The sequence below is a fragment of the Castanea sativa genome, chromosome 9 (assembly GCF_040712315.1).
Source record: "Castanea sativa cultivar Marrone di Chiusa Pesio chromosome 9, ASM4071231v1".
In the NCBI taxonomy this organism is placed as follows: Eukaryota; Viridiplantae; Streptophyta; class Magnoliopsida; order Fagales; family Fagaceae; genus Castanea; species Castanea sativa.
In genome coordinates, this window is record NC_134021.1 from 32222975 (window position 1) to 32295063 (window position 72089).

Consider the following 72089-nt stretch of genomic DNA (forward strand, 5'->3'; position numbering starts at 1 on the left):
AAATGATGACAAATGAAGCTTGGATCAACCCAGAGGCCTCATAGGGATCCCAGGCAAATGCGTTGATATTGTTTTTTAAAAACATAACCAATTCCACCTTCTCTTGATGTGGTAGCCGAACACCAACCTGAAAGAAATTTTCAGGATCATCACCTATAAGAAATCTTTCTAACTCTTCACATGTTGCTTCCTCTGTTGTCACTGCACTGGGCGTATCTAGAAACATTAATTGCTATAAGTCCTTCGCAGCCGAGACTGAGGACTTTGGTTTGGCTTGATGCAGTATTGCAGCCGATATACATTGTCTTGCTATTGATTGGCTCCTAAGAATTTCTTTAATTAGTCCCCCCGATGGGAACTTCACCTTGACATGTAGAGTTGAGGAAACAGCACCCAGAGCATGCAGCCAAGACCTTGTGATGATGGCCGTGTATAGGGAATAAGCGTAAACCACAATGAAATCCACATCAATTGTTTCCAGACCTGACTGCACAGGCAAGCGAATCTGTCCCTTTGGTATGATAGTCTTTCCTTCAAAACTTATTAGTGGTGAATCATAAGCTATAAGACCTTCGAGCTTTAAATTAAGCCCCTTAAACAAATCAGGGTACATAATATCCGCACTACTACCCTAATCGACCATCATTCTCTTTACATCATAGCCCCATATCCTCAGGGTAACCACCAGAGCATCGTTATGGGGTTGAATGGTCCACACCTTATCTTCATTTGAAAAGCCCAAAACAGGCGAAATACTTCCTTCAATTCTCTTCGGTTTCGAGCCAAACTCCTCGGCAAGAACATGTGACATAGACATCACCTTAGTAGGATAGGAGTCAGTCTTGCCAAGAGCAGCGAAAATGACTTAATCGTTCCCAAGGAAGGCCGAGATGAGTTGTTCTTTTGATTAACCGGACCTGAATGGCTTCCTTGTCCATTGGGCTGATACAAGAATTGCTTCAACTTTCCTTCGCTAACCAACTGCTCCAAATGGTTCCATAACGTCCAACAATTCTCGGTAGTATGACTCACGTCCTGATGATATTGACAAATGAGATTCTGATTCCGCTTCGTAGGGTCTCCAGCCATTTTGTTAGGCCATTTGAAGTATGGTTCCTTCCGAATTTTCTCCAACAACTAGTGTACTGGTTCTCGGAATACAGTGTTGACTATTTGAGGAGTGGCTGAACCAGACTGCTTAGCGAAATCTCTCCTCGGCTTATTGTTATTGTATCTATCCGACCTGAAATCCCTCCTCTTTTGTGGGATAACCTTCGCCTTCCCCCTACCTTGCTGTTGATCTTCCTCAACTCTTTTGTACTCATCAATACTATCCATGAGCCAACGTACACTCCGTACAGGCTTTTTGGTCAGAGATTTTCTTAAGTCGTGATCAGTTGGGAGGCCCATCTTGAAAGTGTTAATCGCCACCTCGTCAAAATCACCATCAATTTCATTAAACATCTCCCAGTATCTATCAAAATACGTTTTCAAGGTCTCTCCTTCCCTCATGGCCATGGACAATAACGAGTCCAAAGGCCGAGGAACTCTACTGCATGTAATGAAGCGAGACCCAAATGCCCTAGTGAGCTCCATGAAGGAATCAATAGAACCTTCCTTCAGATCGTTAAACCATCTCATAGCAACGGGTCCCAAGCTAGAGGGGAAGACTTTGCACATTAAGGTTTCATTATTAGAGTGTACCGCCATCCTTTTATTGAAATGACTCACGTGCTCCAATGGGTCTGTCCTACCATTATAGATGGTGAACATGGGCTGAGTGAACCGTCGTGGAAGCTTTCCTTTTTCGATCCTACATGAGAAAGGTGACTTAGAGATCTGATGCAACGCCTTGCTCATAGCATCGTTTCCCAAGCCCCTGGAGGAAGACTTCTTATCCCTACGACCAGGAAGGTCGTCTTTATCATACGTGAAAGTTTCACTAGGAGGAGTCCTAAACCTTGGCTTGTAACTACTACCCTGAAAGCCCTCAGAAGAAGGATTGAAAAAAGATGGTGTTTGCCTCCGTCTCGCATAGCGCAACTTCTTCTTAAGGTGATCAATCTCCTTCTGCATGGCCTTCGCATCATCCTTTTGGGGGACTCTGCTTCCACCACGCGAATGACTCCCACCGGGGTGCATCGTATGTACACTACCTTCTCGATCTAGGGCTGTCCAAGGACCCGCCGGACCGACCCACCCACTGCTGCTGACCGGAACCCGACGCGCCACCGACTGAATCGACTGCTCCGGCGGTCGGCGACGGATTTGATTCTCCAAAATCTGAGATCAATGGGTCGGAGATCAGATCTCCTCCTCTCAAATTCGAGAAACCCGATCTGACTGACCCATCAATTTTTCGGTGAAAAAGGTGTAGATTTGGCGAGATTTGAGATTTTTTCAGGAAGATTTAAGCTAGATCTGGCGAGATTTTGCTAGATCTAGCCAAGATCTTGCCGAAAATGGCCAAGATCTCGCTGAATCTGGCGAGATCTGGCCGGATTTCTACCGTTTTTCACCTTTTCTTGGTCGGATTCTCGCCGTTTTCGAAATAATCAATCCCGACCGATCCGCCCGAACTCTGTGGAAGCTCCAACCAGCCCGATCTGATCAACCTCTCCGGTTGGTAGCAGGTGTAAATTTAGGAGATCCAATCTAGTCGGGTTGATTCCAGGTTGGGCGCAAACTCGACCCATGGACAGGCCTATCTCGATCCCTCTCATGTTTAAGTCACTGGAAATGATCCTCACGCTGGGACCCCTGAGACTCTACATGATGTGAATCTGAGCCTGCCATAGTATTCCAATTATTTAAGCACAATGTTTCCCACAAACGGTGCCAATTGTAGGTGCATAATTTGTACCCGGACCTAAACGAGTGGTAGGCTCAACCCCAAAGAGCCTTATATAATGAAATTTGTAGAGCGTGGGTTTGAAACCTAAGCTTTATGGATATTGGACAACAGATAAGTGGGCTAGATCGCCACTACCTACGCAATCAATGGATGAAAATAACGGAAATTCACCTCGGACATAAGCCGAGGATCACTTGTATTGCCTTTCTTTTTTTAAACAAAAGATTAAGACTGAAGATAGTATGTACAGTGCTCTCTCTATCTCTTCCTCTCCCTTTTTTCTTCGATCCCCCCTTTCCTAATGCCTCTTTCCTTTCTTATATCCCTTTTTTCCTCCCTTTCATCTTCCACGTGTAGTATAGATCACTCAATTAGATACTTGTCTCATCCACCACTTTTTGGAAGTCTTCAAACAATAGCTGGAAGGCTGAACATTTACTGTTCAAAAGTCATTTCCCCATTTATGCGGCTAGAAAGGTAGGTGCAGAGTCTTTAATGCGGTGGTAGCAGCCTTTTCCCTTGATATTTCTCATACGCTCCCCCTCTCTATGACTATGTGAAACACATCTTTACCCAATAAGCTTTCCAGAATTCTCTTCCCAAACATCATGACGTGTCATACGATCTTCACTTGACTCAGCCGAGGAGATGCCTCTCCTCAGACAAGCTCATCAACCTTTCTAATAAAAGCTGACCTATAGGCGTCAAAGGCTCTGCTTGGACAAACTCACACTGCCAAATCAGGCCCAATGCCCAATTTTGTGTTCTGACTATTTTTACCCACACATATAATATAACAAGTTTTATTTATTAGCTTATCCTGTGACCAAATTTTGTGTACTGTCTGTTATTTATATAATTATATGTGATCAGTTTATTTGTATTTTATTTATTTGTAAATTAGGGTATTGCATTGCAGTTACAACTTACAATATTGGTTTTTAGATGTGAAATAATAGAAATTGAACTTAGAGCATCAGTATTCGCACATGTAAAACTCCTAAAATGCCATATTTTAGCATCAAACTACAAAAGGGAAGCATTATCCGGCATGCTAATTGTAAGAAAATTTACAATTGAGCTACAGTAGTATCTTACATATAGAAACTACTATAGCAAGATGGTATAATTTTAAAATAATACTTTATTGGGTTTTGGGTTTTATTTTATTTTATTGTGTAAATATATTATTTTAATATGTTGTATGATAAAATAAAAGTTAGAATGTTGAGTGTATTGTAAAATTGTATAGTATAATAGATAAATAGTTTTTGAGAAGATAAAATGAGATATTTTCTAGAACGGATCTAATGCTTACCGTTTGGGTTAGAGTTCAGTTCAGTTGATAGCAACCAGAGCACATACATGGGTTCAAGTGAGTGACAGGGATTGGATTGGGCACATTGGGAATGGGATTTTATTTTATAAATTGGGCTAAGTTGAGACTTTGATTAATATCTTGAAATATTTGGAATGCATTAAACTACACCATTGTGAGTCATTGTTGCATAAACTATGTACTACTACCACTTGAACAAATGATCTCACTGCTGCTAAATGACATAAGATATACATATAGTGTTTGAGTGGTGCTAGACATTACAAGTTTTACTATAAAGGTTTTACAAATTGATGTGACACCAATCACAAGAAAAAAAAAAAAAAAAACTTGTAATAATCAACAATTAACATAGGTAGTGTCTCAGCCAAAAAAAATTAACATAGGCAGCGTGTACTCTCCTCAAATAGAGACGAAGGTATCTTCTAAAAATTTTTTTTGGAGGATGTGGATGAACTAATTCAAGAGTTACCAAATGAGAAAATAATTTTAATAGAGGATACGTGAATGGTCATGTTATAAAAAACATGGGATTCAAAATAATTCTAGGAAGCTAGGGGTACAAACTACAAAGTAAGAAATGAGCTACAAGCTGTTATTTTAGACTTTGCAACGGCATATGATCTTATATCGATGACCACTTGGTTTAAAAAGAGAAACTCACAAATAATTACCTTTAAAATTAGGAACAAACAATAGTCAAATAGATTTCATGCTTAATTAAAAATTGATAATAAATGCTATAACAATCACAAGATAATATCAGGAGAGTGTAACCACTCAATATAGGTTGATGGTGCTAGATATTTGTATTAGAAAAGAAAAGATATTAAGAAGAGAAACACAATAAATATATTGTAGAAGTGAAATTCCCAATCAATCACAAATCGCTACGTCATTCACGTAGTACGTTCAAAGAGGCAAATTATAAAATATCACGTGCTACTATGTGGATTCCATTGTCATTATTCAGGGATCAATGAAAATATTTCAAATGTCAATGATCATAAATTACAAAGAATACTTAAGAGCCGATCACAATTTGACATGTGTTAATATTTGATTTAAAATGATACAAGCAGACTAATTAAATATTGTCATGTGTTATTTTAAATTAAGACACTTTGGTTAATTAAATAATACCATGTATTCCATAGAGAATAAGACATAAAGTCTCTCCATCTAAATTATGACATATGTCAACAATGAAAGTCAATCACGTGTTATCACACTTCCCTCAAAACTCCTATAAAAAGAGACCCTCCTTAATCTTGTGGGAGTACATCCAGAAGTCTCAAAACTCTGCTAGAATCAAGCTTTAAAGCCTCCAAAGAATTTCAAGAATTTCAAACTTCGAATACAAAAAAAAATTCGAAGAGAAATCATTCAAACCATTCTCCAAGAACTTCAAGAGTCTCAACATTTGAAGCTCTTTTCAAATCAAACTCCAAAGTCTTTAAGAACTTACATATCAAAATCTTCAAATACGAAGAACATTCATCCAAGTCATTCTACCAAGTTTCAGAGTTTTCTTGGAATCAAGATCAAAAGCCTCTAAAAACTTGAAGAACTATAATTCATTGAAATTTCATTGGATTCAAGCTCTAAAACCATAGAAGAACTTTCACCACAAATTTTCAAAGATCAAGAACATTTGGAGAATACATGAAGAACACAATCAACAAGAAGTCTCTACAAGCGTATAGCCAGAGATTCATTGCAATTTCATTGCAGAAGACCTTCAATCCATCTTACAATCGAAGTGGAGGATAGTTTGTGTTCAAATCAAGACCACTCTTGAATCGAAGACTTTTTCGAGAATTAGAGAATTATTTTATTGTAATATAATTACAGATAATTGTACACACACATTAATCAATATAAATTTATATTTGTTAAACATTTTTAATTTTGATTTCCAAACTTGATATTTAGTGTTTACAAATATAAAAATTATTCAACCCATAGATAACGAAGCAATATGCCAATCAATAATCATTTTAGGAAACTAACAATACAATCCTTCAGTTTGTTTTTGGTTTTTTTTTTTTAATAGACATGATTAATTCATGATGTCTGCTTCATGATGATTACTATTTAACAATAGGCCATGACACATGGATGAAGCCACTCTTTGACTTCATTGCCTCCCTCCCCACCCACCCTCCCCCAAGTTTTTTCTTTAAAAAAAAATATTAGTATATACATAGGTATTAATTTTAGCAATTTTGTTCTATAAAACAACACTTTGCCCCCTTTTAACAATATCATTAATTCTTTTAAGAGTAATGTCATAACCACAAATTTTTCTATAACATTTTTTCAAATTGTTAAGGTAGCAAATTCTTATTGGTCCGCATATGAGCCTACCACTTACACCATTTTTTTTTTACTTACTAATAACTACTCATTAAATTAGCAATTTGTAAAAAAAAAGTGTGTAACTCTAGCATTTTCTTTTTTTAAAGACCATAAAAAATCTATAGATCTAAAATTAAAATAAAAAATACTATACAAGCTCAAAAAAATTAGCCTAACAACAAAAATTACGAATAATAAAGCTAAAAAAAGTTTGTAACTCTAGCATTTTCCTCTTTATAAAGACCATAAAAAATCAATAGATCTAAAATAAAAATAAAAAATTATTACGCAAGCCCAAAAAATTAGACTAACAAAAAAAAAATACGAATAATAAAGCTAAAAAATTAAGTTCAATCAACTAATTTTACTAAAAACAAACAACTCCCTTACCTAGTAGAAGATGCACAAGTCAAAGACAAAAAAAAGAACACTACAGTGGCTAAACTGCCTCACATACAGGGACGGAGCCACCATTGGACTAGGGGGGCAATGGCCCTCCAATTGTTTAAAAAAATATTATTATATATATGTGTACTAATTTTAGCAATTTTGTTCTAAAAAATTACATTTTACTCACAAACTTTTTTACAACATTTTTACAAACTATTTTGGTAGCAAATTCTTATTAGTTCGCATATGGGCCAACCACTCGTATAATTTTTTTTTCCCTTACCAGTACCACTTATCAAATCAGTATTTAAAAAAATTTGTTACTCTAGCATTTTCCTCATTTTAGTGATCATAAAAAAAATTTATAAATCTAAATCTAAAATATATATATATATATAGACACACATAGGCCCAAAAAATAGCTCAACAACAAAAATTACCAATAGTAAAACTAAAAAAAAATTAAGCTCACTTAACCAATTTTATCCAAAATAAACAATCCTACCCTTCAAAAAATCTAAAAAAAAAATAATTTTTTTCTTACCCACACAAACAAAAAAATTAGAAAAAAATTTCAGCAACTAAGTAGCAAAGTCAAAGGTTGAAACTAACGCACATAGCCAACAGTAAAAACGCCCCCCCAACTCAAAATTCTAGCTTCGTCCCTGCTCACACAACCAACAAAGAAACGCCCCTCCTCCTAACTTCAAGTTCTAGCTCCATCCTTGCCAAGATACCAATCGGTTTCTAATATATGCGGACTTGAACCCATGTATTTTATTTAATGACAAAAGAATTTATCACTTGAGCTAATTGAAACCCATCATCATAATCCATTTCTTTTAAAAAGAATTATCATCTTGTCAACTGACCCATGCGATGCTATAATCTTTTTTGTCTTGAACAAAATACTAGAAAACAAGAAAAGAAAACCATAAGTTGGAAAAAATATATATATACAAGTACTCAAAAAATTACAAAAAAATAAACCAAGCATATCATAATCAAATACATTATACATACATGATACAACAAAACAAAAAGAAAAAAAGTTTTACAAAATGCTATAATCTCTCCAAACGTGTTGAGCATTGTAACTTTTTTGTAAAAAATTGAATAGAGTTGGAGAATCAAATGTGAGATTATTCATTATTTATTTATTGTTAATTATTTTTGTGATTCTTGGTTACAAAGCTCTTCGATAGAGGTAAGCAAAATGTTTTGAAAAGCCGGATATTAATGAGCATTCACAACCGATTTTGCAAACTTTAGCCAAATTCTTAAGTAAAACAGCTTGTTATTTTCTATTACGGCTATCCCTTTTCAGATACATCCAGCATCCCACTCTTCATTTTTTATACATCCAATATGTATATAGTCAGAAAGGATAGAGAGAAAGTTTGAATTAAAAAAAAAAAAAAAAAAAAAAAAAAAAAAAAAAAAAAACAGAGGACAAGGTTTTACAAAACATTATGATAATCTCCAAACTTGCTGAACAGTGTAGCGTTTTGGAAAACCGGCACTAAGGAAAAGAGTTTGATGCTATTCTTTCTTTGTGTGATTTTTTTTTTTTATCACAGTACTCTTCAATTTCTCAATAATTATCTAGAACATCGAATATATACATGAAACTTCCAAAAAAAAATCATCATCAATTGATTAAAAAACTGTTTTGAGGAACCGGTTGGTGATCCTTCTGATGCTTTATAAACTAATCCTCTTGTCTCGACTCTCGATTCATATATGCTTGACTTTCTAACTTTTGCATTTCCAGTCTATTATTTTTGGTTCTCTCTCTCTCTCTCTCTCTCTCTCTCTCATTTGCAGTCTATATACTTATCAAAGAAAAGGTTAACAGATACCTTAAAAATAATATTGATTTAGGAAATATTTTTAAAAATATTTTATGAAAATAGAAAAAGGCAAATAATTTTTTTAACAAATTCTTATATTTCTCATGAAAATGATATCAATTTTTTTTTAAAAAAATCATCTATATTTACTATAAAACCAAAGTCTTTGACTTCGATTTTGATAAAAAAAAATCTAGCAACCCTAATGCATCCTTAGCTTTAGGTTTAACTTTATCATACCTTAACCCTAAAAGTTGCCTTCATTGCCAAGGCTCCAATTCTCTCTCTTCTATTTTCTAGGCTCTTTCTCCAAATATATATACTCCTTAGAATAATTAGATTTAGTGGATTTGTGTCTGAATTGCCTTCATGAGTTTGTTTGGATTTTTTAAACACATTTTTCTATCTCTTTTCCTCCTTTCCTATTGATATCAATTTATGTTTAACATATTATAGGATTAAATGGTTTTTACTACTGTCTCTTTTACTATGGATTTTTTGGCAACTTGGGAATTGTAGTGTGATATTGTGGGTTTTTGAAGATAGAAGGTTCACTAACAGTTTGATGTGCATACATGGATTATGAAGCAATGTTATGAGGTGATGTAAATAATTATAAAACATTGAATGAATTCTGCTACAACTATCATCCATAGCAACTTTAATTAATAACTAGCTTGTAATCCTATGCATATGCATGTATACACTTATTGTCCGTTTAGATTGAGGGGGAGGGAGGGGGAGTAGAGTAGAGTAGAGTAGAGTGGAATTGACCCAAAATTAGTCTATTTTCAGCCAACTTTACTCTTCTCCCCTCCACTCCCCCTCCCATCCCCCTCAATCCAAACAAGCCATTATAGATATACAATAAGATACATAATATAATTCCTATATATATAATTTAAATACTATTGATAGTCATTTTTATATTTTGTTAACTCTTTAAAAAAATTTGTAAGGATATTATTAGGTATAAAATGTAAATTGTCCATTTTTTTTTTAAAATTATTGCGAATCACTTTTTTTTTACACGATTCATTTATTCTAAACTCTTTGGTTTTTACACTTAATAACTCACTTAAATGAATATTTATGATGTGGTCTCACATTTGATTCTAAAATTAAGAAATAAAACTCTTTAAGAAAAAATAATTTAGGACACATGGCGTAAAATTAAAACTCTAATTTGGAGTTCTAATTTGAGTTTCTCTCAGTTTTACCTATTTTATATATATTGTAAGGACCAAAAAATCATAAACCAGCTTGGAGTATCATTGCTAGTTCCCTGACTAAAGATCCGAATACAATATATTTGGTAGAGAGGGTCCAACAACAAAAAGTCCCCTCTCTGTATCTTCCGGTTCCTATTTATATCCTTGGCTCCTATTATCTCAGGCCTACACCTTGCAATCTATTAAGCTTCTTCCCCCGACACCTGTCCGTCGGTAATGGAGCAAAGCCCTAACTTTGCGTTCCGTACTGTTCAGGTCACGTCTACATTAATGCAACGGACAAAGTCGGTACTTTCTAATTAATGCGGCCAGAAAGGTTGGTGCCGGACATTTAATGCAACCTTCCAAGTTATCCTGCCACATTCAGCTATTTGCAATACGTCCCCTATGTCATCCACGCCCATGCCATTTCATCTTCGGGTATCCTCGGGTAAGTTTCCTTATTCCTTTATTCTCCCTTGCTTACTATGTCTCGAGCTTCCCTTCCTCGGGTCCTCGGGTTCTTGGGTCTTCGGCACCTCACACACACACACACACACACACACACACACACATATATATAGATTGTTAATTTCCCTTAATTTGTTAATAATTGTTAAATTTGAATTTTTTTTCTTCAATACAGTGATTTCAATATTTCAAGTAGGCAATGATCACCAAAATGATCAAAAAATTAGTTGTATGATCTCTTTGATACCTTATGTTATAAAAGTGCATGGCATTATTTTTTAAATTTTATATTTAGGATCTATTTGGATATCATTTATTGCTGAAAACTGAAAACACTGTAGCAAAATAATTTTTAAATGTGTAAATAGTACTGTGGGACTCAATTTTAATGAAAATTTTTTATTGAAAAAAGTACTCATAGATTTAATAAACAATACACAAGATCCGCCCCCATTAAGTTAGACAGCTCTATCCAAACTCATGCTTAATAGTTTTCCCAGATATTGCCCATGTTAGCTACTAGTTTAGCAAATGTATAAAGCACTTTTTATATTTATATTGGTCCTCGGAACACTTATGCACGTTTACAAAGAAAGTCTGCTTGAGTCTTGACCACATAATTCATGGATTTCGGCAGCTTGTGTTGGCCCCTCACCAGTTTTATTGCCGACACTGATAACAAGCGGGCCAGCCAGAATGCTAATTTGATTCTCTAGTCAACCTCATTTACGATATTGTGTTTTCTTTTTATAATATTTTTACCATAAAAGAGTTTACTCATAGGTGTTTTTTTTAGAAACAGTTTACTTCGTTAATAGAACCTACTTAGATGCTATTTCTTAAGTTTTTATTTTAAAATTTTATTATATAAATTTTTTCTCATAAAATAAAAGTGTATTTTTTAATTAAGAAGTTACGTATTTAAATCTTAAGGGGAAAACCTAGTTCATGGATTTCGATAGCTTGTGAGGCCCCTCGCCAGTTATTACCGACACTGCTAACAAGCAGGCCAGCAAGAATGCTAATTTGATTCTCTAGTCAACCTCATTTATGATATTGTATTTTCTTTTTGTAATATTTTTACCTTAAAGAGTTTACTCATATGTGTTTTTTTTTTTTTAAATAGTTTGATTTAAGTACAGTACTTAGATGTTATTTTTTAAATTTCTATTTTTAAATTTTGCCATGTGAAATTTTTTTCATGGGATGAAAGTGTATTTTTTAGTTAAGTAGACACATGTTTGAATCTTAAAAGGAAAACTTAAAGAAGAGGACCTAAAGTACTGTATTTAAGTTTTGTCCTAACTTATAGATATAATTTGTGAGTTTTTAGGTGAAGTTTAATACAAAAGAATCTATAGTCTATTCTCCCCTATTTAATTGGTTTAACAACTCAAAAACCAACCTACCAATCAACTCTTATAATATTTTTCTTAAAAAAAGAAAAGAAAAATTCTCATTATAATCCCTCCCTTAAAAGTTACCATAGTCTTTGAGTAGAGTTGTAGTGTGCCTTTGTGTTAAAATTTCTTTCCCACTCTCTTGTGTATGTGTGTGTTTGTTTCTCCAAAAAAAAAAAAAAAATTCTTGTAATTAAATTGTCACTTCCTTTTTTTTTTTTAATTATCAATAATAAAACTAAAATGAATTACAACTAATCAACCTATTTTACCTAAAACAAATAAAAATTTCCCGTAGTAGAGTCACCCTCTTAACTCTAAATCCTAACTTTATTCCTGCCACTAGCTATCCAACAATGAATGAAAAGTGTAATTGACAAGGGCATTTAATAACATAATTGATGATCGTCACCCAACAACTATATGTCCATTAAGGTGGAGTTTGGATACACGTTTTGTGTTTTGCGTTTTGATTTTTTTTTTTTTTTTTCTGCTGCGGGGGGGACAATGCGCACTGTGCGCGCAGTGCGCATACTGTGCGCGCACTGTTCATGTACGTTTTTAGCAATTTTTTATTAAAAATGGGTCCCGCAGTACTATTTACACATTTAAAAATTATTTTGCTACAGTGTTTTCAATTTTCAGTTTTTAGTTTTCAGCAATAAGTTCTATCCAAACGGACCTTAAGTCAAAGACGTTTAGTCATAACCATAATTGATAAGTGCAAAAAATACTGTCTCGAGCCAACATTCAATGCCAACATTTATGGAAGAATAACAATTACTCTACACAACGGACGAATTGCTATTGCCACATTAAATAGTCCAAACATTATGCCAATCATATAAGAATAATTTTTAGGTGCTCCTAGAGCATAAAAAAATAATACTCCATTCTTTCACATTCATGATAGACCCTCTATAATGAATATGAGAGAATGAAGCACCATTTTTCTATACTTCAAGAGTACTTAAAATTTTCAATCATACTAGCCTCATCACATGCACTTTGTGCGTGCGATGAGGCTTTTTTTTTTTAGTGGTAGTAGCAAAAAAAAAATCTATGTTTTCTATTATTTATATATAATTTTTATTTTGAGAATTTAATTTATAAGTGGATAAATAAATTTGAAAATCAATAGGAGAGTGACCTTATTTTTTAGGCAATGTTTTAGTAGAAGTTAGAGTTGTATTTTTATCGGATTGTCCTTTAGTTTTGTCTCTACTTAAACATAGAGATGTAGGAGTATTTTAGAAAAAAAAAAATCTGGTTCAAATAGGAAAAACCCCTTAAATAGTAGTATAAATAAATGCACAACATTAATTGGCAAACAGCCAATAGCTAGAAGACACAACTATAAAAGGTACACATCTCCACAGATTTTGGTATGTGCTCCGTAAGACAGAAAATTCTAAGATACTCTCGGGATAGAGTAAAATGGTGTTTTCTCATCTCACATTCATGGTAACCATGAATTAATGAGTGGACCTCACTATGAATGTGAGAGGAAGGAGCATCATTCTCCGTGCTTCGGAAGTACCAAAGAAGTATTCCCATAAGACACTTAGACTACCTTTAACTCTCTACATTAGCTCTTGGGAGTCTTGATTTAATCATTAGAGACCTTTAGGTTGGTGCCACACTGGTACTCCCTCCGATTAACCCTCTCTTTTTGCAGGGTCATTGAACCTTCAATTGCCACTTCTTCGAAAAGAATTGCCCAACTAGTGGTGAATTTTCACTCTAAAAAATTGTCAAATTATTAAATCAAATGACATGCATAAACAAAAATATTTTGTTTATGCACCTATAATCTTCAAATTTCTGTATTTATTCAATGCATTTTTAAAAAACTGTTTTACAGATGATTCTATAAAAGAGGGGAAGAGGGGGGGGGGGGGGTGGGGGGGAGGGGAGAGAGAGAGAGAGAGAGATTAGAACCACCCTTCTAGTTATTCTACGTAGAGAGTGTAACTTTACTTCTATCCTATTTTAGCTTCCTTGAGCTGCTTCACATGTCATGCCTAGAACTAGAAGTCATGCTAACATGGATTTAATTTTGGGTACAAGCAACTAAAATTCCACAGAATACATAATGGTTAGCTTGTGATTTTGTATTTAAGAACTAATAGTCCCAAAAACTGTGTCTCATTCCATTTTTACCAGTGCCTTGATGTAACGAATTAAAAAAAAAAAAAAAAATCAACAAAACAGAATGAGTTTAAGTAATGAATTAAGAAAAATCAACACAACAGGATGGGTTTAAGCATCTTAGTACAGAGTTATTGGATGCTCTTTTAGTTGTTATCATCCAAAATTTCACTGGCTTTTGCCTTTTGGGGGACAATTTCTAAGTTTTATTGAAAGGCCGAATAGAATATTTTGGGGTTCTATTTGATTTTAAAACTTATTTGTCCTAAGGCTTTTTGGTAATTTTGTTTGAATGAGTCAAGGGCATTGTAACTTAATTAGCATATCTTGTTATTTTCAACGAAAATGTTTATAATTCAAATCTCCCAACTTTCCAACTATTGAATTATTAAAAAATAAATTGGGTTTAGTGAGGGATGCTGTTTTGGCATCTAATTAATTCAAAACATTCTACAAAGCCGTAAAATTAATATTCATAACATTTTCACAACATGCAACTCCAGTCACCTTATACACCTGAGTCCATGCCAAAACTCAAAATAATAATAATAATAAAAGCAAACAAAGAAGAGGAAAACTGAGTTAAACAGTCTGGGTTCTTGGTAAGACAATTGAGCATGCTGTAAAGATATTGTGAGCATATGTTATGTTTTTAGGTTTAATATAAAGGAGGAAAATGACTTCTTACCAAATTATGGTAAGAATGTGGCAAATTTGAAAAGGGCGAGTAATTGAGTGATTGCCATTTGCCATATTTTTCTGAATTTTTTCCCTAAAAAATTAATCATGTTTATTTATTATTATTTAGATATATATAGAAAAAAATGGTGTTTTAGCCTTATAGCCTATGGGACTATATTATTTCATTCTCTAAGATATGGGATTCTTAAAACCATAGGATCAATAACGTGGTGAATGAAACTTGAAACATTCAAGTTTAGAGCACATTGTTTTAAATTTATTAAGCCTCTAAGGAAAATTCATGGTTGAGTTAAACCAAAGTAAGGAATATTTTAATTTCATGCTAAAGTTAATTAATCTGTCTAAAAAACACACACACAATAATAGGCTGAAGAAGAAGTCACAAAAAAATATAAAAACTAGTAGCAATAGCGAAAGGGAGAGAGAGAGGTCTGCCTAACTAACCAACGAACAAAAGAGTCCGCTTCCACGCATTATACCCCTATTCCCACGCTTCTTCTTCCAAGCAAGCACGTCTTGGCACACAAGCTGTGTAGAGAGATAGAGATAGAGAAGGAGTCTATTCCTTCAATAACACCGGACCGGTACCAACAATTGCAACAAACAACAACAACAAACAACAAGAACAACAACCTTTTTGTTTGTGCATTTCCTTTCCTCTACGGTACGAATCCAACCCCTTTTTTTTCACTCTTTCATTCAACAAACCAAACCACCATTGAACGAACCTTTTTTTATCTATCTTTTGGTGGGTTTGTCATATACGATTTGATTTCGTATGGGTTTGCTTTTATTGGGTCCATCTCACATTTTGGGTCGATGGACAATGTAGTTTTATTGGTTATTTAATCTTTGTGATGTGTTTCTTTCATTGGGATTCATTCAGTGTATTGTTTTTTGTCAACTGGGGGGGTTAATTTTTATTAATGTGGTGTGCAATTGATGGTTACAGGCATGCGTGAATTTTGAGTTCCAATTGTGCTGTCCTGTCTATATATTCGGAATTTCCATGGTAACATAGTTGTTCTTTTGGCTCAGCTCATTCAGGAAGTTGGTTTTCCAAATTCCAATATATAAATGGCAATTCATACAGAACAACATTGTTAAAACTTTGTTTTGGATTTGCATTGAAATGGCTGAGAGAAATGTCTCATCCCTGGGGATTGTTTCTAGGAACTTTCTGTTTTGTTTGTTCGTTACAACATCAGTCTTGTTCATATTATCTTGGTTCTTTGTGTTGCGTTCAACCAGTCGTCCTAGCTTCATCGATCATAGTTTGTTACCCAATTCCAAGCATTTTGCTACGGGTGGTGACAATGGGGATTCTGCTACCCGTAGTGAAAACGAGGTGGAACCCTCGATTGGAAATAGATCAATCCTTGTGGACAATGATGAAGAAGAAGAATCACCCCAAGAGAATGCAAAATCTGATGTGAAATGCATTACCAAAGATAGTGTAGTTCTAGATCAGCAGAAAGAAAATAAACTAGTTCTTAAGGTTTTTATGTATGATCTATCCCCTGAGTTTCATTTTGGACTCTTAGATTGGAAGGCACAAGGTAATAGTGTTTGGCCTGATATTCAAACTAAGATACCTGATTATCCTGGTGGGTTGAATTTGCAACACAGTATAGAGTATTGGCTTACATTGGATCTCCTTGCTTCTGAACTTCCAGACCCTCCAAATGCCCAGAGTGCAATAAGAGTCCGCAACGTTAGTGAAGCTGATATTATATTTGTACCATTCTTTTCTTCCTTATGCTATAACCGGTATTCCAGAGTCGACCCGCACCAAAAGAAGACCAAAAATAAGTTGCTTCAAGAGAAGTTGGTGAGGTTTTTAACAGCCCAGAAGGAATGGATAAGGTCAGGAGGACATGACCACTTAATTGTGGCCCATCATCCGAATAGCCTTTTAGATGCAAGGACGAACCTTTGGCCTGCAACATTTATACTTTCAGACTTTGGAAGGTATCCTCCAAACATAGCAAATGTTGAGAAAGATGTGATTGCTCCTTACAAACATGTAATCGGATCGTATGTTGATGACTCGTCTGATTTTGATAGCCGTCCAACTTTGCTGTACTTCCAAGGAGCAATATATAGAAAAGATGTAAGTACTCTTTCTCTTTAAGTAATTTTTGTTCAATGTTTCTTGCAGTATCAGTTGTAGGAAATTTGGTTAATTAAATTTGCTGGGAATTCTGTTGCTTACATGTTCTAAACAAAATTATAAGCTGTAGGTCACTAGCTAGACTTGGGTTTCATTTTCTTTTTGCTATGCCATGCCTCACATGTTAGTTAATACTGACAATAATATTTACGCAGAGAGAAACTAAATACTCTCATGAAGTTCAAATTGTTTATATTGAATGAAGAATTAGCTAATTTTACTAAATTTGTTGGACAGATGCTATGCATATCTAAAATATTTTGCAAAAACAGGCATAGGTAAGATTTATAACTGATAATATATGTACTTTTAACATATATCAATAAAATTCAATGTTAAATCTACACATGATGAGTCAGATAATTTACTTAAGTGAGCCAATCTGACAGCTGTGCAAGAAGTAAAATAGAAGTTAAATAACAATAACATACCTTCATAAAACAGTAAAAATCTTAGGTTCAAAGTAGCTGTTTTTGCTGATTATTAGTCCAGAGTATACATGGTATTGTAATTATATTTTTCTTAGTTCATTGCCATTGTTCTAGAAGGAAGGTGAATTATAACATGAAGAGTTCTGTATGATTTCAAATATCATTGACCTATTGGAAATGAATAAGATTGTAAAAATATCTAGACACATCTATGTTGCACTTTCATGTCTAAAAAGGTGAAGAACACTTATAAATACTATTACACTCCAAAGTAATTTCTTTCCCCACAACTCAGCTCAAGAACTGAGAGTTACGGGAAGTTAGTATTTGGTTTAGTTTCTTTTGTGAGGTGAGAGTTGAGTTCCAGTGCTCAAACCCACTTTGCAAACTTCACAATCCTTGGGGTCAACACATACTTTGAAATCCTTAGGTAAGCTGGTGAAGTACAAATCAGCAAGGAAACTCCCGTCGTGTCTCCAGTCTAAAGTTCTTATTTTTCCTTTTGGTTTGGGGATGTACAGATCTTTAGGGGAAAATTCTTGTGTTTAGGGGTGATGATGGATTATTTCCCCCTTTCTCTTTGTCCATCATTTCTACTCTTTTCTCTTTCCATTTCCTCCAAATTAAATTGGTTGTGAAGCTGCATTTAAGGGAGTGCACAGTTTTGTTTTATATTGCAGTTGTTAAGGATGATACAGAGGTGACCATTCACTAATTAAGGTTGGGAGGAAAGGTATTGATTCTGAAGATCCTCAGGAAGAACGTAAATGAAGTTGTGCAGTTGTAGCATTATCTGACACTGATTGAAGAGTTCTATTGAGAAGATATATGAAATTGAGCTGAGAATGGATAACAGATTCTCTTGTATAGAGAGAGTGGCCTAGGGATTTGTTAAAACCATTCTATTTTTTATTTATACTTATTTATCATTTTGGTTGGGGAAGAGGGGGATTGGTTTGTTGGGTTCTGGTGAATTCCTTTAAAGGGCAGATCAGTATGGCCAGGGGAGAATTGATCCAAAAAGTTAAAAGGCAAGGAGAGCAGGGCTTTTAGGAGGATTACTCTTTATATTTTATCTAGCTAACCCCAAAGTTTTGGGACTAAGGTATAGTTGTTGTTGTACTTTTTATATTTCATCTGATATTCTAGGAAGGAGCGAAATAGGGATTATTTTTGTTGGTGTTCAGCTTCACAAGTTCATATTCTAAATTAAACATTGATCATCCCTTGTACACTATCTTCATACTTGGGATGACCCTCCTGTTATCTTGTGAATTTATATACCTAGTAATAAGATAAAATAAATGGGGCAATTTGGAACATGGTTCCCCATTGTTTGATTTGGGGTATTTGGAGAGAGAGAAATGCTCAAATATTTGAAGGAAACAAAAGTTCGATTCAAGACATGAAGATGTCTTTTTCTAGACTGTCTGGGTGGTCTAATGCTTCAGATGTTTTATCTCTTTCTTCATTTGCTGATATACTTGATAGATGTACTTTGTTTTCTTCTTCTTAGTTTTGTTTTCTGCCCATGCCTATCTTAGTGCATGTCCTGTGTGCTCTGGCCCCTTTTTTGTACTAGTTTTCTCTTTCAATGAAGTATGTTACTTCAATTAAAAATAAATAAATAAGCTATGGAAAAAAACACAAGAACAAAAGATAAAGCTTTCCACATTGACTGCAGCATAGTCTGTTTATATGGATCTAATGTGTTATCAAATCCATTAATTGGTTTGTATTTCCTAATGAATTTAGAATATCCTCCTTTTTCTTGGATCATGTATACACCATCAAGTTCCTTCACTTAAAACCGTAGGATTTATTGTAGCCAATTTCAGTCCCCTTCTCCTTCTGTTAGTTGGCAGTGGATCCTATGTTCTGGCACATCAGAGTTCTGGATAGGCTGCGACCCTCGTGATCCTATTTCAGCTTTAGTTATCTAGGAATAGCGCAATTTCAGGGTTCTGGTGCTTACCTTCATGCTTGGCTCCTCGAATGATACCTGAATGAGGCAATTTCCCTTGTGGATGACCCTATGAATTCTTCAGATGGTTGTTTTTGTAATCATGTAAGAATTTTCCCTATAAATATCTCCTGTTTTCTCTGGGCCACAATTGCCACAGGGAAAATTGTTTTTATGGATCTTATCTGTATGCTGATGATTCGAAATGAATGATCATTGTTCATCATCTCTAACTAACATCATAAAGTCCTAAACTTTCTTGGAGACCTATACTAAAATAGCAAAATGTAATCTAGGTTCAGCACCAGTTATCTAGTATCCCAAGAAAGGGTATTGGCTATTTTCAGATTAATTATGATGTAAGGGACAAGTCCTTCGCCAGACCTAATGAGAATGGCCTTGTCATGGGTAGTATTGAAGTTCCTTTTGGTAGCAACCAACCTCTATGAATGGGAAAGTCTTGATCCTTGTGTGTGTGTGTGTGTGTGTGTGTGCACAGACTTAAAAATGATGTGTGTGTGTGTGTGTGTATTTTCCTTTTACCTTTTTCCCTAGTCATTGAAAGCATTTTGTTCATTTATGGGATGATTCTGTTTGTGTTTCTTTGATACAAATTTCTTTTGTCTCGCATGATCAATACGTTGTCCACCAATCTAGGATTGTTAATTAGGCATACTTTATAATTTAATTCTTTTTGATTGGTCCATTTTTGATGAAATCTCAGTGAATTGTCATTTCTTGGATTCTCGATGCTTCTATGTTCAATTGATTCAATGATATCTTCTGTTTCATTTATTTAATTTATTCAGTCTGTTTCACTTTGGATTGCTTGCGTTCAACTTATGTAAGATTCTTAAATGTTGGGTTTCTCATACTCAGGGAGGCTTTGTTCGGCAAGAGTTATATTATCTTTTGAAAGATGAGAAAGATGTGCATTTTGCATTTGGAAGTGTCCAAAAAGATGGAATTAAGAAAGCTACCCAGGGAATGCACTCTTCGAAATTCTGTCTCAATATAGCAGGTGATACCCCCTCATCAAACCGCCTCTTTGATGCCATTGCTAGCCATTGTGTACCTGTCATCATCAGTGATGAGATAGAGCTCGCATATGAGGATGTCCTTGACTATTCTCAGTTCTGCATATTTGTTCGGACAGGGGATGCTCTCAAAGAAAAATTCCTCATGAATCTCATCCGGAGTATTAAGAAGGATGAGTGGACCAGAATGTGGCAGAAGTTGAAAGAGGTTGAAAATTTCTATGAGTTTCAGTACCCATCGAAGGAGGGTGATGCAGTGCAAATGATATGGCAGGCTGTTGCCCGTAAGGTTCCTGCTATTAGATTGAAGCTACACAAGTCTAGTCGATTCTCTCGTTCTCTTGTCCACTCTGAGAGGGGGTTAAACTTGATACCATCGCCAAATAATTTTTGGTGAAAGAGGAAGCTTTCATTCGTTTGGGCTCTTTATTTTTAGAGCTTTTGATATAACAAAATATTGAGTTTTACACTCTTCAGCAAGGTGAGAACTACAATGTATCCTCACTGCAAATTTTGAGACTGACATTGTAACTTTTCTGAAAAAAAAAAAAGGGGGGGAGGGGGGTGCAGAGAAAGGAAAAAGGAAGCATTCAGCTTCCATCTATGCCTAGGAAAATTCATAATTTTTTTATTATATATATAGATTTTATTGTCTTCTTTTCAATACAAATAATTTCGAAACACAAACTTGTTAATATCAGCATTATGCTTAAGGCCTTACCATTTTCCCATGGCTGCTTCCAGGCTGATCAAGAATGGTCTAAGTCTGTGTAAGTTGGCAATCTAATAAGTAATGAGTAAAAACCATTAGTCCCTGCAAATGCCAGTCAAGGTACGTTGTGTAAGTGTAATAAGACTAAGATTTTCGCCAACTAGATCAATGCTATGGTGCACTACGAAATAATAGTACTTATCTCTCAGTCTTATTATAAAAGATAGTAGTACTTATCTCTCAGTATTTGGATCTCTGAAATTTCATTTTGGTGTAGAGAAATTTCATTAAATTTAAAAGCAGAAGTTTTTTAAGTACAAAACCGTTTGGCTTACAACAAAAGGTGGAGGAACAGAATGCATCACAAAAGGTTCCCCACTTCCCCTAAAACTATTTCTAACTTCAGCTAACAAATTTGTACAGCAATTTCCACCTTGATGATGAGTATGTTGGATGACCGCCTCAAATTGCCGGATAAGAAATCTGAAATTAGAAATTAGGGCACTGCATGTGTGAGACTCGTAAACTGGAGAATCTTGTGAAGCTAAAAATATCCACAATTAGCTTGACATCCAATTTGATGATGATTTTCTGGGCATTTGAGTTAGAAGTTAAACTGAGTCCATCCCTAAGAATCCAAAACACTGCCACCAAAGAATTGGATATCCCAATGTTCTTGGAGAAAGTCAGAGTTTGGATTGGATAAGCTCCCCCACATTAGTTCTTTGAGTTCAAAAGTACTGATTCATATCATATCATATGTGTTGAGTTTAAAGAAACCAAAAGGAGGTGGTCACTCCCAAGTAATCAGTCAGCAGAGTAGAGTTCAACAGCCAAATAAATATTAAATAATGTTTTTTTTTTTGGCAGATAAGATTGATAGGTGTGAAGTGAAGAATGGCTCTCATTTCTTTCTTCTTTATGGGCCTTTGAAAACATAATCAATTTCATTGCTGGAGAATACCATATTAGGTTTGAGATTGGCATGCATCCAGTAGTAAAGTAGTTTTTGAGTTTTGACACTTATCTCTATGGATTGGATTCAGTTTCTGCTCTTATAAAAAAGGAAATGGAGCGATAGGATATTTCCTTGCTAAAAAACCCCATAGCAATAGCCATAGGTACCTAACTCTATTTTTATTATATTGTATGTATGTATGATAAAGATGAAATAATTAGCCAGGAGCAGGTAGGATGCTACTATGATCACGTCCAAGTAGGAAAGCCACGCTGGTCGATCTTCTTTACCCATTTTTTGTTTACACACACACACACACAAAAAAAAAAAAAAATTGATGAAGTGCCCATGCATTATTTTAGCACTTGCCCAATTTTGGCATGAAATCTGAAACATTTTTAGAATAAATTTTTTACTCCATTTGTTTGTGGAAGATATCATATCAGCCATTTCTCTTCTTTTTTCCTACTTCTCATTGAATGAAGCAGGCTTTTGTATTGTGACACAATTAATTGATTAATTGATTCATCAAAAAAAAAAAATAATAATTAATTGATGGTATTATCTTCAATACAGCCGATCAGCTTTAATTTATGTAGCAAAAGCTAGCTTTCAACCTAATTTTCCGGCCATAAACTATAAGATTACCTTAAATAGGAGGACATTGCACAAACTAAACTAATGAGTTGAAAAAAGGGTGATAATAGCCAAATATCATGTTTTGGAAAAATTTGTGACAAACTAGCATTGTTTCGGAAATATGTAGCAAAGTGCCACTTTTTTAGTACTCGAGTTCCACAAAATCGAGTTTTAAATAGTACTCGAATTCAGTGAACTTGAGTTTTTAGTGAGTCGTCAACGTGGCATTGCTCACCTGAAATTTGTGTAATTAAAAAAAATAATCTGGTACTCAATATTACTGAAATGGAGTATTTTTTTATAATACTGGAGCTTAGTGTAGTTGAGTACCCTTTTTTTTTTTTCTTTTTTTTTTTGTTTTTGTTAGAATGGCTTGAATAGTCAAACTTACTGGTTTGACATTAGCCAACAAACCATTAAATGGCATGCCCATGTCTGGAAGATGCATGATATTCAAGAAGTTTCATGAATTGTCAAAGAAGATGGCCAGGAACAACACTTGAAATGCAAACCAAATTCATGCTTCTTTTCTTTTGGCTGAAATGGATGACACTTTGGCCATAAATGCTTGCCATTTTCTTTGACTTGATAAGTTTCATGTCGGTGTAATTATTGATATTTCGGCTTAACTTTGGCTATAAATAGATGGTGATTTTGAGAGAAAAAAGAAAAAAAGAAAAAAGAAAAAAAAGGTACTCCACTCGAGTACTATAAAGCAGTACTCGATTTCAGTCATATCGAATACCACATTATTTTTTTAATTACACAAATTTCAAGTCAACAGTGCCAGGCTAGACGCTGGCGACTCACTAGGAACTTGAGTTTACTGAACTCGAGTACTATTTAAAGCTCGATTTTGTGAAACTTGAGTGCTAAAAAAATGGTACTTTGCTAAATATTTTCAAAACAGTGCTAATTTGCCACAAATTTTGCCAAAACTCGGTATTTGGCTATTTTCACCTGACAAAAGCCATTCACACTGTGATGTCACTTTTTGTGACAGGTCCTTAAACCCAAGCCCAACAAGGTGTTGTGGGCTTGTTGAGAGGACATGGATCTTTGGGCGAACTAGAGTCGGTTCACCAAGATAAAAATCTGCAAAATTGGGCTATGGAACCGAGTTGTACGCAGGCTGCAAATAAGACAAGAACCAAAAAGCACAAGGAAGGCCTATACTTTAATAAAGAATGGGGGGATTGTTAGAACTGAATAATAAAAAGAAGGACAAGGACATCAATAAGTGCGAGCCATCAATAGATTTTTATTAATGAATTTAGTGTTCTCATTATACAAAAGGAACAAGCTTTTCAAAGAAGCAAGAGTAATCTCAAAGCTGTGAAGCTCCTTGGATCTCAAAGTTCACAGTCTTAAGAGAAAGGTTTCGATGAACCCTAAGACTTGTAAAATTTGAACCCTAGGTTTAATGTAGGAAAAATTCTCAAGTGTTTTTTATTTTTCACACTTTTTGCTATTTCTTGTTTCTCTACCCTCCACACGTTCAAGGTAGCTTCCTTTTATAGTGAAACTTAAAGGGCATGAATTTACCATTTTCTCCCCAAGTCCTCGGTTCTTCCAATCTTTTTTTGAAACGAGTATCCCGAGATTTCTTCCCTTTCTCATTCTCTTTTCTCTTTTCCTTGGAGTAACCCTTGAAAGCACTTCTTATAACCTTCCCCTTATAAAAGATGCTTTCTTCCCAACCGTTTCATATCCTTTCCAAGGTCAACGGGATGGGTCTCTTTCCAAACTTGGAGGGGTGGACATTTCGAAGGTTCCTCCATTTTGATGGTGACCGGTTGTGGCATGCCTTTTTTTGAAATGGTATTGATCTTTCGTCGAGATGAAGGGTTCTTGTAAAGGTTCTCTGATCTTGTCACGATTTTAGTCATTCTACCTTCTTCAAGGTCCCTCAGTCTTCCTCCTTTCTTAGACAGTTCAGCATTCAACCTGTGGTCCTCGATGCTAATGTGGATCCCTGTCCTTTCTCTCTACATAGGGGCCCTGGGCTTCTGAACTTCTTCCTTTTCCCATTCTTTACGACCTCATTTATTTTTCTAAGGGATAGGATCCCTTCTAGGCTTGTCTATTCATTGGGTTGGGCCACATTTCACCCTACTCCAATTTAGGCTTTTTTTTTAATTTTTTTTTATTTTGGTAGGGGCCTCGTTATGAGTACCCTGTAGCTGTAAGAAGGCCTGTGTTTGTTGGCTTCATGAGTTTGGGCTTCCCCCTCTTTTTGGGATTTCTTGGGTGCCAACACACTACACTAGTTGCATGATGTGATTTAGGTGTTTGTGTCATTACAATGAATTTATATGATTAATTTCTTATTTTAGGTTTTTTTTTTTTGGTTTCAATTTGAATATTAAGTTAGCTTCGATTTTTGGGTTGAGAGAATAGAATTGTTGGGAAAAAAGTGGCAGCAAGCCTTGATATAGGGTTGTGTAGTTTGTGTCGCTGTTGAGAAGGCCTTTTTTGAGGGGGCAAATAAAATATAATGAAAAAAAGGAAAAAAGAAAACAGTTTTCCATTAATTTAATAAACTTCTATAATTATTTTCTTCTTTTATTTATTTATTTAATGAATTTTTTGGTGGGTTAATTGCAAAATTTTAGCAAACTCTAAAGGAAGGGACACAATGACACTGTTCTATACTTGGGATGTAAAATTGTAAGTTTTAAAAGTTGAGAAATCGATTTAGAAGTGATCCCAAGCTTAAAAGGGATAAAGTGCATTGCAACCCAAAGTTTAATTATATATTTTTTTGATAGGAAAAGTTTAATTACAATTGATTAGTTAATAAAATCAACCTTTTGGTATAATTGTGTACTTTTAGTTTCTTTTAACAATTAAAATGAAATATTAATTAAAAAAATATGGTTAGTTCTTAATATATCCTTCACTTTAGAGATATCATATATAAAACAGTATTCTATTTAACTATTCTTACTAGGTAGATATTAGCGCATATATATATACACATAATTTTTTTATAAGATAGAAACATGAGCCCGACTTTTACCCTCACGTCTCACAAGCCCTTGTTCTTCGTGATGCGCTTTTATAAAGCCCAGTAGTTAATGGGCCAAGGCCTAAGCCCATACTAATACATACAAAAAAAAAAAGAAAAAGAAAAAGAAAAAGAAAACCCCATCTAAAGCCCCTCCTCCTCACTCTCACTCTCGCTCTCACTCTCAGACTGAGACTCATTTTTCATGTAAAAAAAAATATTCAGAAACACTACACGAATGGCGCTAATGCTAACATTATCATTATCATCTTTTCCTTCACATCTTCTTCTTCATCCTCAATCAAAACGTCACCGTTTTGTGTCCTTCAATTTCAAATCAAAACCAGCGGCAGCGGCAACCTCCGTCTACTCACCTAGAATTGACAACCTCGTCGACTCCGTCAACATTGCCGATGACGTCACCCAGGTCCCCCCCCCCCCCTCTTCTTTTTTATTTAGCTATGTTGTGTTGTGTTGTGTTGTGTGTGTTTTGAAATATGGTATCAATTCAATTGTTTGATACATGTACAGTTGATTGGGAGAACACCAATGGTGTACCTGAACAAAGTTACACAAGGCTGTGTTGCTAATATTGCTGCAAAACTTGAATCTATGGAGCCTTGCCGAAGTGTCAAGGATAGGTAACTAATTGCTATGCTATAAACTCCTCTCTCCCTCTCTCTCTCTCTCTCTCTCTCGCATTCATTCTTTCTACTCTTTCACCCTTTCATTTCATTTCATTTATGTTTTTAGTTGTCTTATGTCAAATGATTTTAATTTATTCATGCATCTTCAATATTATATTATATTAATTAATGCAACCGATGCCTCATATGTCCGGGAAGGGAACCCAAATAAATCCTTCAATTTTTAGCCAAATGCCGTGACATTTTGTGTGTGTGTGTGTGTTTTTTTTAGGACCTTTGGAATTTTATTTAAATACCACACCACATGTCGGGAATTGTAGGATTTAAATGGGAGCCAGAGGGAATCTTATTTCTTTATCGTCTGCTAATAGAAGATTTTACAAATACACAGGAACTGACGTTCTTTGTGAACTTTTGACGTTTCAGAATTGGTTATAGTATGATATCTGATGCAGAGGAAAGAGGGGAAATTACTCCTGGGAAAGTAAGTCACGGACTTTCCTTGCTATGATACAAAAGGAATTCGCTTTATTCATCAATTATACTTTCTTTGAATTAGGTATGATATCTTGGTGAAAGCCAATTATTCAGTTCAATTCTTATTATATTTTTGTTCCTGTAATTATGCATGCAGAGTGTATTAGTTGAACCAACTAGTGGAAATACAGGACTTGGTATTGCTTTTGTTGCAGCGACTAAGGGATATAAACTTATAGTTACAATGCCTGCATCCATAAATCTTGAAAGAAGAATTCTTCTACGTGCATTTGGTGCAGAGATTGTTTTGACTGATCCAGAGAAAGGTCTGAAAGGGGCTATTGATAAAGCTGAAGAAATTGCCCTCAGCATGCCAAATGCTTACATGTTTCAGCAGTTTGATAATGTTGCTAATACCAAGGTTATAACCGTTTCATCTCCTGAGAGAGGTATTTTTTTTTTTTGAGCTTTTGTTTATTATAGAGTATGCCTTATATTAAGATATGCATGCATGAATTGCAGATCCACTTTGAAACTACAGGGCCTGAAATATGGGACGATACCATGGGTATTGTTGACATATTTGTTGCTGGGATTGGAACTGGTGGCACTGTTACAGGCACTGGGCGTTACCTGAAAACAATGAACAAAAAAGTACAGGTTAGGATCATCTTTTTTTATTTTAAAAGGAAATTAATTGCTGCTTGTTGCAATATGTTGATAGATATAATGAATGTATACTAATAACAAATATCATGTAGAGTTTTTCTCATTTAATTGATCAACTAAAGTGCTGGAAAACTCATTAAATGTTCTAGAAATTTCCATATGAAGTGCAAGCTTGAACTTCAGAGGACTTTTCTTTTTTTTTTTTTTTTTTTTCACATTTATTTGTTTCTCTGTCTTTTTTTTTTTTTAATATTTATTTTGGCTTTGTTTTGTTTTCAATTCAATTCACTTTTAAAATATGTAAAAGAAAAGCATTATAGAATATGATTCCACGTATGGGATGGAATATGTGTATATTTGTATTTATGCAAATGCACTCACATGTGCAAATACACAGGCACGGACACATATACATACATACGTATGGTTGTGTGTTTGTGATTCAATGGTTTAGATGGGGACTAGGGTGTGATTAGGGGTTTGCATGGTGGGCTTGTGGAAGGGTATTAGAGAAAGGTGGGAACTCCTTACTGAATCATATCAAATTTTTTATTGGGAATGGCACTCATGTGCATTTTGGCTTGATTATTGTACGGGAAGTGTCCTCTCAAGACCTTTTCTAGATTTGTTCAGACTAGCGGTGGATACTGGGACTTCAATATCATCTTATCTGGTCAATTTAGATGATCGATGTAGATGGAATTGGAATCTTAAGTTAATAAATCATTTCAGTAATGGGAAGTTGATTACGAGAATCTCTAATTTTCCGTCTAGTCAGGGTGAGGACCAATTAGCATGGAGACGCTATAAACATGGAACTTTTGAAGTTCATTCATACTTTGATACTTTGAGATGGTTTACAGAGGACAATCTTCATTGTGAAGCCAGTGGGGTGCCAAGCTGCTTTGTACAATAGCATTTTTCTTTTGGACAGGCCTTGGGTTAGATTGTGGTTGTCGACAATCTTCAGAACACATCTTGTTCTTATTGATTGGTGTTGCATGTGCAAGATAATGAGTCAGTTGAGCATCTTTACTACATTGTTCAGTGGCACAAGATATTTGGCCTTTTGTGTTTACATTATTCAGGATTGTTTGGTTTATGCCGAAGACTTATGCCTCAGATATTGTAGTGTTGGTAGGAAGATTAATTATCATATTCATTCTAAGATTTGGAAAGCAAGTCCACTGTTTGTCTTGTGGACACTTTGAGCACCCCAATCATGTTACCAAGAAATTTTGCTAAGATCTTTGTATGAGTGAATGACTAGCTTGGGTTGCATCCCCTCATCTTCTTTTCTGGAGTTTATAAATATTTTGAATCTTACATTGTAATTCTTTGGGAGTGGTTCACATATACACATTGTAGATTTTTAAACTCTCCTTTTTTTATTAAAAATATTTACTTATAAAAGGCATGAATTAGATGCAATGATTAGCAAAGGAAAAAAAAAAAAAAAAAAGAATTAGGTGGGAGAATGAAGAAAAAAATCAAAGAAAACAGTAGTAGAAGTCTTGCAATTGTTTCCTTATGAGCAAGGTAGAGCTTAGGATTGGTAATTTGTTATATACCATGAAATGACAAGAAACACTTGTCAATGGGTCCAATCACAATAATCACTAATACAGCACCCGGCTACCTGCTTATATTTCTTGCAGGTTTTGCCCTAATTTTTTGTATTCCTAATTTTATTGCAATACCATCCTGACAAATCCTGCCGACACTTTTGTAAGATCATTCACAGTTTGTTGGTTCATAGTCACATTGGGTGTACAAGTCATTCCATAAATCTTCATGAACTATGCACTACATACTTCAAAAAGCAGAAGCCAAAATTTTCATAGCATGTTGGCTTTTGCTAGAACTGCAAGAAAATTTTACATGACAATGTTGACGGTTCCTGCCACCATGAAGGATTGGTTAATTTTTGAAACATCCTGTCCATTGTGTATAGCTGTCCATTATCTTTGATGACGTGGAACTTCACCAAGGTAGTTCCCTTTAGACCCACCCTAGGGAGTAAACCATGGATACACAAATTATTATTCTCGAGGATATCCCATAAAATTCCTGAAGTCCTGATCACTAGAATTGCTTCAAGATTTATCTCGTAGTATGTGTCAATTAGGCCACCTTGCTCCTCTCTAGGCTCCTATATTTATATATATATATATATATATATATATATATATATATATATTTGATAGGTAATCAAAGAACTAATATTAATAAGAAAAAAATAGTATAGGATGTTCATGATGATGAACAGTAGGATACAAAGAAAGAAAAACTAAGGGAAGGAAAATCTAAGGGAAAACATAAACTCTGAAAGAGACGAAGAATCAGAAAAACCCCAACAACGAGACCACTCAAAAAGGCTACGCTGGCATAAAACCTTTAACTCATCCAATGTCTTCTCCATGTTCTCAAAGGCGCGACGATTCCGTTCCAACCAAACAATCCACATTAAACACCCTGGAATCAAATTCCAAATATTTGAGTTATGCTTCCCAAGCCACTGATGCCAACAAGATAATAACCCCATCACTGATCTTGGAATAACCCAGTGGATACCAAAAGCCTGAAGCATAAGAGACCATAAGGTATGTGAATCAGTACAATGAAGAAGAAGATGGTCAACCGACTCCCCATCACAACAACACATACAACACCGATTTGCTAAAGGGCGACGACCCCTAATCATGAGATTATCCAATGTGAGAATCCGACCGTGAACAGCTGTCCACAAGAAAAAAGCTACTCGCTGAAGAACCTTTGGTTTCCAGACACCCTTCCAAGGAAACAAAAAATTTGAGAAACCCCGAATTGCTTGGTAATAAGAGCGGGTGTCAAACTTACCATTGCCTTTGAGCCGCCAACAAAGAATATCCCTCCTATCCCCCCCCCCCGGAGGAATATGAGGTTGGATAAGATGAAGAAGAGAAAAAGAAGCAACAAGCTCCCAATCTTCAAAAGCTCTAAAGAACCTTAATGTGGCGTTTGGTACGGGGAATCCACATTACTCCTGGCATCTAGATTCCCAGGAATGTAGCTATTCCTATGTTTGGTTTTATTGGGAGATTCCCAAGAATGTGGGATGATAATGTTTGGTGTATTCCTAGGAATTTTAAATGAATTATTTGTTTTTCCCATTTTGTCCTTAGATTTGAATGTGAAGTATCAAGCCCATTAAAAAAAAAAAAAAACTTCCTTTAAATAAATAATGAAAAAATATATATAAACTATTAATTAGTCCTTTAAAAAAATATCTTACTCTAAATAGATAGATAAAAAACATTATATAAACTATCAATTAGCAACACATTCATTAAAACTGTGATCTAACGTTTCAAAATGACAAGAATAATACAAAAATAACTATTAGCAGAGTTATTTATCCTGTTTATGTTGTTTTGGCGGGAAAAGATAAAGACAAGAGAGAAGATATTGATAATTTGTTTTATAGTTTATCTTAATTGCTTAAATGATAAGGAAAAAGGGTTAAAATTGTCAATTTATAAAAAATACAATTTCTTTTAAGTTTGGGAATCTGGATTCCCACCTGTTTTAAAGGGAATCCACATTCCTACTGAGAGGGGTTTAAGGATTCCCCTGGCATTTGATTCCCTAGCGTAATTTGCAACCAAACATGAGAATCTTTAAACATTCTTGGGAATCCTAAAACATTACCCCGTACCAAACGCCACCTAAATTCCACACTCTAGTAGTACATCCTTCCGGAAGCCACAAAACCTTAGAAATGCAAGCATCCTTGGCAACTGAACACACATAGAGCTCAGGGTAGAGATCTTTTAGGGTATAATCCCCAATCCACCTATCATGCCAGAAGCGGATGCGGGTGCCTTCACCTACTACAAAAGTTAGGTGCTTAGAAAAACTCTCCCACCCTTCATGAATGCTTCTCCAAAGGCCACAACCATGGGTCCTCCTGCACACTTTAGTACACCACCCCCCTTGACCCTCACCATATTTTGTGGAGATAACTCTCCGCCAGAGATGGGTAACTTCTTGCCCAAATCGCCACAACCATTTCCCTAAAAGAGCTTGATTAAACGACGCCACACTCCTTATCCCCCGCCCCCCAATTTAACAGGTAAACACACCTTATCCCAAGCCACCAAAGGATATTTGGAACTCCCCTCAGAAGACCCCAAAGAAAATTCCTCTGAATCCTTTCCATTCTAGCGGCCACAGCTTTAGGAATAGTGAAGAGCGATAAAAAGTACATAGGAAGACTCGATAGAGTACTTTTTAGTAAAGTGAGCCTACCACCCTTAGATAAGTAGAGACGTTTCCACCCTGAGAGTCTCTTCTCCATCTTCTCCAAAATAGGATTCCAAATCGAAGCAATCTTAAAAGAAGTTCCCAAAGGCATCCCAGGTATTTCATAGGCAAACTCCCCACTCTAACAGGAACAATCTCACTTTTAACAACATTGACCTTCAAACCCGTAAAAGCTTGAAAACAAGACATCGCCAACCTTATGGATAGCAACTGATCCCTAGAGGCATCACAAAATAAGATAGTGTCGTCCGCAAACAACAAATGGGAAATCTGAACACCAACAGAATTCACTGCTCCCACATGAAACCCCCGGATAAGATTATTCTCCTCTGTCTTCTTCAAAATTCTGCTTAAAATCTCCATAATCAAGAGAAACAATAGTGGGGATAAAGGGTCTCCTTATCTCAACCCACGGGAGCTTTCAAAAAAACCTTCAGGGGAACCATTTACCAGCATAGAAAAACAGACAGAAGTAACACAAGACTTAATCCACCCCCTTCATTTCGACCCAAACCCCATCCAGTCCAACAGATAAAACAAGGCCTCCCAGTTTACATGGTCATATGCTTTTTCAATATCAAGCTTGCAAACCACACTCGGTAACTGACTCTTCAACCTACTATCCAGACACTCATTTGCAATGAGCACTGAATCCAAAATCTACCTACCACCAACAAATGAATTTTGAGTCTCAGAGATGAGTTTATCCAAAACCACACTTAACCTGTTAGCCAATACCTTGGACAACAACTTGTACACACTGCCCACCAGACTGATAGGGCGGAAATCTTTAATGTTAACAGCATTACTCTTCTTAGGAATTAAGGCGAGAAACGAAGCATTCAAAGACCGTTCAAACACAGAGTGCCGATGAAAGTAATCAAAGAAATCCATGACATCCTTTTCCACCACACTCCAACAATTGTGAAAGAAAGCCATGGTGAACCCATCAGGACTAGGGGCTTTATCACCCTCCATCTCCCTTAAGACGTGTAATACTTCCTCCTTTGTGAACGCCTTCTCTAGGGTCAACCTCTCCTCCTCTTCAATGCAAGCAAATTCTAATCCATCCATAAAAGGGTGACCCAATTCAGATTTCTCATACAACCCCTGATAGAAGCGAACTAACTGAGAGTGCACATCTGACTCATCTTCATAAAGAACACCATCCACCTCAATCCTCTTAATATGATTAGCATTTCTATGAGAGTTTGCTAATCTATGAAAGAAGCGAGTATTCTTATCTCCCTCCTTCACATACAAAGCTCGAGATTTTTGTCTCCAGGAAATTTCCTCAAGAGAAGCCAACTGTTCTATGTCAGCTTTGAGTTGAATACGATGAATCTGATCCTCATTCGAGAGACCCCGTAGCTCCTCTCTCTCATCTAGACCCCTCAATTCAGTCAGCAAATTTTTTTTTTCTGAGTGTTGAGTCACCAAACTCCTCCTTGTTCCACTTTTTTAAATCTGCTTTCAAAGCCTTCAATTTTTGAGCCAAGATAAAACTTGGTAAACCCACAAAACTATACCCATTCCACCATTGCTGAACTCTATCAACAAAACCCTCAACTTTCAACCACATGTTTTCAAATTTAAAGGCACTACGACCACGTTGAACAGCGCCAGCTTCCAACAAAAGAGGGCAATGGTCAGAAATAACACGAGGGAGCACCCTTTGAGAAACATTCTCGAAATGATCCACCCAGTCTAGGGAAACCAAAGCCCTGTCAATTCTAGACATAGAGGGAAGGCCAGAATCTCTGAACCAAGTGAAGAAAGCACCCTCTAAAGGTAAGTCTACTAAAGAATTCCTCTCAATAAAGTCCGAAAATGCAAACATAGCAGGGCTAAACGACTCACAGCCAAGCCTTTCACTAGGGAACCTAATGATATTGAAATCACCTACTAAACACCATGCCATGGGCCATCTGACACGCAACTGTGACAACTCCTCCCACAAGGTAACTCGCTGACCATCCTTATTGGGACCATACACACTTGTACAAGCCCAAACAAAGTCATCCACCACACCTCTCAATAAGACACTGATAGAAAACTGACCAGCAATTACATTCAATTTCTCAAAAACCCTTTTATCCCAAATCACCAAGACCCCTCCAGATGTCTGCACAGCATCCAAAACAGCCCAATCAATGAAAGGACTTCCCCACAAACTCCGAACAAAAGTAGCATCAGTAGAAGGTACTTTCGTTTCTTGAAAACATACAATCTCACACTTCCATTATTTTAGGAGATTCTTACAAACCTCTCTCTTCCGGGGATTGTTAAGCCCCCTTACGATCCAAGAGAGTAGTCGTAGAGTCATTTACAACTACCAACAACCCCTGCAGCAGTCAAAGAAACTCTGCTCTTACTCCTAGAAGAGACACCATTGTAATTAACATTAGAGATAAGCCCCTTAAGTTCCCTGAGCCCTCGTGACCCTGAGTTTGCTGGTTGCTTGGGCACCCCCTCATCAACCACCTTAAGCCACTCCTGCTCCAAAAGGCGAAACAAAGCCAGACATTGAGCCTCATGGTTCACAATAGGGAAACCCACCATGTTACATAAATTTTTCATCAACTGGGACACCCAATTTGAAGGTGTCCCTGGCTCTGTAACCTGAGTTCCTTCTGCAGAGTCCTGAACCAGCACCAACTTTCTGATTTCATTGGGTTCCCATGAAGACAGAGGGTCACACTTCAACACCCCAATATCTTTCTCTCCACTACCATAGCTATGGTCAGACACTTCACTGGACTCCCACTGAAGGAGATGAAGCCCAAAAACTTCCTCAAGATCTTCCCCTTCCACAAACACTTCATCAACCCCATTACCCAGCTCTGAGAGAGGAGAAAACCGATTTTGAATCACCCAAGGATACTGACCAAGGATCGGCGATACACCTTTCAGAATTGGCGCCTCAAGCACCACCGTCGGCGAGCTAACCGCTAGGTCACTGGAGAGCCTGGAGTCTCGGATGCCTATACCATAAGATTCCTTAGCATCGGAGATTGTGTCCATAGGAGAAACAACCTTACCGGAGTCGAGAAGGACCGCGATGGAGCTGCACCTTAACGCCGATGCATTTTCGGTCACTGGAGCTCCCAACTCTCTCGACGGGTTGGAAGCGAGAAGCTCTGAAGAATGATCGGGGCTAGATATCGGCGATAAACCAGCCGACAAACCCTTAGGCAGCACCGATAAAACCGATGACTTCATCGGTGGCTTAGAACTCTCGCCCACCACCCTCGCACTCTGATTGTGGAGCAAACTCGCACCCACTCCACGATGAAAAGAAAGCCCATCCTGGGCCTTACCACTCGGGTTAGCTAAGTGGGCTTTGTCATGCCCAGATAGCAATATTGGCCCACTAACAATAGTCTTGTGAGTATGGGCTTTGTCATGCCCAGATAACAACACCGGCCCACTGTTAATGGACTTATGAGTAGAAAAATGGTTCAACCAAGTTACCATACGTTTGCCTCCAACAGATTTAGACACCCTCAGTGCCAAATTTGAAGGAGTCAACTCAAACTTAAAATCACACGTGGGTCTTCCATTAATAGAAGAGACAGTAACGCCAGTAGCATCCTTCAACACGTTATGTCCTGAAACAGCTCTAGAAATTTCAAAATTCCTTAACTTCCGCTGCTTCCTGATCTTGGAAGATTTCTTCCCAAAATGTCCACCACCTTCCGTCGGACTAGGACCAACACTAGCACCAGCATCTTCATCAGGAGTCCTCCCTTTCACCCAAACAGTGTTTGAACCTGAAAGAAAGCTATCTAATTCTTTTGAAAACAAACACCATCCAGACCGGTTTGAACTTGCAGGTACCATAATCCAACCACAACGAGCTCCACCAGAATACACAGCTATCTCCACAAAAATACCAGCCTTATTCGATCTTCCCCGGAATTCGAAAAACTTGTTATTTTCTCTATAACGTTTATACAGATAATCCTTTCTAGGAACCCAATCACGGATATCAGCAAAACATGAGAGAATCCATTCCAATCCTTTACGAGCCAAACATACGGAACTTTTAAAATTCCGACGACTTTTGTGAATAGCATAAGAATCAGCCTGACCGTGGTCAAACGAGAAAGAAAAAGTTTTGGAATCTATGCGAAATGAACCATTACTGCCCCTTCTGCCCTGGGGAGAAAGTTTAGGAGGGGGAGGCAAACTGTTAGGGAGAGGTGTGGGTGAAACAGTAGTGGTTGATCTAGGCCATACCTATGGTTGTAAAGGCAAGATAGATGGGGGTGGGATGTTCAAAGAAGAAGGATGTGGTGGACAAAAAGAGTGAAATGGAAAAAAACCAATAAGTGATGGGAACGGTGATGGAAAGAAACCAGGGAAAGGAGGTGTCTAGTTGAAGGGCAATGGTAGAGAGGGGCACAGAGGAGGGAAAGGTGTTGGCTGAGTGGTGGGGAGGGAGGGGGGAGGGGGAAGGGTGTCAGTCATGGTATCCACAATCTTATTTCATTAACAATGAACAGTAAAACTAACCTTCACCCACCCAACGTGAAAAGAAAATCAGCAAGATCCTCACCCACCCAATTTCTCGTTCTTATGCAACTGAACTCAATATATATATATATATATAAACTCCTCTCTAGGCTCCAATATTGCCAAAGTGTTTTTTTCTCTCCAACTTTGTGATCCATCTTAGTAGGAGAATCAGTAGCCATGGCTGCCAGTATCTTATTTTCGTTGAGTGACTTTAACGAAATTCATTTGAGGAATATAGGAGCTTTTGGCTAAAAGAAAGAAGGATTAGGTTGGTTTTGTCCTTCCCTTTTAGTAATTAATGTTTTTTGTATAACATAAATGATTCAATAATATATGTGGAATATTTGGAGGAAGCAGAGCAACAGAACCTTTGAAGGGGAGGAGAGTTCTATCCTTAAGTTGAAGCACATTTTCATTTTGTCTTTATTTGATTGGATGACTGCTTTGAGTGGCCTTGCCATACCTTCTTTGCTGGATTTTTTAGATTTATGCAGTTTTGGCCCTTTTGGGTAGTGTTTTTTTTTTCTTCCCTTGTACACTCTCTGTATAACAAGGTGACTTTTTTATTTTGGCTGTACTACTTTTATTTATTTTTTCAATAAAGTTTTTATTTACCAATCAAAAAAAGAAAAAGAAAAAAATATTCAATAGTATCAATCAATTAGATTTTTAAAGTACATATATAGGTGTGGCAAGTATGTGTTGGCTCCTTACAAAACATTTTGGGTTTTTGGATTGGAAGAATAGTGGTCTGAACAAAAATCAGAAATTTATAGTCTTTTTAGGAAATAATTATATTAACTTTTTGGTTAGATGGAATTACTTCATACATCTAGGTTTGCTTAATCATAAAGGAAATTCCCCCCCTTCATAAGAGGCTTGGCTACCTCAGATTAGTCAGATATTTTGTTCTTATTCTCTACTTCAATCAAGTATGGGTGGTTTCCGTAGTTTCTTTATTGAATCCAAATTTTTCCAATTGGTGGTAGAGGAAGGGGGATGTTATTTTTTGTTATGGATTTTTGAATGGGGCAAATATTTTATGAAATCAGTTTTTATGGGTAAGAGTGCGGCACAATGGCTGATGAAGAATATCAAATACTTTGTAGTTGGGATTAGTTCCAAGCAGTTGTTTACATTTAGGGATGGTGACATGGCTTACTCTCTCCAACGGAGTTCCTACTCTTTTGGCAATTTCTTATTTCTGACTGAACTCAAAGTTGGTGGGTCTTGGAGATTTGTCATTATCCTTGAAGTTAGAGCTAAAAATGGTTGGAGGACATTTGGGCTTGAGTTAAGAAAGATGTTGGAACCTAACCGCTATGGGTGGTTCAAACCTTACGAAATTTGTTGCTTAGCCGCATAGGTGTAATTTAGGGATTCAAAACACAAGAACTTTTGCTGAAATCGTGCAAGGCCATTACATACAAGTTATGGACAGCAAGCATCCAGAGCAGTTGTGCATCAAAGATAAGGGGTCTATACAATCAGGGGAGGAGAGAAAGGTGATGCCGAAATCAAAACCAGCAAAGGTGGTGATGAGTGGTAAACCGGTGGCCAAAATATTTCCGACAGCTGTAGGTGGAGGATCTGTGAAATCTTAGAGCATTAATGTGGATATTAATTTAGGAGAGACAATTCCGGCAGGAAATAAAAAGAGATTTCTGTTAAGATTCAATTCGAATTCAATTAATTCTGATTATGGTATGGGGAGTGATTTTAGGAATTCATATTGGACAAGGAAGGTTTGATTGTGGAGGTGGGTGAGAAGGAAAGAGGCGGGTCTCATGGGATTTTAATAAAGGTGGACCAAACTTTTTTAAGTGGGTTTCATGGGGGAGAACTTAGTAGATGGCAAGCCCAATTTGGGCCGTGACCCAAAGCCCACGTTGACCTAGCCCTTTATGGCCTTTAGCAATTTTCCTAACTCTTATGTGGGTTTTAGTAATCCACCCAACTCTAGTGTGGGCTTGAGTAATCCACCCAACCAATTTTTATTTATTTATTTATTTATTTTTACAAGATAGAATTTTTACTCTAGCCTAATCTAAGTGTATATGTGTATGAAGCTCCCTCCTGGAGACTTGAACCCCGGCCCTTGCCCCCCTACACCCCACAAGCATCTATACTTGTGGAATGACCACCGCACCAAGAGTGCGCGGTGGTATCCACCCAACCTTCTTGGTTTCGAGTGTCTTTGAAGTGGGCAAGAACTTCCACACTTCGGCATCTAAGGAGAACTCTCTTGTCTCTTGCGATCACTTCGTCTCTCAGGGAGCAGCGTCAGGCCGGCAGGCAGAGACTACGACAGAGGTCATCGGTAGGATTTTTGATGGTTTTAGCTTTGATGGACTTGAGATGGATCTAGGCATGACTAAAATGGTGGATTCACACATCTATGGGCATTTTCTTGGCCGAACTTCTTCGGAGCTTGTTGATTGCTGGGTTTGTGGACTTCAGTGTCAAGGGAGGAGTTGAAGCTGGAAATGTGAGTTGTGGGAGTGTGTTTCAAGGGATGGAGGTCTAGGGTGTCCTGCTGAATGCAGTTATCGTGACTGATCAGCCCAATTTAGAAGTGGTACCATCGAAGGCAGATTGTGGTCTACCTAAGTTGTGTGTTTCGTTGGTGGAGGAAGAGGTTTTATCAAATATGGGTTTGGGTGCAGAGGAGAGGTTTTTAGATTGTAGCCCGCTAATTACTATTGTTCCTCCTGGGTTGGCTTTGTTGGGCGAAGTGCACAATGGTACTGAGGTAATGGGTCTGGATAGTCCGCTGGATATTTCTAAATGTGTGAAGCACAGAATCCCAGGTTTTGGTAAGTTGGTTGGGCTCCCTGTGAGTCATCATGAGAAGTTGTGCATTGCTTATCTTCAAAGGCTAGAAAAGGAGATGGAGGATGCCAACCTGTTGTGGAGAAAAGCAACTATTAATCGAACTGTAGTTACTTCTACTTGTAAAGGGAAGAGAGAGTTGAAGAATTTAATCTCCTCAATTAATTATGATGGGAGGTAGAGTGTTGGTTGTACAGTAGATATTGTAGTTGGGAAATATTTGTTTTTATGAAGTTGAAAATGATCTCGTGGAATGTTAGAGGCTTGAATGATTCTCCAAAATGTCTGGTAGTGTGAAGCTTGTTACGTGAGTGGAATTGTGATGTAGTATGCCTTCAAGAAACAAAGCTTGCTAACATGGATAGACGGATGGTTTGTAGCCTATGGAGTCATCCTTTTGTAGATTGGGTGGTTTTAGATGCTGATCATACCACTGGTGGAGTTTTGATTATGTGGGATAGGAGGGTTTTAGAAAAGTTGGAGGTCTTGGTGGGTTCTTTTTTAGTGTCGGTTCAGTGGTAAGGTGTGGAAGATGGATTTATTTGGGCATGCTCTGGGATTTATGGCCTAAATGCTAACAGTGTGAGGAAGCATATGTGGGATGAGTTGGTTGGTATTCAGCAATACTAGAATATTCCTTGGTGTTGCATTGGGGATTTTAACGTTATCTGTCTTCCTAGTGAACGAAGGGGTGGTTCTCACCTTACTTCGACTATGGAAATGTTTTTTGATTTTATAGAGGATCTTAATTTGACAGATTTTAGGGAGGGAGTTATACTTGGTCTAGTGGTACCGACTAGCCTTCCATGTCTAGGATTGACAGAGCTTTGGTTTCTCATGAGTGGGAGGAACACTTTCCGCATGTGATCCAGCGGATTTTACCGCAAGCTATTTCAAGACCATTTCCCAATTCTTTTGGAGGCAGGGGGTATGGAGAGGGGGAAGAGTCCTTTTAGGTTTGAGAATATGTGGTTGAAGATGGATGGGTTTTGTAATGCACCAAAATCATAAGCAATAAAAGTCTATTCAATCTAAATAATCCATAAAAATATTAAATAAAAGCAACCAGCAACCTAAAATCTCATCACAAATGTCAGAGCTTTAATCCACCAAAGATAAAACATCCTTAAAATAATAATAAAATTCTCAGTTCCACAAAATAATTCGTAACTGTTGTTTTTCAAGAATCTCTACTCCAATGATCCTTCTAATGTATCTGTAAGGGGGAATAAAGGGGGGGGGGGTGAGATAACTCAATAAGTTGAATTCACTAACATTGGGGTGTGAGAACAAATCTTTTAAATGAATATTCCATACAACAAAGTTATAAGTTGCAAAATTATCTGTACTTTAACATCAAATATTTTATATAAAAATATCATTATATTGTGAGCCATCATAATGTACCAATGCCATCATATAAACAAATTTTCCTAGACTTTTCTCATGGTTAACGTTTACGCCCTGTTGACAGGGTTGTGATGTCCCCTTTTAGGACTGGAACCCCTTTTTCATCCATTTTCTAAGGTGGCTCATTTGGAACCTATAGGTGCACTCCCTTGCTAAGGAGCTCCCTTTTCAGATCCTCAATGGTTTACTCCCTTGCTAAGGAGCTACCAAACGTGCACTATCCCCTTTTCTGGGACCGTCCTTGCTAAGGACTAGCTACAGTATGATTGTCCCTTCCTAAGGACTAAGTATAACATTGAGCTTTTGATCACGACTTGCCATAGGATTCAAAACAAATTCAAGATGCTCACAACAAAAATTCCAGTCATAATACTCAAAATACAAAGATTTATCCACACATACAAGTTTAAATAAGTTTAGGTTGTTCCACAAGTTTTTCATATAACACATAATCAACATTTCCATTCAATGCGCACATCAACCATTTATAGATATCAATATATTTATAGAATATCAACACATTTCTTTGATATAAGAATAGTTTCATAATCAAAACTGTTTTGGGAAAACCCCCAAAATTAGTAAACACCACTTACCTTTTAGTTGCAAAAATGAAATCAACCACCCTTGAGTCACAATAAATTAGTAGAATTAGAACCTAACAACACCAAAAATAGGTTTATCAATACACGAATTTCCAACTTAAAATCAGTTTTCACACTTTAATAGTTTACTCTATCAATATTAAAGCCTACAGAGATGTTAGATTCTTTGAGATATACTTCAGCTTTGTCAGATTTTTGGGCTTACAAATGTTGCTGCGTACTGCAGTGGCTTAGAGATGATAACTAACGTCACTAGAATGATGCTGAGGTAGGTATCTAATAACATAATGCAGATTTGTCCATTAATATAATCCTAGATATTCATGAAACTTTAATATGGCTGAATGATGGATATCTAATCAATCTAATTTATATCTTAATTTATCAACCCAATGGCCCAAAATTCCCTTGATGCCACCAAACATAAAGAAATTGGTGGACACGTATTGAACAAAGACAAGGTGTAGATACATGACAGATTGGTTGTGATATTTAGTGAGGCCATATACAATTATATAATAACCACAAAGCACCCTTTTTCCATTAACATAATCATAGCTTTAGATCCATAACAGCAGCACCTATTATTCTATCAGGTACACAAATCATAGATGCCTCCTATAAGCGTGGAAACAATTGCTAGCCATAATATTCCAACTTTCTATATTTACGGCAAAACAAAATCATACCTGCAATCTAACTCACAGCCCTAGAGCAGAAAAATAAATTCAACCGTGTGTGCCGCTAAAAGATGGGAAGTCTCCTATTTATATATATATATATATATACCTATAGCTCAAGGATAAGGCTAGGGTTTTAAAATCATCAAGGCCCATATATATACTTATGACACCTAACTTGGGCCTCATATACCATAATAATTATCTGATTTAAATATTGTAGGCCCAAATCAATTAAATCCATTTGAGACTCCTCTTTATTTATGCATATGAAATAAATTTATATAAAATTATGGGGTGTTACAGGTTTGTTGATAGAGTTTATATTTGGTGGAATTGTCATTCTTTCTCTAGTACATCTAGTTTTGCGTTTCCTATAAAGCTGCGGGTTCCTAAAAAGTTGTGACCTTTGGCAATATTGGTCGTTATAAGAAAGAATTACTAGGGGCTTTAAATTTATTAGATGCTAAGAAAGGGATCTTGGACTCCCTGAGGCGGAGATCCATGAGAGAAATTTAGTGAGGTCTTCTTTCACTGGAAGAGATTTCATGAAGACAGAAGTCGAGAATGTTATGTTTCAAGGAGGTTGATTTATGAGGAGGATCAGAAGTGGCTGCTCAGGTTGTTCAATTTTATAAAACTTTGTATCAGTAGACAGAGGAGTGGCAGCCTTTTGTGGAACGTTTGGAGTTTGATCAAATTGGGGGTTGAAGAGGGGATGGTTGGAAAGGAGGTTTGAGGAGGAGATTCTGTCAGTTGTCAAAGATCTAGAGGGGATAAAGCTCCAGGTTCAAAAGGCTTCTCTATGACCTGTTTCCATCAATGTTGGAGAGTTGTGGAAAAAGACGTCTTAGTGGTCTTTGAAGAGTTCTATCAACATGTAAGTTTGAAAAATCTCTTAATGCTACCTTATAGCCTTAATCCCAAAGAAGAATGACACCTCTAATATTCGAGATTTCAAACCTATTAGCATGGTGGGGAGTATTTATAAAATCTTGGCTAAGGTTCTGACAAATCGTTTGAAAGTGGTGTTAGATCAGCTAACATCAGAATCTCATAACAGTTTTGTGGGTGGTAGACAAATCCTTGATTTAGTCCTTATTGCCAATGAGTGTGTTGACAGTTAAGTGAAGAGTAAGATTTCGGGGTGATTTGTAAGCTAGATATTGAGAAAGTTTATGACCATGTGAATTAAGAGGCTCTTCTAAATTTGCTGTAGAGATTGGGCTTTGGGGAGAAATGGTGTAGATGGATTCATACCTGTATCTTCACAATTCAATTTTTCGTGTTGGTCAATGGGTCTCCTGCTGATTTTTTTGGTAGTTCCAGGGGATTGCGTCAAGGGGATCCGTTGTCTCTCATGTAATTTTTTATTATGATGGAGGTGTTTAGTAAGATGCTAAAGAGAATGGAGGGGGCAAGTTTACAATGGGTCTCCTGCTGATTTTTTTGGTAGTTCCAGGGGATTGCGTCAAGGGGATCCGTTGTCTCTCATGTAATTTTTTATTATGATGGAGGTGTTTAGTAGGATGCTAAAGAGAATGGAGGGGGCAAGTTTACTTCGTGGTTTTAAGACTAATAGTAGGAGGGCTGGAGCGGAATGTGTTTCGCATTTGCTGTTTGCTGATGATACTATCATTTTTTGTGATGCAGATGTGGAACAGATTCTACATGTTCGGTTGTTTCTACTTTGCTTTCAGGCTATGACAGGCTTGAAGGTCAACATGTCTAAGAGTGAAAAGGTTCCTATAGGGGAGGTGAATAATGTGCATGCTTTGGCAGAGATTTTGGGTTGTAGGGTTGGATCTTTGCTAATGACTTATCTTGGTATGTTGTTGGGGGCATCTTAGAAGTCTCCCTTAATTTAAATCCTATTTTGGAAAGAATTGAACAGAAGTTATCTAGGTGGAAGAAACTATATTTGTTGAAAGGTGGTCAACCGACATTGCTTAAGAGTATGTTATCTAGCCTCCCTACTTATTTTTTTATTATTATCTCTTTTCACCATTCTTACTCATGTGGCTAATAAAATTGAGAAGTTGCAAAGGGATTTCTTTTGGGGTGATTCCAAGACACGTCTATTGGAATGGGATAAGGTATGTATGCCTATTGCTATGGGCGGGTTAGAAATTAGGAAACTGACCACCTTTAATAAAGCCTTACTAGGAAAATGGCTTTGGTGGTTCGGGGTCGAGGAGACTCGGCTTTGGAGGAGGGTAGTAGCTTCGAAATTTGGAGAGGGGGGGGGTGGACCTCCAAGTTGGGAAGATGTGTTCATGGGTGTGGCTTGTGGAGGAGTATCTAGATGGGTTGGGAAGCTTTTAGCAAAAACATCCAGTTTAAGGTTGGGGTGGGGAATAGAGTGAAATTTTGGACTAATCACTGGTGTGGAGACCTTCATCTCCATTTGGCTTTTTCGGTCTTGTACAATATTACTACTAACAAAGCAGCCTCTATAGACTTTTCTCTGTTATGGAAAGGAGCGGGAAATCAGAAAAGTTGGGATGCTTGTTTCATTCGGGGTCCTGATGATTGGGAGGTGAATGTGGTGGATGATTTCTTTTAGTTCTTGGCATCCAAATTACCTTTAGCAGATGATGGTGATCGTATAAATTGGTAGTTGATGGAGAACAGAGATTTTAATATCCATTCATTTTATCATAAGTTGCGTGGTTCTTTTTATGTTGTTTTTCCCTGGAAAGGCATTTGGAAGCTAAGTTGCACTAACACGGACACGGGTACGGATACGACACGGGTATGGATACGAGAGTACGACAATTTTTGAAAAATAAGGGTACAACATGGCATGAGTACGGCAATTAGATAAGTTATTAAATTTTATATTTAGGCATATTTTTTAATAGAGGAGCAGCTGACTCATTGATTTTTCACTTTCAGTATTCATTTTAGTAAAATCGCCTACAATATTTAACTTTAATAAATAAATAAAACTATAGCAGGACGCACAAAAATAAAAATCACTAAATTCATAATAAACATTATAATTTATAAGGCAAAATGAAAGGTTGAGTAAAGAAACAAAAAAAATTAAAAAAAAAAAAAATCATAATAAAAAGTATAACAAATTGACAGTGAGAGTGGGACAAAAAAAAAAAAAAAACTCGTTATAACTTATGAGCGAGTAACAGTACACCCATTCACCCAAATATCTGAAAGAAAGAAAGAAAGAAAAAAAAAAAAAAAATAGACAGAGAGAAGAGAACAGGTCGGACCTGTTGTCCACGCCAATTTGTGATTTTCTTTTCATTTTTTTTTTTCATTGTTGGCGTATCGGACGTGTCAGCACTGTGTCAAAGAAGCGAAAAACAAAAAGAGACTACTCGGACACCAGAGTCTGACGAGTCTTACCGGTTCTGGTGTCCGACACGTGTTGGACACCGGTACTTCACCAAAAATGGCGTGTCAGTGCAACCTAGTTTGGAAGGATAAGGCACCCTGTCGTGTCTCCTTCTTTGTTTGGACAGTTGCTTGGGATAGAATTCTCACGGGTTATAACCTATGGTAGGGGTTTTGATTTTATTGACTGATGTATTATGTGTCAAATTTGTGGGGAAACAGTAGATCATTTGTTCCTACATTGAGGAAAGGCTCATTGGTTGTCGAGCTTTGTCTTTAGAACTTTTGGGATTCGTGGGTGCTCTCAAGATTGGTAGCAAATTTCCTGTTTGGTTGGTGGAATTTGGTTAGGGAAGTACTCATCTAACGTTTGGAATTTAGTTCTGTTGTGTTTGATGTGGTGCATTTGGAGGGAATGCAATCGGTGGACTTTTGAGGACTTAGATAGATCTAATGACAAGTTGCTTGCTCCTTTTACTGGTTCCCTTTATGATTGGGCTAGGCTTGGGGACTCACATCTAGTGATTCTCTCCCTCCTTTTCTTAGCTCTCTCTTTCTTTGTAATTAATTTTCTTTTCTCTTTTTTATAATCTTTGATATGCTGTGTTTTTGCATAAAGCAGTTTTTTTTAATATGCATCTTTTTACTGATCCAAAAAAAAAAAAAAAAAATTACTGTATTCATCCAATTGTCTATTCAATCAATAATTCAATATCAACCTAGCAAAATTTAACTTAAGTAGATACAGTTTCTTACGAAACATGAAATGGGTTGAGGCAAATAGAATATACTAGATCAACATAGTGGTGATTACAGAAATCATCAAAGTAGTTTTTAGAAGGATGTTACGACTGTGCTTTTGATTTCAAAGAGAAGATTGGCCTTCCCAATAACATGCATCAAAGTTCCAGAACTTCTAATATCTAAAAGAAATCATTTATTAAAATATGGGAAGGCCATTACATTTTTTTTTTTTTTTGGGTAAGTCAGCCATTAGCCATCACAAACCCCTATCAATAACATGTATATATATATATGTGTGTGTGTGTGTGTGTGTGTATTCCATGATATATATACATTATGTTTTGACTCCAAAGTTCATAAAGTTATATTTCATAACCTACAAGTTCAAGTTATTATTATTTTTTAAACTTAAATTATTTGGGGTGCTGTTCCTCTCTGTGCGATGCGGCTTATATGGAGAGAATTAATCATTGTATGTTTGATGACACTGAGTGCTTGCCCTCAGAAGTGTAACTGTTTTATGATTGGATGCTGCACTAAGCTTTCATTCCTTTCCTACTTTGCTGGAATTTTTGGATTTATGGACTCTTCACATTGATTTTTAGCATCCTCTGTTCACTTCCTGTGCACAATTGCTGTACTGTTATTATCCTTAATTTTTTTTGATAAGTAACTGTTATCATCCTTAATTGAATACAGCTTTCCATTTACTTATCAAAAAAAAAAAAAAATCATTTGAAATGTAGCAAAAAATTATGCTATTTTTGATTTGGTGGAGACACATGATATGGTAGCTCTCAATTCTCATATGGTGTTGTTGAGTGTTTCCTTTGTTCTTGATTTTCTTGTTCCTAGATTACCAAATGTTAAATTTTCCTTTGCTTAGGTTGTTGGCGTCGAACCTGCAGAGAGAAGTGTAATCTCAGGAGAAAACCCAGGTGGGGGCCACTATGTCCTTTTTTTTTCCAGAAAATTTTAATTAATTTGATAATCATTTGCCATTTCTGCTTCAAGAACAATTGTGGGGCTTTCTATTTATGGCGTGCAAAGCTTTGGTGCAGGTTATTTGCCAAGCATTTTGGATGTTAAATTGCTTGATGAGGTTGTCAAGGTAAAGAAAATTTTGTTTCCTTTGTTTTAAGATTTCTTTTTGATAGGTAATAAACCCCAATCATCTGCTTTTCACGTTCCGTGAATAGCTGGGACATTGAGGAATATCTAGAGAGGCATTTAGGAAATCGGTCTGTTTCTATCTCTGTTCATTCCGTTTGAGGCAGAGTATATAATAGGTTCTCTTAAAGATCACAAATAAGTATAATGCCAAAAACAGCATACATATAATGAAACAAAAATCTCAAGAATAGAACCTTTAGTGCATTCCGTGGGAGCTGATCTCCATCAAAGATGTTCCTCTCCAAATGATCTACATAATGTAAAGTGGAATTCAATTCCAAATAAAACTACTATTATGCTGTTGGAAAGTCCTTCTACAGCAACCTAATACTCCCACACCACCACCTTAGCATCACCAATTGCACTTAGAAAGTAAATACCAAGGACCACATCTCTGTAATAACAGAGCAATGTAGAAAAAGATGATCAACTGCTCAACATCAAACATACCAATTTGGTTCAGCCTTCAGTTCATTCTATCTGCCCTTCTACTCCATGAAATATTGGAATTTTGGAATATAATATTTCAAACAGAGAATCAACTGATTCTGATTCAGTATTCAAAAGCATGCTAGCCTTTTTACATTTCAAAATAGATACCAAAACACTAATATTATCCGCCTGGGGCTTCAAAATCATCACAATGGATCGAAGCTTACATGTTAGACTCTCAATTTGCCTATGGAGCTCTTCAGATGATTGCAATGTTGACACACAGGGAACAAGAGTTTAACCCAGCTGAGCCTTCCATATACATGAAAACCTTGAAAACTGCCTGTTTTATTTTTCCAACCCAAATGCTCTATAATTATGTTGAGTTCCTAGCATCTGTGTTCCAAATTATATGATCCAAAACATGATATCCTGGAATGAAAAATTGTTCAATTTTTCTTTTGATTTTTTGAGTTACAAGTAGAAAAAACTGAATCACCGAATTTTGTGGAAGAATGAACGCAAAGAGTCAAGGACCATAACACGTATAAAGCTCTACTTATGATGGAGACACCTAATTCTATGGTTAATATGATTTATTCATATATCAAAGTTTAAAAAGTTCATACTGATGGGAAAAAGGCTTTATTCTTGCTGAGTCAGAAGTATGGCAGCAAATCCTTCTAGGCACCATTTTCTTCAGGTGGATAGTTGTAGTTTGAAGGGTATTTAGGAGGGTGTTCAACTGTCCTATATTTGTAAATCTGGGGGTTTATTTGGTTACTTTGTAAATGCTCTGATCTTCTTGTGATGTTCTAGTTTGATTAGAGCTGGGCTTGTGTCTAGGGTGTTGTCTCCTTATTTGAGGGAAAGGGGATGTTTCCTGGTTCTTTGATTGTAAGGTTTAAAGTTTGGTGTTTTAGCAGAGTCTCTCTGTCCAACTCTGGTTGTATTGTCTTTTGACCCCTGTTTTCTTGTGTTTCAATAATAATAATGTCCTCTGATTCATCAAAAAACATAAAAATAAAAAGTTAAGGAGACAACTGCATTATAATATTCATCATTTCATGAAACATGTTTTAAATAAAATATATATTACTCATGCACTGTTCATCTTCTTGATGCATGATTCTTATAAGGCCGTATAATACCACATAGTGCAATTTTTGTATGCTGATCTCCTTCCTGTTTAATACCAATAGGTTACCAAATGAAATAAAATAAATTGAAGGGAAATGAGAAAACTTTCAAATCTAAACATTCTTGATCAAAAGCTGCTTCAGCTCCTCTGTTACAGAATTTTTATATAAACCTAAATGACCCTACCCTATGGATCTTGGGCTCTAAGTTACTGATAGCTTAAATTAAACCCCTAATTTGTTGGATATACACATTAGCCCACCTCATTACAAAGAAATTAACCCTTAACATAAAGTGATTTACCTGCCACAATTCTAACTATAAATAGAATTCCTGAAATTCCCTACCAAGTCTGAAAATTTAACTCCCATAAGTCAGTTTCCTGATACCTTTCCTTTCTTCATGGAATTATTCTTCTCAATCTTAATTGTATCAATTTTTATTTAATTTCTATCCAATGGAAATGGAATATTTTCTTGGATTTCTTGATTGCAATGGTTTGTGGAGAGTTCATTTATCTCATTAGAGTCATCACTCAAGTAGATTTTCAATGTTCTTCTCCTGGATGACCAAACTGGATTGATGTCTGGAAATACCACTCATCTGGACTTCAGATACATTTGTTTTTTCTTAACTAGTGTCGTCTCCTAGCATGGAGTGCTTTCATTTCAAAATGTAGTTTCATGAACTGTCTCATACGAAGTTTATTGACCAAAATGTAGGTTACCAATGTGGAAGCTGTTGAAATGGCAAGGAAACTAGCATTGGAGGAAGGCTTGCTGGTAATATGCCATATTTTTTAACATAGAACATTTTGAAAGTTTTTAATAAAGTACAAAACTACTTCAATATTGTTTTGAACTTTTTCGATATTAAAATAAAAACTAGTTCAACTTCGAACTAGTGTTGTTTCCTATGTTCACATTTTAGTCTTTTCTGATTATTGTTTGCAGTGATTTTGAATGCAAAAGCTGAAAATTCAGAACCCATTTCATACTATACAACATTTGACAAACATAGGAAGTTCGAAACCAAACTATTGACAGAACCCAGTTTTTTAGTTTTGCAAGCATCCCCTTCCAAGATATTTCTCTTTTATATTCTGTTCAATGGCCAGGCGATTAGCATTAATGAAAGAACTGATATCTGTTGAGCAATTTTTTATTGTAGGAAGCTTCTTACTAAGGGGCCAACTTATTCATTGACCTTTAATTTCATCTTCATTTTCATCTCCTGCTAGCTATCACAATGACAGTTATTACGGAAAACATCCCTTCCCCTCTCATGAATTTGGGTTTGATAATTTAATATTTCATACATGCACCCAGGTTGGTATATCATCAGGAGCTGCTGCAGTTGCTGCAATAAATTTAGCAAGAAGGCCTGAGAATGCTGGAAAACTTATTGCAGTGAGTACTTTTTATTATTATTTGGCTGTGATTAAAAATATGACTAATGTTGTTAGCTTGCAACATTCAGAATCTATAGCAAGATCATATGTAGCAGCATTCAACATCATTGATCTTCTCACCAACAAATCAGCAACATGAAAGTATTAGTCACAAAACTAGTATGGGGTCGGCTATGGATTTTAGTAGACTAATCAGGTTATTCACATGTATTCTTCTCCACTATTTTAAAAAAAAATTATATATTCTATCACTTCCTTAATTAACATGTTCTTTTTCATTACTTCTATAACTATTATATTTGGAAGTTGTAAAAAATGGTATGTTAAGTAAGAGGATGACAAAGAGTGATTTTGGATAGGATGGAATGGCAGAGAAGAATACATGCAAATGATCTTGATTAGTTTGTTGAGGATCCATAGCCGAACAATAATTTTCGTTTTCCCCCCTATTTACCTAGAGTTGGAAAAAAGAAAGATTATGTGTTGGGTTTAGGTTAAGCATAATTAAGGCTTAGTATATAGAATGCAACTATAGGAATACTATTAATAGGGATAGGGAATAGCTATAATTGATGGCAAATAAAATTAGAGAGTAATCAATGCATGTATCTTGAGTCGGTTATTTAAAAGAATGAGGAAATTGAGTAAGTCATCCATAGGATTAGGATAGAATGGATTGAGAATGAGAAGTGTGTCTAGAGTAATGTTTCGTGATAGAATATATTTGAAGTTAAAACCTATCAAAAAGAAATATTTTTAAAGTTAAAGGAAAAAGTCTACAGGACTATTATTAGGTTGTTATGATAGAGTTTTGGGCAAGTAAGAATCAACATGTGTTCGTAAAATGAGTTAATGGTAGAGAAGGAACGTTGCTAAGTTAGTTCAAAAGAGATTCATATAATCTAATTCCATTAGCTGGTCCGATTGAGTATAAATGTTTCTAATTGAGGTTTCCGTGAGGAAAGAATGTGAAGTTTCTTTGTTTTTGCCAATAAACATTAATGGTGACTTGTTCGAAATTTAGAAAAAAATTTCCTTTTATAGTTTTTTTTTTTAGAATCCCATACCATAAATATGATCCTTGCTATTGATATTTTATGGGCTTAAAACAGTATAGTCAAGGGCGAGCTAGGCACTCAAGGTGAGTGCTTGAGCGCCGTAAACAGACTGTGAGGCACTTTAGGTGAGGGCCTCAATGAAATATGGCAAAAACAAAGGAGAATGGGGGAAAAAAAATTAAAAAGAAGAAAAATTCCCATTCTGAATTGCTATAGGAAGTACAATTTTCATTGTAGAACTTTTGCAATATTAGAGCTTTAACTGAAAAAATCTTCATGTTTTAAGCGTTTGAAAAATTATAGTAAATAGTGCTTTAAAGTTCCTCGAACTCACTAGGATAAAATTTTCCTCCAAATCAGGTTGGAAGAATCATTTCTAATCCATTATGTTGCAGTTCAGATGACCATCCATTTATATTAATAACATGATTCATTAAGTTGTCTAAGCAATTCACATGACTATTACACTCCATTTGTCTCAATGTAAAATATTTTACATATAAAAAATTTACTGTAAAATATTTTCATTGAAAACATTTTCTAGTGTTTGGTAAGATTAGACATTTGAAAATGTAAGCAGCCAGCAGCCACCAAATACAAGCACAAACCACCACCAACCACCCAAAATATTGGAAAGAGAAAAATAAAATAGCCATTACCGCCCCGCTGCCACCAAAATGTAGTGACTGAACACCACCAATCGCGTGGCCACACCACCACCACAACAACAACCACCAACAAGAAGCAACAATACCAAATGAAAACAAAAATTCCAAAATCAAAGATCAATGAAACCCACCCTTATTCAGCCACCATCAAAACCCACGAACCACCACAACTATAGCACTGCCGGCCACCAAAACCAATCGCCGAACTCAAAACTAAACCTGAAAACACCAAACCCAGCCCACCAAAACCCAACACCGACGACCCACCCCACCACTGAGAGAGAGACAACAACACTCAAATCTGACGACAACCCACCCCACTACCGACCTTATCACTGATCTGCACCACAAAAGGGGTAGTGGTCGTTGATTTGTACCACCCTTACACTAGGCATTCACGTCAGGAACATTGATGTTGAGAGTTAAAGTCCCAAGGGACTACCAGAGAAGGTAGAGCCGGTGATGGGTGGGAGAGAAGGATTGAAGGTGGGCTGGGTTGTGGAGAGAAACTGAAAGAGCGTGAGAGTGAGAGAGAGAGGCTGATCGGGACTGAGAGAGACAGAAATGTAAAATATTTTACCAATATTTCTAGTGTAGAACATTTTACACTTATTTGCCTTGGTTGTATTGTTTGACTGAAAATATTTTACCTTTGACCAAATGTTTTACTGCAAAACAAACATTGGAAAATAAGAAAATATTTTCCTGCAAATATTTTACATCTAAACAAACGGAGCTTTAAATACGTTATGCGATTAAAAAGTACACGTGTATGTTCATGCTAGCTAGCATGTAGTGAGTTCGAGAAACTTTCCTCCATATTGGTTTGGAGAAAAATTGTCTTATGTTATTAATAGACATAGTTGCTTGAAAATAGACAATGGAAACATATTAATGACAATGTCAATTTCCTTATGTTTAATTGTCATGAACTAAAGATGGGCCTCTAAAAAGAATGTATGAAATATGTATTCTGCCAATCAAGTGGGTATTTCTAAGCTGTCGGACATAAAAAATAGTAAATCGTGTAGCCCAGCCATTGGACAAAAAGGTAAAAAGAAAAAATTTATTTCTTTATCTTTGCATATTATTAGTAGCATAATAAGGTGACTTCGCCTTTCTTGTAGTAGTAGAGGTGACTTCTTTTTCAAAGGTTTAAACTTAAATGCTATAAATTGAAACTTATAAAGGTAAAGATTAATATACAATCTCATTTATTACCTCAAAGACGATACTGAAAGAAGAAAATAAAAGGTGGACTATATGAAATACAATTTCCTTCTTCTTCCCCCCCCCCCCGCCCCCCTGAAAAAGAGAATTTTTAATAGATGCAAATCACGACCAATGAAGAATTGCTTTATTTGAGATTTTCCTTCTTTGGGCTCATACTCAACAAGTTTTTCCATGACTTGAGACAAAGACATGCATTTTCAACTCTATTTTTTCCTCACATTATTTTGAACTTGACACGTCTCTCTAATTTGTTTATTAAGGTTATCTTTCCAAGCTTCGGTGAGAGGTATATTCCCACTGTTCTTTTTCATTCTATCCATGAAGAGGTCCAAAAAATGCAACAAAGATAGCTTGAAACTGTTCCAAAAATTGAGTCTTCCAGATAATTGAGTCATTCTCATGCAATTGAGCAAGCAAGTCACCACCCTATTTTCTTAATAGGTAAAAACTTCTATTTGTTATGCTCTCAATCATTTAAATATAGAAAAAGAGAAGTATTTTCATTCAGTGACTTGTATTTTCTTTGCAGGTGCAATTTTCATTGAAGGCACTAGTAGGAGGTAGGAGTTGATAGCATTTCAAGGAGTAGCTAAACCAAAAAGGCAGTAGCTGGAATTATACATTTTTGTTTTTCTATTCTTTTCTTTTTGTCAAACTGGCCTTTTCTTATATATTATTTTTTGTTTTTCATTATTCTTTTTAAGTACAGTACTAACATATTGTTAATGCACTTGTATAATATACGTCAAGTAACCATCCCACACTGCATTGCCATCATGCGAGTAGATGAGTAAGAGCTGAAGAGTCACCTTTCAAAATGAGGCCATTATAGAGAGTCACCTTTAGTGCTTGCATGCTAATCTTAAGTTTTATTGGGACTGAAAGCTAAGAAGGATGAGTCAAAGCTGAGAAACGAAACTCAAACATCTCTCTTGTTTTCTTTCCCTTAGGCCACTGGCCCGTAAATGGGTCAAAAAAAATATTTAATTGGGGTTGATGTAATCCATATTTGATAGGAGTAATGCGACCTGATCAATTATGTGTCAGGTTTTTCAAATTGCAATTCATCTTGGAAAGATTTGTGCTTGATTGGAAAGATGTGAGCTTGAGGAATGATTATAAATTATACTTTTGCTTATTTTATGTACGTTTTGTGGGTTCTACACTACCTTTTGTTTTAGCTTTATTTCAAATAATCTAACTCTTAATTAACATAAAATAATAGTACTCTTCAAAAAAATAAAAATAAATAAAAACTCCTAATACAGTTTTATGTATCCACCTCTATGCTAATGATGATCACAAGCCAACAGATTTAAAAATCAATCATACAAAATAATGGTAATGGATGAAAGTCTCAATTGAGTTGAGTGTTTTTCTTCTTTTGGCTAAAATGCAAAACGAACCTTCTAAGTTTCACATTTTGTCATTTCAGTCTTCTAACTTTAGTTTCGGTCAATTCAGTCCCTTAAGTTTAAAAAGTGTTTCAATTCAGGCATTTCACTAACTTCTGTCAATGCTCTACTGTTAAGTGCTTTTTTTTTTTTCTTCTTCTTCTTCAGTTTTTTATATTAAAAAAAGTAGAAAACTAATTTAAATTAAAAAAAGAAGAAGAAGAAGAACTGGGCTCAGTGAACAACTTTGTTCCCCTAGCCACTCTCTCTAGGTTGGACCCAATGGAGCTCCTCTCCAAGATTCGTTAATGGCCAACAACCAAGGTCAACCAATCTCTGCTCCTCATCGGTCACTGCCGACTATCCTTGCTTGGCGGCGGTTGTCTTTCTCTTAACTCGGTTCGAATAGGCCAGTCTTTCTCTCTCTACGTTTTCTCATCAAACCCTCATTGGAGTTCTAACCCACGGCTGGGCTATGGTGTTTGGTTGGTTTCAAAGTCTTTTGGATTTGGTGAACAACTTGGTTAAGCTCCCTCTCCGGTCTAGTCTGTGTCGTTGGATTCTTTCTCTCCAATCCAATATGAGTGTCCTTGGATTCTCTCTCTGATTTGATTTGAGTTTTTAGTCAAATCTTTTCTTATTTCTGATTTTGTTTGTAAAAACCAAATGAACCACAAAAAAAGAAAAACCCGAATCATTGTTTCATTGTTGAATAAATAATCATTGTTTGTGGGTAGGGAATTTGTAAATTGTGTATGTTACTGATGGTTGATGTTAGATAATTGTTTGTTGTGCTTAATTCTGAATTTGTATATTAAAATTTTGGGTCCGTTTGGATGCCATTTTTGGTTGTGTAGATACTGCTCTATCAGATGCAACCGAATAAAAAAAAAAAAAAAAAAAAACAAGTGCCTCCTACAGTCTTGAATGGTTATTCCACTGTTAAACATTTTATGAACAAAAATAAAAATAAAAATTGAAGACCGCATAATAAAGGAAAGCAATGGTCTCCATATAAAACAAGCAAGGAATTTTTTGTTTGTGTGCTGTGAATCTTGTGATCAATGTAAATAAATTTTTTGTTGTTTGTGTGTTGGGTTTGTGCTGTGTTATAGGATTTTTTTTTTTTAAATTTAAATTGTTTTTTGCATTTTTTAATATAAAAAATCTGAAGAAGAAAAAAAAAATGCACTTAACGGTAGAGTATTAACAAAAGTTAGTGAAAAGCCTGAATTGAAACACTTTTGAAATTTAAAAGAATGAATTGACTGAAACTAAAGTTAGAGGACTGAAATAACAAAATGTGAAAATTAGAAGGTCAATTTTACATTTTAGCATCTTTCTTTTCTTTCTTCAGTGAAATAGCAAGTTAATATGAGTTGCCATGAAGATGTTGCTTTTTTAAGATATTAAAGTCAGCATGCCCGTTGGGTAGACATAAATCTTTAAAAAATTAAAAACTTAAAAACTTCTGAAACCCATGGCATTTTCACCATTTGGGCCAATTGTGGCAAAGGTGTGAACCTAGAATAATTATTAGAAAGAAAAGGTAGTGTTCCAATTTTCTTCCTTGAAAGAGTTCAGACAGTGTACACGAGACGAGTAGAGTGGCTTACAATGATTTCTGATGGAGGCTAAGTTCTGCATTTACAATGATATAAAGTGACTTTTATAGGCCACGGAACTCAAAACAAACTCAAGTACAATTTACAATCAGTTTTGCATGAGATGGTAGGGCCTAGCTTGTGATTGACAAGTGTTGAAGGAAGTAGGGGCCTGGTTGGAGACAAAGCTGCTACTGGATAAGGGAAAAAAAAAAAAAAAACTCAACTTTTAATAAATAATAAGAAAAAAAAGAAAAAACAACTCAACTTTCATTATTCATATGAATTTACTTTTCTTTAGAGTTACCCAAATTTTTTTTTTTTAAAAAAATTCAAAAAAAATCTCTAAAGAAAAGTAAATTCACATGAATAAAGAAAGTTGAGCTGTTTTTTATTTTTTATTAGAAGTAGACAGTTAAGTTGACATGATCATATATATACCGCGTCTTGTTGATATTTATGTTTAAAATGATTTAGATAACTTATACATAGTATAGATGTAATTAATATATACAAAGAAAAAAAATTCTTTAATTATCTCATTTTTCAGTCGAACCTTGTCTAAAGCCTAAAGGCAAAATTTTGAATTTGCCACTAATTAGAAATAGTTTATTTTTAAATTGAATTAATTCAGTTACGTTACATTAATTTCTAATTTGCTAAGTAACATTAAAATCAATAAGTTATTCCTATTGAATCAAGTACATTTTATTGAGAATAAACATTTCAAAACATTTTAGTACCTCATAAAAGACATTGTGGCTGAATTGACACATTTCCATGCACAAAGTGCTTGGGGTATAAGGGGAAAATAATTCGAGCTACAGGGTTAGCAGCATGTTTTTTTTAGAAACACACACACACACACACATATATAGGGGAAGGGGATGAGATAAAGAAATACACTCACACACCAACACCAACGCAGTTGGTGTCACGGAACAAGTGATAAACCCCTTTTCAATATCACACCTTATCGATGTGAGACGACTCAACAACACTGAGTATTTTTTTTTTTTTAGAAACACACACACACACACACACACACACACACACACACATATATATATATAGGGGAAGGAGAATGAGATAAGGGAATATACTTATACGCCAACACCAAAGCAGTTAGTGTCGCAGAACAAGTGATAAACCCCTTCTCAATATCACACCTTACCAATATGGGACGACTCAACAACACTGAGTATCTTTTAGTACTTCTTATGGTCTTAGATGCTTGATAGGCCTCATATATCTTATCCAAATATATTTGTGTAATCTATTATTAATTTTGAATGAAAATTTAATCAACATTTGTAATGAATGGACATACAACCTCAGTTACATGCTTGAAAAATTTTGTATTTTCTAATTTGCTATCTGCTCAAGAGGCCATATGTCATTGTTGACAATTGATAAATCTAAATTAATTTACAATTCCTTATAATCAAATGCACTATTTTATGAACCTGTCAAATTTTTTTTAAACACTAAAAATATCGGCATAATATCTAGTTGCACATAAAATTTGTTAACATGATCATCTTTTATTAAATTCTTGCTTCTCAAATAAAATATATTCCATAATTCTTCCTTGAAACCGTGCAACCTAGGGACCTTCAAATAGTATTAATTAAAAATTAAAAATATATATTTTTTAAATTGAAATTTTTTATAAAAATATTAATCTTTTGGATACATATCATTAAAATTTTTAAAAGGTTTCATTTTAAATCTCAATTTTTTTTTTATACAAGATAGAATTCTACTCTAGCCTAATCTAAGTGTATATGTGTGTGAAGCTCCCTCCTAAAGATTTGAACCTCGGCCCTTGCTCCCCACAACCACTTATACTTATGGAGTGACCATCGCACCAATGGTGTGCAGTGGTCTCAAAATTTTCAAAAAGTCATGATTTAAACCCTTTGTCATTATTCCTCTAATATTGTTCGAAGCTTTGTGCACATGTGTAAATTTTCATCTAAGATAACAACTCCAAATTTAGATGGCAGGGGGGAAAATACAATAATTCTCTTATATTATATTTTTTTAATTAAGAAAATTGAAAGTGGGGTCATCTGATGAAAGATTATGCTGCAAAAGTGTAATTTTGTCCTAATTTTTTTTTATACAAGATAGAATTTCTACTTTAAACTAATATAAGTGTATATGTGTGTAAAGCTCATTTCTGGAGACTTGAACCCCAACACTTGCCCCCCCCACACCCCACAGGTATTTATACTTATAGAGTGACCATCGCACTAAGGGTGCACAGTGGTATTTTTGTCCTAATTTTAATGTACTTGTGGTGGGCTACATGGAGAAATCATTCCATACCATGTGTAACGCTTGTGCTGAGACATTTGGTGCAACCTCAATGTGTTCGAACACAGAATCTATTATCTAGTACTAATATGTAACCCATGCTTATGCACGAGAATGATAAATTGTAGTGGTGCTATTGATATTAGTTTGGGTTATTAAACATATAGGACATAACCAGGACATTTGGAGGTACTAAAATAGTTTTTTTTTTTGGCAATTTTCATGATATTAGTTATGCTAAGTTTCTCATTAGATTGCTATTACGTATATAATTTTGAAAATCACTATTGGATACTACATATACAATATCAATTTACAATTATTGTTTGTGAAATTCTACTGAATATAACACAAAATAAAATAATAAATTGGTCAAATAGTATCTCCTAAATTGAATGAGAATAAATGCATAAGATTGTTCAACTCAATTACAATTTGTCACATTCAATATCTTTGCATGCAAAATATCTAAATAGAAAGAGTATAAAAAATATGCTTATTAGTTCAAAGAAAAAATAACAGTAAAACTCTAAACAATTTAGTTTGTATGAGAAGCTAACAAAAGCAAAATCTAATTTTGGTTTTAATTGAATTTTCTCTAAACTTTGGTGTGTGTGTGTGTGTGTATATATATATATATATTACCTAATTAATAATGGATCATACATAATCATAGTATATTACATAAATGACTTATGAATTCAAATTATTTTTAGTTATACAAAAGGCTCATAAATATAAAATCATTCAAATTTCTCTTCCTCTAATTTTATATATAGAGTTAGATATATGATTATGATTTTTATGATTTATTTATATTGAACTCCTCATTTTTTACATTAAATTAGCTTATTTGGCGCAACAATTAAAAAATTTAGATTAGATGGGACACGTGGCGCAAAATTAAACCCTAATTGAAATCTAATTTTTACACTAAATTAACCCACTTAGCTTCAAAAACGTATATTAGATGGGACACGTGGTGCAAAATTAGACTCTAATTGAATTTTGATTTGGAATCTAATTGAATTTCTCTCAGTTTTACCTATTTTATATATATATATATATATATATATATATATATATATATATATATATATATATATATTACGCCCATATGATGTACAATTCAATCAAGAATCATATTTAAACAATAAAAAATATTTTAATAATATAATTAAATTGAATAATAAAAAAGATAATAACAATAAAGAGAACATAAATGATTTTAAGTTACATGACAAATGAACATTGTGTAATACCAAACATTGATAAAATGCAACAACAACAAAGTCTTTATTCCAAATATTGGGGCTGGTAATAGATTCTTGATAAACAAGTCAAGTTTAGCCACATGTAATCATATTGGATCCATAAATAAATTTTACGAACCATCAACCTACCACAAACCTTTTTTTTTTTTTTTTTTGAGAAGGAACCTACCACAAACCTCTTCCTCTTTTTGTGCTTGGGATTGATAGTGAACAAAATATATAACATTAAACATAGACACAAGCATAGTTAATAGAGACCAATACCAAACATTTATATTTATATTTATATAAACCTACATTATAATATATTATAAATTAATTAAAATAAATACTAAAAATGCTTTTAAAATTCTTGAAACTTTGGATAATTGAGTTTTACATAGTATTATTTTTAAAAATTTTGGTAAAAAAAATTCATTTGAAATAAACCATGCTAATAAATTTTAATGTATTTATAATGAGTCCTGAGGTAAATTTTATAGCTCATTGTTATTAAAAAAAAAAAAACAAGAAAGAAAGATGATTTATTGTCTTATGATACATATTTTAAAAAAGAACATTTCTTCAAAGATAAAAAAAGAAAACTAATAATAAAACTTTCTTCTAGATATTATAGAAGCTTTAAAGATGTGTAATACACGACTTCCTCTGTCATGTGTTTTTTGCAGGCAAAGCATCACATCAAATTTCGTACCAACTCTTTATATTTACTAGTATTATGCCGTATGATGTACAAAATTAATTACAATTTATATATAAATTAAGAAAATATTTCACTATAATAATTACAAATAAACAATAATATATATATATATATATATATATATATATATATATATATATATTGAAACTTATCCAAACTTATCCAAACTTTGATTGAAACAAAAATTATTATTGAAATAATTAATAAAAATATTTTTAAATTTCTTGAACAAATTTTGATATTTAGTTTTAATAAGCTTATTATTATAAATTTCTTGTAACTTTAATTATTTACTTAGAGAAAATTATATTAGTAATTGAGTTAATTACTTACAGAGTGATAAATGGTGAAAGCACATTGTAGGGTATGCATTACATATGTTGACTTGAGCCATATAGAATAAGTACAACATATTTAAGACCCACTTTTATTGTAAAAAAAAAAAAGACAAAAATTGGTTACAACTTACTTGATATCTTTCTGTAGGGACCAAAAATCATGCACCAACTCAACAGTTAAAAAGGGGTCCACTAATTCGAGGCCCAAAATAATGAATTTGTAGAGAGGGAATGAAACAACAAAGTATGATGCAGTCTTGGTGATTTGCCTCCAGATCACAATATAAAGTCCTATATCTGCTGTTTACAAAGGATTGCTTGCATTCCTTTCTCTCAAATCCTCTTCCCCCTTTTTCCAGCCCCCTTCTCTCACCAGCTCCTCTTCTATTTATACTTCTTGATTGCGTTATCTCCACCACTCATCTCTCACCTAACCCCATTCTTCTGTTGACACTTGTATCTTTCCTTGCAAAAGATCATGGAAAGAAGTTCCTCAGCTATGCCTAGTACTGTTCAGGTCACCTCCACATCAATGCAACAGATAAAGCTGGTGTTTCTCATTCAATGCAGCCAAAAAGCTTGGTGCAGAATATTCAATGCGACGTTCTCGGCTACCTACCCTCAAGCCCAATACTTTCACCTTATTATGTGTTACCACCTTACTCCCTGGACTCTTTAGGCCACACCGCTTCCTCGTCCTCGGGCCCTCGGGTCCATGACTTCCATCCCCTCTGTTCCCTGAATTTCCCTTCTAATCCTCGGGCCCTCAATCCTCGGGCCTTTGTACAGGGTCTTCAGGCCCTCACAATAGCCCCTTAAAACTTAGGTTGTTAATTCCGAATTAATAGCCAAGTTTTAATTCCATAGGAAAACCTCTCACGTGACGGTTGCTTTTACACATGCTAACGTCTTTTCGTTTACTGTGACACGCTCCTGTCGCCTCGGAGTCCATGATGGATCATTTATGGTGTCAGGCGGCTCCCTATCTCCACACGTTCTACGGCTGGACCAACATCGTACGACTCAGATTGCTCTTTCATTTATGAGCGGGAAAATTATCGCGCCCTTTTACCCCTATATAAACAAGATTTGGGGTTGGCTAAGGTTCATTTTGGCGTTTTGAAGGATTAAAGGAAAAAGGACTTCTCGAGTAGCAGTTTTAAGCATTCTTCAGAGGTGTGTCAGTTCTCCTATTGATTCTCTTTCATTGTTTATTTTTTCTTCTTTTTGTCATAAAGCTTAATGGGTAGATATCCTAAGTTAGTGAAGACTGATGAGGCAAAGGCCACTTTTAAGGCCCGATATGGGATTCCTGACGATGTTGACATTCAACATTATGAGGAAGGAGAGTGGTTAGTCTTACCCCGGCCGCCCGAGTTAGTTATAATTCCCATGATCGCTTTTATTGAAGGTGGGATGGAAATTCCCATGGGTAGGGTAACCCGGGACTTTCTTATAAACTATAGACTAACCTCGGCCCAATGTTCCCCCAATGTCCTTAGGATCCTGGGATGTGTAGATGCCATAAACCGTAAAATGGGGACTAACCTGTCTTGGCATGATGTAAACTGGGTATACAATTGCCAAAAAGGAGAGAAAACCAAATATTATATGAAGTATAGGGTCCCAGCCGTTAGGCTGATCTCTTGCTTACCTGACTCAAGCAAAGGCATGGACGAGGATTACCTCATCGTCTCGGGGAACTGGTACGACGGATTACACTGCCCTACCCAAGATGGGGTGCCAGGTAGGGTTCCCGAGGACCGACGTGATACTTAGGAATATCAACTATCTTCTTTTATAGTCTTATATTGGTTAACTCCTCCTAACAATATTTATCCCTTACTACAGACAACTATCACACCGCGCAAACAAGCTCTCTGTAAACTTCCAGGACTTGAACAGAATTCTCAAATCGAAAATATTTTTGCACAGGGACGGGCAACTTAGAGCGGCCCACGTCATTCTCGGCTACACCCCTTCCACCAAACGTTTTCAGAGTCCAAAAAACGTGATCCAGGCCAAGTATCTTCATTTAGCTTGTATTGATGTAGCGGTGCCTAGCTTTTTACTGCCTACACCCTTTCTAGAAGGAACACAAGATGCATAGCTCCCAGCCCCTCTCGCAGCCAGACTACTTTACCCCCAAGAGCCATCCACTACTCCTGCGGACGAGGAAAAAGAGTCAGCTTTCGAGCCTCGTCATCCCGAGGTAACCGATAAAGACTTTGAAGTCTTTTATCGTAAAGACGCCCCTTACAACTCACCACTTCCCTCCTTCAGTAGCATGGGCTTCCAAGAGAAAGAGCCCGATCTCCTGGCTTTGCTACAAGCCCATGTCGGAAGTTCCTCCCCTGTTGTAACCGTTCCTCCTCGTCCCATCACCCCAGTGCTGACACGTACCCCTCCCCTCGAGGTCGTGGACAAAAAAAGGAAAAGGGGTCAAGGAGGTAAAAATATCATTAAGATCGAGGAGGGAGAGAACCCCAACCCCCATTCTAAGGACACTTGGGCGGGAAAAGGCCATCCCAAGAAGCCTGCTCATACTGGGACTTCCAAGGAGACTAGTGGCGATCAACCGAGGAAAACCTCCGTTTGGCGTCCTAGCTTCAATTTAAGTTCAGGTAGCCCCGTACTTGATGATGCCAACTTAAGAGATCCAACGAAGGGGAGCTCAAGTTTAGTGGCTGAGTGCTTGGAGCAGGCCCTATGCCTCCCCGAGGACATGGCTGAGCTGCGGTCTTTCTGGAAAAGAGAAGTCTTCCTGTCTTTGAAACAAGACTTAGCTAAGGTAACTTACATGACTCTATACCAACTTACCTTCATATCTTTAAACGCGTTACTAATATGGCTTTTGTAATTGATGTACATGATAGGCTGTTCAAGCTTCTTTCATGGCTGAAGAATGGGTGGATCACTCCTTGGACTTAGCTAGAAAAGCTGAAAATAATGTAGAAGTTATTGTGAAGGCTCAAGCTGAAGCAGAACAAAAGCTGAAGGAGACCCTCACCCAACTGACCGAAACAGAGAAGGCTTACAAGAATACAGAATCTGCCTTGCAAAGTTATGAAACACAGGCGACTACTGCCCTTGAAGCCCAGAAACAAGCCCAAAACCGACTGGCTTTCACTGTGGTGGAGCTCAAGCAGGTTAAAAAGCAATTAGAATCTAAGGAGCAGGAAAAAGCTGATGCTGAGCAAGCAACGTATGATGGCGGTATGAGAAAGCTGCTGACAGCCTTACAGCTCAACTCAAGGGTGTCGCCCATGCATTCTACCTGGAAGTCTGGGGTCATGCCTTAGACGCTGCAGGAGTATCCGCTGAATCTGGGCTCCGGACTCCATACAGAGTGTATTACCCCTCTGCTCTATAGCTAGCACCTACTCCTCCCAAGCCACTTAGTGATTCCAGCTCCATTCCTCCCTCTTCTACAACCACTTCGGATCCGAACCCTTCCTCTGTTTCCTCCAAGGGCAAAGAGGCAAATGAGAGCCCTTCTCCCGGCACCAAATTGATAAACGTAGAAAATGAAGATGATATGATGGAGGTAGGGTAGTCAAAAAAGAAAAAGAAAGAGAAGGAAACAGAGAAGAAGAGTGCAAAGGAGAAGCAACCAAATGCTTAACATATTTGCTCAAGAGTTTGTTAAAAGTTGTTTAAAGTTTAGTGTTTTTTTTTTTTTACGTAAACTGATTTGAAGGAATTAATGTAGCGTCAATGGTGCATGCTGTTTACTACTAACGCTTTGCTAAATTCAAATATTAAATGTTTTGCGCATTGTCGATAGCAATTTCTCAACGCTTAAAACAATAACTTTCAGATGCAACATGATCACCAACTTTGCAACGTAAGCCGTAATAATACCTATTGTACGCATTATTGTTACTTTAACGCTTGGAATGCTTCATGTGTGGTGTTAATTTCTCCTAGTCTTACGGCTCGAGGAGCTAAACAAAAATTAGGGTCAACTTAACACTTAAAACATTTTTTCGCAGTGTTAATTTTCCTTAGACTTGTGGCCCGAGGAGTCAGACAAGGGCTAAGTTCAGCTTAACACTTTAAATTTTCTCCATGGTGTTAATTTTCCTTAGACTTGTGGCCTGAGGAGCTGAACAAGGACTAAGTTCAGCTTGACACTCAGAACTTTTGCCATGGTGTTAATTTCCCTTCAATTTTCTCCATGGTGTTAATTTTCCTTAGACTTGTGGCCCAAGGAGCCGAACAAGGACTAAGTTCAGCTTAACACTCAGAACTTTTGCCATGGTGTTAATTTTCCTTAGCCTTGTGGCTTAAGGAGCCGAACAAGGACTAAGTTCAGCTTAACACTCAGAACTTTTGCCATGGTGTTAATTTTCCTTAGCCTTGTGGCCCGAGGATCCGAACAAGGACTAAGTTCAGCTTAACACTCAGAACTTTATACTTATATCAACAAAGAAATGAAGTTTATAAAAAAACAAGACTAAGTCACAGTTTATTCACAACAAAAGGGAAACCTAGTCATTTAATAATAATAACACCGTAAATTGTTTACATTCCAAGGATGTCAGACTGCTTTTTCATCTAAGGGTGAGTTTGGTTGGGCTTTTTGAAAAAGTGCATAATGAAAAAGTGATTTTTCAAAAAGCTGAGTGTTTGGTAAAAACTGTTAAAAAGTGCTTGGCTAAAACTATAAAAGTTGCAGTTTGAGGGATAAATTACCAAAAAGGACAATGTATATATAAGAGAGTTTATTTCATACTTAAATCAACTACTTCATATACTTACTAAATAATAATAATAATAATAATAAAAAATATATATTATTGGTATTATTTTAATAATGTTTGGGCAATTATTCTTTTTTAGTGTCATAATTATTTGTTATTACCATTAATGACTTTTTATTAATATTAATTAAATCTAAATAATTGTCATCATCATGAAGCACAAAATGAAAATGCAAAAAGATGATAAAATATACACCAATAATCCAAGTTTAAATTGTGCTATATAAAAATGTAAAAAGATATAAAATACATATCAATAACCCAAGTTTAAATTGTACAACACAAAAATGTAAAAAAGATCATAAAATACATACCAATAACCCAAATATAAATTGTACTACATGATATTATAAAAAAAAAATACAACTATTAATTATTACCCCCCAAATGGAATTAGCAATGGAATCACGAAGAACCACCATCGCAGGGTCTGTTAAAGATCCTGAGTTCTGCTCATAACTGCTACCTGCTTCACTATTACGTTCTCTTCTAGAAATTGAATCTTGATTGGCGTTTATGAACTCCCTATCATCCCTATCATTTAGTCTAACAAAATTATGAAGAGCCATAGTAGCAGATACAATAAGTATTTGGATATGGAATGGAAAAGATGGCATGTTTCTGATAATTCTCCATTTATTCTTCCATACACCAAAAGTGCGCTCAATCACACATCGAAGAGATAAGTGAGCATGATTAAATTTTTCATGTCTAGTTCTAGGGCTTCCACCTCTCCTTCGAAAGTCCTGAAGATGGTATGATATCCCTCTGTATGGTGCCAAATAGCCTTTCATCATTGGGTATCCAGAATCAACTACATAATATTTCCCTAGACAAAAAAATTCAATTGTATTAACACACACACAATATGTCATTATAATGAACAATTGATTAACCAATTACAAACCTGGTGGTGGGTGCGGAAAGTTGTTACTTTGTTTACGAATGGTATCAAGAAAAATGTGGGTGTCGTGTGCTGCACCTTCCCATCCAGGCAAAACAAATGTGAATAACATATCAAAGTCACATGCAACCATCACATTTTAGGTTGGATATCCCTTTCTTCCAAAGTATGGAATGGACTTCTCAATAGGTACAATCGCTATCACATGTGTGCCATCAATCGCACCGATGCAATCCTAATAAAAACATTAATAGTTTTCAGTTCCACATGCATTGTATTATCTTATAGACAATAACACTTATTCAAATATACAATAGTACACATACTTTGAAATGTGGCCAATAAATTGGATGGTCTTGTATTTTGGTTGGAACTTCACTAAAAGTTGGATCCGAAGGCTTTACATATGCAGCTGCAAAGCGAGCACCCAACAGAGTGATCATCTTCTCAAAATGTCTACTTATGGTTTCACCCGAATGCTGAAATAATTCTTGAACCATTCGGTTACATGTTCCATGACCAAGTATCACTAAACAGATTGCCATTAACTCTTCTAACCTTATATTCCTTGAATGTTGAAGTCCAAAGTCATGTTGTAAAACTTGACACAAATTATGAAACACCTCCTTTTTCATTCTAAACATATTGTAACACAAATTCTCATTACCTTCCATACAGTGTCTCAGCCAATCCCACCCTGTTTGTTCAGAATCATAACAAGGAGTCTTATTAATGTACTTATTAAAATACGTCACAACTGCTTCACAGGTAACTGCCACAAGCTGGTAAAACTCCTCGTCAGAATCGTCATTACAATCATCATCATCAGAATCGCCATCACTGTCATCATCACTGTCACTACTCTCACCATCATCATCATCATCATCATCATTATTATTGTTTGCACCATAATTATTATTGTCAGCATTGTTATAATCACCACCATCATGATCATCACAATAATTTCTGTAATCCCCATCCATTAATAGTTCCATAAAATGGCCACTCTCATGAGTACCATTATAATCATCCATATTGGTTTAAGCTACACAACAAAGTAACAAATACTCAATCAAGACAATTCACAACATACCAAGACAATTCAGAACATCAAGTACATAACACTATAATGAAAATTTCAAATGTGTTTACATTACACATATATTAGTCCAAACCTAATACTAAATATCACATAACTTAGTTTAAAGTTAATACAACATAGCTAATACAACATAGTTAATACAACATAGCTAACTTAGTTTAAAGTTAATACAACATAGTTAATACCACAGAAGGTTAGTCACTTCTTTTGGTTATAAATCATTGCTTGTAGCTACTCCAGTTGTGACTTTGGGTCCTTGAAAGTTAGGAACATCTCCCTACGTGACTTTTTTAGTAAGATAATGGAAGCTTGAACCACAAACGTACTTTCCACTCCAGGAAGTGCTCTCACAATCGCCATTACAATATCAATTGAACTTGGTGACTCTCGAGAAGTACCTTCAGACCTATTCTGACATACAGTTATTAATTGACTAATACGATTGTCTAACATTGCAGCTCCTCCTATCTTCTTCTTTTTCTTCTGTGAGGGTATTGATTCACTAGTTCGGTTTTGTCCTAAACTACGTGATTGACTAGTATGTCCTTGCTGCAAACTATTAATGTCTAAACTTATGTCACATTGGTTATCCTTAAATTCGGAGCTACCATCTGAATCACCAGCACCCTCTTTTGGCATTGTTGGAGGTAATGTATCTGAAGAAGGAGTCCATGTTGCTACCCCAGTTGCTGCAACATCCCTAAACATTATCTTAAGTTATTCTAGATTCTGTGGACCTTCTCTCAAATTTTTTTAGCTTTGGGCAATTCCTACAAAATGTAATTGTAATTTCACTTATATAACAATAATATAAAAAAAAAACTATCTCTAACTAACTACATATTAATAAAATATTCAACTCACCTTCAACTTCAGGTCCCACCAATAATCAGGAGCAGCAATTGTTCCCTTCACTACATCCCAACCTAAACCGGTGTCAAGATTCCTCAATTGTTCCCACACTCTCCAATCACCTTTTAATACATCCCACCTACTTTTTAATTGGTCCTTATCATAGTTTTGACCGGTCTCATCACAAAATTTGGTCACCAAATTGAACCAACCTTTGGCACTAAAGCCAACACCTTTTGTTCTATTCCCGGCTTGAATTTGCTCCACACAAAGGTTACAAAAAGTAGTTGTCCACGTTGGATTAATATCCCAATCTGCTCTAGCCTTTTTTACCTCGGGGTTGGAAGTGGTCTTTTTACCCATCTATAAAGTTAACCAACCATAAGAAATGCAAAAAATAGAATACATAATATTCCAATTTAGTGAACTAGTTACAAACATGATCTAATAATTCTAGCCTAAAGTTATGCCAAACCATAACAATCCATTTCATTTAATGTTGTTAGGGTGTGCATGCCCCAACAGCAGCAGCTGATGCAGCAGCAGCCGCACCCCACTGCATCAGCTGCTGCTGCTGCTGGGGGGTGGCTACTGCTGCTAGGGGGTGCGGCTGTAGCTGCACACGCATGCCCCAGCAGCAGCAGCTGATGCAGCAGCTACCGCACCCCACTGCATCAGCTGCTGCTGCTATTGGGGTGCGGCTGCTGTTGCTGCACCCCACTGCATTAGCTGCTGCTGCTGCTGGGGTGCGGCTGCTGCTGCTGGGGTGCAGCTGCTGCCGCACCCCACTGCATCAGCAGCTACACCTCAGCAGCAGCAACTGATGCAGTGGGGTGCAGCTGTTGCTGCATCCAGGGGCGTAGCTAGGAATTCTTATTTGAGGGGGCCAAGTTACAAAAGGCAGTCTATTTTACCATACACATATACAAAAATTTGCATACTATTATTTTAAGCACCATCAACCCATCATTATCCATAATATTGAAAATTTTCTTATTTTTTAATTAAATATTCAGCTCCTAATTTCAAATTTTTTAAAAAATGGTGATATGGAAAGTGATATAATATATTATCATATAGCAATACAACAAATTGAACAACTTAATAAACAAAGCATATTCATAAAACTAAATGACCGTTATCACATATATATAAAAGGCATAAATCTAAATGCCCATATGATGTTGAAGAAACAAACGAACCTGAAATACTGAGACACAAGAAGAAGCTGGAACTAAAAGCAAATATGGATTTTTTTTTAAGATAAAAGGAGTTTCTTTGATTTCTACCATTGTTAAGAAGAGAGTTAATGTGTTTAGTGCAATCAACAATGAGAGGAAAGAAACATGGGGTAGTGTGGGCTTGTATCAGGAGAAAAAGTAGCAGTGATAACTTCTATTTTCTTTGAGAATCTCGTAGGTGGCTTCTTGAGATTGAGAATGATGGAAAAAAAAGTAAATTTTTGTTTGAAAATGATTGGTAAAAGATGATATTTTGAGAGTGTGGATTATTGTCTATTGGATATTTGGATTGACAACAAATCATTTGGACAATTGAGAGAGCTAACTAGTATTTTATTTGAGGACTTGGGTTATCTATTGGACTAAGTAGAGATCCTAGAAAGAATTGGGGGGGCCGGTCATTATTTTCTAAGGGGCCATAGCCTTTTACTTATTTTTTGCTATCAAACTCATAGCCTAACAGTAGAAGAAATAAAAACTTTGGGGGGGCCATGGCCCCCCCAATGGACAACATAGCTCCGCCCCTGGCTGCATCAGCTGCTGCAGCTGCCGCACCCCACTGCATCGGCAGCTGCACCCCAGCAGTAGTAGTTGATGTAGTGGGGTGTGGCAGCTGCTGCATCAGCTGCTGCACCCCAGCAGCAGCAGCAACTGATGCAGCAACTGCCACACCCCACTGCATCAGCAGCTGCACCCCACTGCATCAGCTGCTGCTGATGGGGCATGCGTGTGCAGTCCATCAGCAGCAACAGCATATCATGCCCCATCAGCTGCACACGCGTGTGCAACTTCCCTTCCATTTCATTTTAATCAACAACCCATAACAAGCTATAAACTTCACACAAGAAAGCAAACAAAGTCAGCATATCATGGCACTTGAAATTTTTTGCAAACACTGACTTAAACCATCAACATAAATCAATCACTCCAAGACTAAATTTGACCTCACTAATTTTCCATTACCCACAAGCAATAGCAGCCATTCTATAAAAACAACAAACAATGTAATAAAAGTTAGACCATCAACATAAATTACTCCGAATACAAATGAATTTTTAGCTTCCAAAACTTGACCTCATTAATTTCCATTACCACAAGCCGTAACAACCATTTCCCCTCACAAAACTACAATCTTCAAGTAAAACACAGTATACCAACTCAATTTTCATGGACACCCTAGATAATAAATAAATAAACAATGAAATAAAACACAAATGTCAAACTTGCATACAATAATATATCACATCAAATACAAACGTTGTACCTAATCTAGCAAAGAAAATAACTTGTAATTGTAATCTATAACATTAAAAGCAAAATAAAAGAGAATAAAATTCTGAACATTAGTCACGATTAATCAAGTTCAATACAAAGCATGCAAGATTTGGAATTTTTTTTCCCACACTCAGTAAAAAAAATTTCAGATTAGTGTTGGTACCTGGTGGTTTTTGGTAGTAGATCAGTGTTGCTTGGTGTTTTGTTGATCAAATCTCTACCTTCAAAATGTATTTCTCAGATCAGAGTCTTATAAATAAATTTTTTTAAAAAAATAGATCAGAGAAGACGAAGAAGAAGACGAAGAAAGCAGAAGAAGAGGAAGAAGATTGGCAGAGTAGAGAAGAGATTAAGCATGGCAAGAGAACTAAGCAAATATCTAAATTTTTTTAGGACGAGCCCAACGAATTTTGTTAGGATGAGCCCAAAAAAAACAGATCAGAAAAGAAGAAGAAGAAGAAGACAAAGAAAGCAGAAGAAGAGGAAGAAGATTCACGGAGACTTACCACGGAGAGACATGGAGAGGGCAGAGCAGAGAAGAGATGAAGCTTCAGGGATTTTAGCGGAGCAGAGAGATGAGATGAGAGGAATGAGGGGCTGGGTAATTCAGTAATTTTAGGATGAGCCAACGGATAGCTGGAAAATGCCCGTGAACTTTTTTGTTTATGGAGCTCCAGACCTCCATAAGAGTTTTGAGCGTTTTTGCCTTGGCCAAAAACGCAATTTTTACCCAAAAGTTGCGTTTTTGGGTCACCAAACGCTCAATCTAGCCCAGCTTTTACATAAAGTTTCGTTTTAGCCCCTAAAAGGCCAACTAAACGGGCACTAAGTCTTCTAGACAATAAGCCCCAATGCCTGCTACAGACGTGATTCTATATGGCCCTTCCCAGTTAGGCCCAAACTTACCCCAGGCTGAATTCTTCGCAGTTCCCACCACTTTCCTAAGAACCAAATCCCCTGGCACAAATGGCCTTGGTTTTGCTCCCTTATCATAGGCCTGTTTGAGCTTCTGTTGGTACTTGGCCATCCTTACGCTAGCTACTTCCCTTCTTTCCTCGATAGTATTAAGATTGTTTAGTAACAAGCAATGGTTTCCCTCAACACTATATTGTTCAGACCTTAAAGTTGGGAAGCTCGACCCTAAAGGTATTACGGCCTCCATTCCATATGTCATTGAAAAGGGTGTCTCCCCAGTGGACCAACGAGGAGTAGTACGGTAGGCACACAACACATGAGGTAACTTCTCCACCCATCTTCCCTTAGCATCATCTAGTCTCTTCTTTAGACCAGCTAGAAT

General features: G+C 36.1%; 2 protein-coding genes across 4 annotated transcripts; both read left to right on the forward strand.

The window, feature by feature from the left end:
- Positions 1-15147: 15147 nt before the first annotated feature.
- Positions 15148-20999, forward strand: LOC142609514 (putative arabinosyltransferase ARAD1). 2 transcript variants are annotated; one of them, XM_075781107.1, is made up of 3 exons: positions 15148-15396; positions 15685-16845; positions 20179-20999. In XM_075781107.1, the coding sequence occupies exons 2-3, from the start codon at positions 15865-15867 to the stop codon at positions 20731-20733; spliced, it is 1536 nt and encodes a 511-aa protein (XP_075637222.1). In that variant the 5' UTR covers positions 15148-15396; positions 15685-15864; the 3' UTR covers positions 20734-20999. The 2 variants fall into 2 exon arrangements, with proteins under 2 accessions (XP_075637222.1, XP_075637223.1); XM_075781108.1 differs by having other exon boundaries at positions 15771-16845.
- Positions 21000-25795: 4796 nt separating this feature from the next.
- Positions 25796-54158, forward strand: LOC142609672 (S-sulfo-L-cysteine synthase (O-acetyl-L-serine-dependent), chloroplastic-like). 2 transcript variants are annotated; one of them, XR_012839650.1, is made up of 11 exons: positions 25796-26082; positions 26187-26296; positions 26729-26786; positions 26937-27200; positions 27302-27439; positions 46789-46840; positions 46964-47013; positions 49370-49429; positions 49976-50056; positions 53278-53458; positions 53547-54158. XR_012839650.1 is itself a non-coding variant. In XM_075781327.1 (10 exons), exons 1-10 carry the CDS (start codon positions 25894-25896, stop codon positions 50133-50135), a joined length of 1011 nt encoding a protein of 336 aa, XP_075637442.1. In that variant the 5' UTR covers positions 25827-25893; the 3' UTR covers positions 50136-50249. The 2 variants fall into 2 exon arrangements, 1 of the variants encoding a protein (XP_075637442.1); XM_075781327.1 differs by lacking the exons at positions 53278-53458; positions 53547-54158 and adding an exon at positions 50127-50249 and having other exon boundaries at positions 25827-26082.
- Positions 54159-72089: the final 17931 nt, after the last annotated feature.

What these genes read in the sequence shown, in the direction of transcription:
- LOC142609672 (XM_075781327.1), top strand. Translation starts at nt 25,894, where the DNA reads ATGGCGCTAATGCTAACATTATCATTATCATCTTTTCCTTCACATCTT. An exon ending in AATCTCAGGAGAAAACCCAG is followed by an intron (nt 46,841 to 46,963) that starts GTGGGGGCCACT and finishes GCTTTGGTGCAG; the next exon opens with GTTATTTGCCAAGCATTTTG. An exon ending in CATTGGAGGAAGGCTTGCTG is followed by an intron (nt 49,430 to 49,975) that starts GTAATATGCCAT and finishes ACATGCACCCAG; the next exon opens with GTTGGTATATCATCAGGAGC.
- LOC142609514 (XM_075781107.1), top strand. Translation starts at nt 15,865, where the DNA reads ATGGCTGAGAGAAATGTCTCATCCCTGGGGATTGTTTCTAGGAACTTT. An exon ending in GAGCAATATATAGAAAAGAT is followed by an intron (nt 16,846 to 20,178) that starts GTAAGTACTCTT and finishes TCTCATACTCAG; the next exon opens with GGAGGCTTTGTTCGGCAAGA.